This window comes from Saimiri boliviensis, chromosome X, assembly GCF_048565385.1.
Source record: "Saimiri boliviensis isolate mSaiBol1 chromosome X, mSaiBol1.pri, whole genome shotgun sequence".
Taxonomy (NCBI): domain Eukaryota; kingdom Metazoa; phylum Chordata; class Mammalia; order Primates; family Cebidae; genus Saimiri; species Saimiri boliviensis.
In genome coordinates, this window is record NC_133470.1 from 42,557,975 (window position 1) to 42,630,063 (window position 72,089).

At 39.9% G+C, this 72,089-nt stretch overlaps 1 pseudogene; it reads left to right on the forward strand.

Moving 5' to 3' along the window:
* Positions 1–23,427: 23,427 nt before the first annotated feature.
* LOC141582703 (keratin, type I cytoskeletal 18 pseudogene) lies at positions 23,428–54,873 on the forward strand (annotated as a pseudogene).
* The last annotated feature ends 17,216 nt before the right edge of the window (positions 54,874–72,089 follow it).

A 72,089-nucleotide genomic window follows, 5' to 3' on the forward strand; every position in this document is an offset into this window, starting at 1 on the left:
AGAGGCTGGTGTTACTCATTCACAGGAACACAGGAAGTCTGTAATTCAAACAAGTATACATTTGATGCCTAGAATCTTTGAATCCATTAATACTACACTGTGGAAGTTCTCTTTGTCTTTTTGACATAAGCATTCAAAGGAAACCCTAAAACATATTACAAATCTAATGTACCTTATTTTCTTGCTTTTTGAGATACCTATTTTCCCATTCTGAAGTTGATATACATTTTCTTTTTCTCTTTCTTTTTTAATTTTTAAATTATTTATTTACTTTTTCTTTCTTTGAGACAAGGTCTCACTGTGGTGCCAAGGCTCGGGTGCAGTGACACATTCTTGGCTCATTACAATCTCCGCTCAAGTGATCCTCCCACCTCATCCTCCTGAGCAGCTGGGACTAGAGGCATGTGCCATCACACCCGACTACTTTTTGTATTTTTAGTAGAGGTGGGGTTTTGCCATGTTGCCCAGGCTGGTCTCAAACTCCTGAGCTCAAGCAATCCACCCATCTCAGCCTCCCAAAGTGTTGGGATTACAGGCGTAAGCCACCTCGCCTAGGCTGGTATACATTTTTCAATCAACCTATTCATTTAATGAGGTAGTATTCTTTATTTCTTTGAAAATCTCTTATTAAATTGAGGGTGTTTCTTACAATCTATAGGGTCTTAGAACAGAAGAGATAGTGAAAGAATTAAGATCATGAACTCTGATTGGAACTGTTTGAATTCTTGCTTTGTAAACTACTGTGATTTGGGGCCAAACACTTTACTTTGCTAAGCCTCAGCTTTCTCATTTGCACAATGGGGACAATAAAACATACTTTTTAGGGTTTTGAGAATTAAATGAGATAATGTGCATCAGATATGAGTGAATGCTCAGTTGATATAAGCTATTATCATGATATATTAATTTTTTTTTCTTCTTTTAGCCCTGGATGACAAGTATTATTTGACTCATTCCCCAGAAATCAGTCTGAGGAAAATTTTTATCAAACTGTTAGTACATCTGGAAGGTCTTTTATGTACTCAGCACCATAATAAGTGCTTTGATAAAAGTTACAGAATCATGATATGATCTCTGCTCTTCAGGAGCTTATCACCCGGTTGAGGACAAAAATTCACTAAAAGAAATGGTCAAATAATATGTTTTGTTTTTTGAGACAGAGTCGCTCTCTATCCCTGAGGCTGCACCTCCGCTTTCTGGGTTCAAGCAATTCTCATGCCCCAGCCTCCCGAGTAGCTGGGATTACAGGTGCCTGCCACCACGCCTGGCTAATTTTTGTATTTTTCGTAGAGATGAGGTTGTCCATGTCGTCCAGGCTGGTCTCGAACTCCTGACCTCAGGTCATCCACCTGCCTCAGCCTCCCAAAGTGCTGGAATTACAGGCAGGAGCCACCGCATCCGGCCTAGAATATGCTTTTAAAATAAATGTTATTACATAAACTTGTATCTTATTATGCAAATCAGGATAAAAGTGACTTGGCACTCCTGGAAAGAAAAGATTTTGGTTCATAGAAATAACATAGATTCTAAAATCAGACCAGGGTTCAAATCCTGATTCTACCATTTACTGGCTATGTAACTTTGGGGAAGTTATAGAACTTCTCTGACCTTCTGTTCTCTCGTTGTGAAAATGGGGGTTACAATACCTATGTTATAACTTTGCTATAGTAAGTCCATGACCTCTAGCTGGTACTTAATATGTAGTAGCAATTATTTGATACACTTTTGCTTCTTCCATAGCACAGCACCTAACTCAGCAATCTGTACAAAAATAAGTAATCAGCAAATGTTTACTGAGATGAAAAATTAGCATTTGTTTTATATCTTCTTCTTCCATATATGCTGCCATAATATATGGCCTCACAGTGATCATCCAGGTTAAGTAAATTGGTGGACAATTTGTGAGCTGTCATATTTTCAAAACCTATCTATGATCTGGAAAAGATTAATGAATTCAAATTAACTGAAAGGTCATTGTCTTCACTATCTCACTGATGAATATTCTAGCAGTCAATTCTAGCAGGAAATGGTGTAAATTTCCTCCTTGATCTTTACTGTGCTATATGTGTGTTATCTTATGCCAAATATTCCACACAGGCAAGTGTATTGCTTTCCATATTAAACGTTCTTGAGAAAAAACAGCAAACTACACAGTTAATTAGTGAGTCTTCCCATAAAGCAGATCACTTTATGGTTACTCTGTCAGGGAAACAGTTGATGAATCTAAAAGAGCCTCCCTGTGAACTAAAAGCATCCTAGGCTCCACCTTGCACTAAGAAAAGCTAGGAGGGATTTCTTTCTCTTTTTTTTTTTTTTTTTGAGATGGAGTCTCACTGTGTCACCGTGCTAGAGTGCAATGGCATGATCTCGGCTCAATGCAACTTCCACCTCCCAGGTTCTAGCGATTCTCCTGCCTCAGCCTCCTGAGTAGCTAGGATTATAGGAGCCCGTCACCACACTTGGCTAATTTTTTGTATTTTTAGTAGAGACGGGGTTTCACTGCATTGACCAAGCTGGTCTCAAACTCCTGACCTTGTGATCTGCCTGCCTCCACCTCCCAAAGTGCTGGGATTACAGGTGTGAGCCACTGCATTTCACAAACACCTATGAACTCCCACTGTGTGCAAGGAATTGCACTGGGATATGGAGTTTAGGCTCAGGAGTTTCAGACCAACCTGACCAACATGGTGAAACTCTCTACTAAAAACACTAAAAAAAAAAATTAGCCGGGCGTGGTGGTACACACCTGTAATCCTAGCTACCCAGGAGGCTGAGGCAGAAGAATCACTTGATCCCAGGAGGCAGAGGTTGCAACGAGCCGAGATTGCGCCACTGTACTCCAGCCTGGGCGACAGAGTGAGACTCTGTCTCAAAAACAAGCATGCAAACAAGCAAACAAAAACAACCAAAAAAAAAAAAAAAAAAAAGGAAAAAATATATGAGCTATTCTCTACTTTCAAAGGATTTTGTGCCAAAGAAAGGCACAAAATAGAACTACTATAAGGCAAAATATTAGGTGGCTAAAGGCAGGCTGCTATGGTTTGGGTGTGCTTTGTGCTTATCAAAACTCATGTTGAAATGTGATCCTTAGTGTGGCAGTGTCGGAATATGGGGCCTCGTGGGTGGTGCTTGAATCATGGAGCAAACTCTTTATGAATCGCTTGGTGCCTTTCTCAAGGTAGTAAGTGAGTTCTTGCTCAGGTGAGACTGGATTGGTTCTTGTGGGTTCCCACCAGAGTGGGTTGTTATAAAGCCAGGATGCCACTTGGGTTCTCTCTCTTCACACATCGACACTTCCCCTTTGGCCTTCTCCGCCATGTTTCGACCGAGCATATGGCCCTTGCTAGAAGCTGAACAGATGTCTGCAAAACTGTGCGTTAAATAAATCTCTTTTCTTTATAAATTACTCAGTCTTGGGTATTCTGTTACAGCAACACAAAATGGACTAAGAGAGGTACAACCTGCTTTGGGAACACGAATGTTGGAGAGATTAATTTCTGTTGCGGAGACTATGAAAACTCCAGGAGGAAACGCAACCTAGCTTTAAGTCATGACACAGACTGAGATCTCCTTAAGCTCTACTGGCTACTGAAGGTAGTAAGTCTTATCTAAATCTTATATTTTATATCGGCCTTAGGTAGAATTATTGGTACTTTGGTGACTTTTGCAAACAAACCTGATCTTCATCTCTGACAAAACTTCAGCAAATACTGACTTTCTCTTAAACTTCCTCTTTACCTCCCTTCGACAGCTTGACACTCTTGAAGGAGAACAATCTTAAATGTACCAGCCTACTTGGTTCCTGATTAAAGTACAATTGTGATATGTGGATCTTGTAACTTTTAAGGATACGATGGAATGATTTGGCTCTCTATTCCTGACAATGTATTTTGCTTCATAAAATGTCACATTTATCAATAAAACAAATTTCAAAAAGAAAAAAATACATGTTGCTTTAAAATATGAATATTTATGAAATATGTAAAACCAAGCACTTACATACGCTGCATTTTAAAGCCTCCTTTGGAGGATTTTTCTGGAACATAGGTAAGTGAAGCCTTCTTAAAGTTAATGTTTAATGAAGTTTGGAATGAAGACCCCTTTTTTTTTGGTTCCCTACTAAATCTTCCTCCTGTAAGCATAGGCATTCATAATTAGGGTCATCTGTCTGGAATTTTTTTCTCTGCTGATTTGTTGTGGATAAATGCTTCTAAAAACCTCTGAAAGGCAAATGCTAGTGGGAGGCAGTTTCCATGGTGACTTCGGGGTTCGTATTGTTTTTAGACATCATAAATATGGGGGCTGTTTTTGCTTGCTACTGTGCGGATCTTACTCATGATAAGAAAGGTCATAGGGTAGAAGGTGAGAACATTGTGCCCAGCCTGGAACTGAGTGTCTTGGGGTGTATATTTAGAATCTTTGTTATCTCTGAAGTCTATGTGTCTAATTGTATCATTTGATGCTGAATCTAATCTTGAATGGATATGCAACTCAGATACCCAGTCAAGCATACCAGGGAGATATGCAGGCAGCATTTGCAAATGGAATTGGGGGAAGGTTTGTCATCACAAGTGAACAAAAGTTGATGATTACCTTAATAAAACAGAAAATATATCACTCGTTTTCTGGACAAACTCATTCTTTCTCTAAGCAAAACTATTTCAATGCTGTGTAAAAGTAGGAAGAAGAAGCCATTGCTTCCTTCAAAGTCAGATTTCGATTCATTTCCCTTTACTATCATAACATACATACATTAATATTAAGAGACTGAGAGACTGCCTGTTATACAATATCTGCAATAACTTCATTTACATTATGACAAAGACTTCCAGATAATATGCCCTTATATGGTTTAAATCTTGATTTCTTTTCTTCAAATGTCACCTGGCAACTTGTAAAGAATTTAACCCTGCCCAAAGAAGGTCTGGCCTTTGCCCCTGACTCCTGGGACTCTCTCAGCCCCTGGAATACTCTACCTGATAAAGTGTCTTTGTTTATCTGGGGATTGTGGGCCACATTAGATAGTTTAATAATGTAATTTATGGTGGGGGCTTTGGGTCATGCAGTATCATGGGAACTGGACCTCTACAGGAGCTAGAGACTGAAATCAGCAACAAGAGTGAACAGGCAGGTCCTGTGACTGAGCCCCAATAAAAACCCTGGACACTAATGCTCAGACAAGCTCCCCTGGTTGGCAATGCTCTGTGTGTATTGCCACACATTATTATCGGGAAAGTTAGCACTGTCTACAGCTCTACTGGGAAAGGACAACTGGAAGCTCTATGTGTGGAATTTTCCTGGTGTCTGCCTCATGCATCTCTTCCCTTGGCTGATTCTAATCTCTATCCTTTCACTGTAGTTAACCATAAGTACAACTACTTTCAGTGAGTTCTGTGAGTCCTATTAGCTAATTATCAACCTGAGGGTAGTATTGGGGGACCCATCAACTTGCAATTGGTATCAGAAGTGAGTGTGGTGTTGGAGACCGTTTCCTAATTTTGCCCAACTTCAGCTAAACAAGAACACCAAAACATAGGGAAATTGGTGAAGTCCTCTCCTGTTGTAGGTTGGGTTCCCCAGGAAACAGATTTTGAGACTCTGAGATTTGTATGCAGGTGGTTTACTGGGGAATGCTCCAGAAACAACCTCTGTGAGGAAGGAAGGGAAGCAAGATTGGACAGAAGGAGGGGTTGAATTAATACAGTCATAACAGGAGGTCTCAGCCAATCCCATGGGAAGCCCTGGAGCTGGGATGACCTTTTAGAGTTGTCATGAAGTGAGGTAGATGCCCTAAGCCTTTATATGAACCCTCACCATTCTTTCCACCACAAACCAATGATTAGATATGGGTTATACCCAGGGAGTGTGTGTGATCTTTGGGGAGGCAGCAACCATTAACACAGGTAAAGGCCTGGGGAGGGACTCAACTGTGAGTCATCAGCAACCAACATTCCTAGCAGCTGGGAAAGTTAGTGCCTCCAGCATAACGAGAGGATCTGATCTTGCACCAGATTATCCATTACATTGTCCTTTTGAATTTTCTCTGGGTCCTACAGAGTGACAGGGACAGGGCCAGCTTGACTGTCTCTCCCTTTGTGAGACAAAGGTCATAAAACATGGTCTACACGTGTCTCATTTGAAAAACCTCGCAAAATTATAGGACTCTACAAAATAATACTTGAGGAGAGACTGTTTCAATACACCTCTCCACCCTTCCCTGGCAGAGGAAAGAGATGATGAAAATCTGTGGGAGCAAAGACAGAGAAAACAAAGTTAAAGTGATAAACACAAATTTTAGTGGAGGCATAATCACAAATGAACACAAGACATCACTGAAACTGTCCTGTATGTGCGCGATGAAAATAGTTTAGAGTTTTAGAAAAGTTCAAGTGCAGCAGATGCTATCACTGCCCTACCCATATCCCCTCTGCCCATGCTGGAGGTTACCCCCAGAAAGTTCCTTACATAGTTCCCTGTGTCTGCTCAAGCGTGTCTTCTGGCCACTTTCGCCATCACTTGAGGCAGTCCAGAAATACTACAGTGTTAATGCCTCAGGAATTAACGTGGCACAGAAGTTAGGGGGTATGTACCTTAGCTTCCTTACTCCACAGAGGGGTATTTATGAAGTATGTCCTAAAAGATGTCCTACATCGCCTACACTGTCCACTAGTCTGATTAGAGAGATGCTGTGAGTGGAAAATACATGCCATATTTATTTTCCTTTCTTTTCTTTTCTTCTTTTTTTTTTTTTTTTTTTTTTTTTGAGATAAAGTTTCTCTCTTGTTGCCCAGGCTGGAGTGCGATGGCACGATCTCGGCTCACTGCAATCTCCATCTCCTGGGTTCAGGCAATTCTCCTGCCTCAGCTTCCTGAGTAGCTGGGACTACAAGCATGCACCACCAAGCCCGGCTAATTTTATATTTTTAGTAGAGATGGGATTTCTCCATATTGGTCAGGCTGGTCTCAAACTCATGACTTCAGGTGACCCACCTGCCTCAGACTCTCAAAGTGCTGCTATTACAGGTATAAGCCACTGCGTCCGGCATACATGCCATATTTCGAAGACTTAGTATCAAAAACAGAATGCAAATGATGTCATTGATATTTTAAATACTGATCAAAATATTATTGAAATAATATTTTAGATATATTGTGATAAGTAAAGTATATTATCATTAATTTCATCCATTCATTTTAATTTAATTTTATTTTTTTGAGACAGAGTCTCACTCTGTCACCCAGGCTGGAGTGCACTGTCACCATCTTATCTCACTGCAACATCCGCCTCCCGGGTTCAAGTGATTCTCCTGCCTCAACCTCCCTAACAGCAGGGATTACAGGAGTGTGCCACCATGCCTGGCTAATTTTTGTATTTTTAATAGAGACAGGGTTTCACCATGTTGGCCAAGCTGGTCTCAATCTCCTGACCTCATGATCCGCCCGCTTTGGCTTCCCAAAGTGCTGGGATTACAGGTGTGAGCCACCGTTCCCAGCCCCTTTTTATTTTTAAAAATGTGACCAGAAAATTTTTGACTAGAAAAATTTTAATTACGTTTTAAAATGTAGCTTGCATTTTATTTCTATTGAACAGCACTTTTCTGACTAGTCTCAGAAAATCCTCAGAAGAATTAAAGACAGTTGCCCAGAGGTGTAACCAACTCATTAGCAAATCCTTTGTTGGCTTCCCCTCTTCTCTGTCTCACTTCCTCACTCCCTCAAGCTTCCTGGGATCACTTCCCAAGTAAACTGCCTATATCCAAACCCTTGATTCAGGGTCTGCTTTGCATGGGAGGGTGCAAGTGAGGGGCAAAATAGAGACATCAAGTGAGCTACTTACTATTTTATGACCTGAACCCAGGAGATTCTTTAAATTTACTATTTTTTAGTGTACATTTCCTTTTTCTTTTTTTTTTCTTTTTGAGATGGAGTTTCTCTCTTGTCACCCAGGCTGGAGTGCAATGGCATGATCTCGGCTCACTGTAACCTGCACCTCCCAGGTTCAAGCCATTCTCCTGTCTCAGCCTCCCGTGTAGCTGGGATTACAGGCATGCGCTACCACACCCAGATAATTTTGTATTTTTAGTAGAGACGGGGTTTCTCCATGTTGATCAGGCTGGTCTCGAACTCCTGGACTCCAGTGATCTGCTTGCCTCAACCTCCCAAAGTGCTGGGATTACAGGCGTGGGCTACCACGCCCAGCAACCCAGAAGATTCTTGGTGTTACTAGAGTTAGGATCCCTTCCTCCTTCCTCCCATCAAAAACCTCTCTTGAGACCCTAATGTACATAAGATGAAGTCCATACAACTTAGCACAGCATATAATACTCTTTACCCTCTGCTCAAGATATCCCTCACCTTGAAACTCACAGTCTTGCTACACTGCACGTCTTTCATCTCTCTTTGCTCTTACACGTTCTTTCCTCCAAGTCTGAAATTTACTTTTCTTTTTTCCTCTCCTTCTGCAAAACTCTTGCTATATTTTAAAGCCCAGCTGAAATATTAACTATTATGTTAGATATTCCCCCAGAATACCTAACCTCTTGGTATCTTACTTTTTGGTAATCCCACAGTTCCCTCATCCAGGTTTTAAAGCATACTAAGCCAAATTACTACTACCGGTTTTTGTCTATCTCCTGTATTCTACTTACTATGTGTTCCTAAGAGTAGTCTCTTTGTCCTGTAGCAAGCAGTGTCTGTGGCACAGAAAAGATGTTAAACAAAATTTGGACTGAAGAGTCTGGTGGGCCTTAGGACAGAACTTCTCAAAGGTTTCTGTAACCAAAGCCCTAACTGAAAGGGATGGTTGGATGTGGGGTATGAAGTGCATAGAATGGGAGTACTCACTACAAGGTAAACTCAGGCTAATCTGAAAAATCTATATAAATTTTGGCCTTCCAAAGTGCTAGGATTTCAGGTGTCAGCCACCATGTCCAGCTGAATTTGGAATTTTTTTTTTTTAGATGGAGTCTTGCTCTGTCTCCCAGTCTGGAGTGCAGTGGCACGATCTGAGCTCATTGCAACCTCTGCCTCCTGGGGTCAAGCAATTCTCTGCCTCAGCCTCCAGAGTAGCTGGGATTACAGGCGTCTGCCACCACACCCAGCTAATTTTTGTATTTTTAATAGATGCGGGTTTCACTGTCTTGGGCCAGGTTGGTCTTGAACTCCTGACCTCAAGATCCACCTGCCTCGGCCTCCCAAAGTACTGGGATTACAGGCACGAGCCACTGCGCCCGGCCTGATTTTTGAATTTTGCCCTATAATCTATCTCTGTATTTTAGTATTAAAGATGTAAATTCACACTAAGGAAACAAAACGTGAATTATTTTCTACTTGTCTCATTAGCTAATGGGCAGGCTGCTGCTGAGTTGAGTTTATTAATTCCCAACAAAATTGTGCTGAGATGAATACAGCAAGATTTACCTGAAAGATTCAGTATGAGACAAACCCTTGCAATCTCTAGACAGACTCAGTATCTTGAAAGCCCAGATGCACATAAGTATGTGGATATGCATGGCAACAGCTTTGTTTCCCTGCTCTCTGTTCTCCTTCCCTCCCCTCCCCTCCCCTCTCCTCTCCTCCTCTCCCCTCCCTTCCCCTCCTTTCTTCTCTTTTCTTTTCTATTATGATCTTTTCTTTTCTTCTTTTTTTTTTTTTTTTTTGAGACGGAGTTTCGCTCGTTACCCAGGCCGGAGTGCAATGGCGCGATCTCGGCTCACCGCAACCTCCGCCTCCTGGGTTCAGGCAATTCTCCTGCCTCAGCCTCCTGAGTAGCTGGGATTACAGGCACGCGCCACCATGCCCAGCTAATTTTTTGTATTTTTAGTAGAGACGGGGTTTCACCATGTTGACCAGGATGGTCTCGATCTCTTGACCTCGTGATCCACTCGCCTCGGCCTCCCAAAGTGCTGGGATTACAGGCTTGAGCCACTGCGCCCGGCCTTTTCTTCTTCACATAAGGGAAATTCTCCAGGAGAAATACCCAAAAACCTGGCGGGGAGGGGAGCTCCTTGAAACTTCATTAGGTTGAATATTTTTTTGAGTGTATTTGCTTGCTGATGGATCAGCAGTATTTTATCTTTCAAAATTAATTTTGTTTCTTATAAAATAATCCATACTAAAGAACATATATAATTTACATATAAGGTATAAAGGATGATTAATCGTCCATATACCTGACTCCTTTGTAGCCTCCCCGGTTTCTTCTGTAATCTTATGCATGTTCTCTTCTCTCCTGTGAGAGGAGTGACTTTTAGGGAGAGGGAAGAACATGCATAACTTTAATTTATATTTTATTTATATCTGTATTTTTTTTTGTTTATTTTATTATTTTTTTTTTTTGGTTTGTTTTTTGTTTTTGAGATGGAGTTTCACTCTTATTGTTCAGGCTGGAATGCAAAGGCATGATCTTGGCTCACTGCAACCTCTGCCTCCTGATTCAAGTGATTCTCCTGCCTCAGCATCCCAAGTATCTGCGATTACAGGTGTGTGCCACCATGCCTGGTTAATTTTGTATTTTTAGCAGAGACGGGGTTTCACCATGTTTGTCAGGCTGGTCTCAAACTCTTGAACTCAAGTGATCCACCCGCCTCAGCCTCCCAAAGTGCTGAGTTTACAGGTGTGAGCCACTGCACCTGGCCTTATCTGTATATATTTGTAGGGATGGGGTCTCACTCTGTTGCCTAGGATGGAGTATAGGACACAATCATAGCTCACCATAGCCTTAATCTCCTGGGCTCAAGTGGTTCTCACACCTCAGCCTCCCGAGTAGCTGGGACTACAGGTGTATGCCACCATAAAAAGTTTTTATTTTTATATTTATCAGTCCCATGTTTTTTATTTCCCACTTTGGTTTTACTATATATCTATGTGTCATTTAAAAAATAGTTTAACTTTATGTTTATATACATTTAGGGACAGATCCAATTTTGTGGGTCTTGAAGCTTACATAATTTGGGAAGCCTTGTTTAAGCAAAAGAATGTAACATTAGTAGTACAAAAGTAGATATGGGAATTTATATTAATTTAGAGAAAATGCTCACAGCAACTATAATGCTACAGGACAAGAGGAAAAGTGTGATAGAGGAGATATTGGAGTCGAAAGAAATAATGGTCTTAATAGATTGTGGTTAATAATTTCTCCTCCATGGATCCTGATTTTGGTGTTATATTTAAAAATTCATCATTAATCCCAAGTTAATGCAGATTTCTTCTTCTTCTTCCTTTTTTTTTTTTTTTTTTTTTTGAGACAGAGTTTCGCTCTTGTTACCCAGGCTGGAGTGCAATGGCGCGATCTCGGCTCACCGAAACCTCCGCCTCCTGGGTTCAGGCAATTCTCCTGCCTCAGCCTCCTGAGTAGCTGTGATTACAGGCACGCGCCACCATGCCCAGCTAATTTTTTTGTATTTTTAGTAGAGACGGGGTTTCACCATGTTGACCAGGATGGTCTCGATCTCTCGACCTCGTGATCCACCCGCCTCGGCCTCCCAAAGTGCTGGGATTATAAGCATGAGCCACTGTGCCGTGCCAGTTCTTCAGTCTTTACTTGAGCCACTGCACTCGGCCCCAGATTTCTTCTTATGTTTTTTCTAAAAATTTTATAGCTTTACATTTCCCATTTTACATTTTATAGCTTTACATTTTAGGGCTGGGCATCGTGGCTCATATCGCTAATCCCAGAACTTTGGGAGGCGGAGGTGGGATGATCACTTGAGTCCAGGAGTTTGAGGCCAGTCTGGGCAACATAGTGAGACCTCATTTCTAGAAAAAATAAGCAAAATTAGCCGGACATGATGGCATGTACCTGTGGTCCCAACTATTCAGGAGGCTGAAGTGGGAGGATTGCTTGAGCCCTGGAGGTCGAGGCCATAGTGAACCAAGATTACACCAGTGCACTCCAATCTGGGCAACTGAGTGAGATCCCATCTGAAAAAAAACCCCACCATTTTACATTTAGGTCTATAATCCATTTGGAGTTAATTTTTAAATAAGTTATAAGGTATGTGTCAAGGTTAATTTAAAAAATATGGATGTCCAGTTGTTCCCACACCATTTAGTGAAAAGACTATCCCTGAATTGCCTTGGCACTTTTGTCAAATATCAGTCCATTCTTTGTGTGGGTCTATTTCTGGGCTTTCTATTCTGTTCAATCGAGCAATTTGTCTACCCCTTTGCCAATATCAAGCTGTCTTGATTTCTGCAAGTCTTGAAATAAGGTAGTGTGAATCCTCCAATTTTTCTCTTTTCCAGAATTCTTTAGATATTCTAGTTCATTTGTCTTTCCATATAAATTTTAGAATCAGTTGGCCTGGCATGGTGGCTCTCGCCTGTAATCCCAGCACTTGGGAGGCCAAGGTGGGCAGATCACAAGGTCAGGAGTTTGAGTCCAGCCTAACCAACATGGTGAAACCCCGTCTCTTAAAAAAAAAAAAAAAAGAATCAGTTTGCTGATGTCTACAAAGTAGTTGGCAGTGTGTTGGTTAGATGGACATTGATTTTAAGAATCAATTGAGTATAATTGATGCCTTAACAATATTGACTCTACCACCCAATTAACATGATATATCTCTTCACTAATTTCTATCTCCTTTGATTTCTTCCATTAGTTTTTTTTTTTTGTTTATTGTTTGTCTGTTTTTTGGTTTTCAGCATATAGATCCTACACATATTTCATTAGATTTTATTCCTAAGTACATCAGTTTTGTTGCAGTTGTAAATGGTATTATTTTTTAAACTCAAATTTCAATTGTTCATTGCTGATATTTAGAAATATGATTGACTTTTGTATATTGTCCTTATAATCCTGTCATTGTAAGTATGTTTATCAGTTCTAAAAGCTTTTTTTAACAGATTTCAAAATATTTTCTACATGGATAACCTTGTCATTTTCAAATAGAAAGAGTTTTATTTCTTTCTTTCTGTATGCCTTTTAAAAAAATTCTTATTTTATTGCAGAGGCGAGGCCTTCTGGTATGTAGTTTAATAGGAGTAGTGAGAGAAGATTGCTTTGCTTTGTTGTCTAGATGCTGGTTTCTTGTTGCCTTGTTCCAGTCTTACAGGGAAAGCATATAGTTCCCCAATATTAAGTATAAGTCGTTTGGTATTTAATAGCTGTCTTTTTATTAGGTTATGAAAGTTAACTTCCATTCCTAATTTGGTGAGAATTTTAAAAAAATCATGAATAAGTGTTGAATTTTGTCAAATACATTTTCCACATTCATTAGGATGATTATATGGTTTTAAAATCTAGTCTGGTTAAATATGGTGGATTACACTGATTGATTGTTGAATGTTAAATGAGCCTTGAATTCCAAGAATAAACTCCACTTAGTCATGATGTAATCTTTTTTTTTTTTTTTTTTTAGACAGAGTCTCACTCTGTTGCCCAAACTGGAGTGCAGTGACCTGATCACTGCAAGCTTCGCCTCCTGGGTTCAAGCGATTCTTTTGCCTCATCCTCCTGAGTATCTGGGACTACAGGTGTGTGCCACTACACCCAACGAAGTTTTTTTTTTTTTTTGTATTTTTAGTAGAGACGGGGTTTCACCCGGCTGGCCAGGCTGGTCTCAATCTCCTGACCTTGTGATCCACCTGCCTCAGCTTCCCAAAGTGCTGGGATTACAGGCATGAACCACTGCCTGTGGCCCCCACCTTTTTTTTTTTTTTTTTTTTTTTTTTGAGACGGAACTCTGTTGCCCAGGTTGAAATGCAGTGGTGGGATCTTGGCTCACTGAAACCTCCACCTCCCGGGTTCAAGCGATTCTCCTGTCTCAGCCTCTTGAGAAGCTGAGATTACAGGTGCCCACCGCCACACCCAGCTAATTTTTGTATTTTTAGTAGTGATGGGGTTTCACCATGTTGTCCAAGCTGGTCTCGAACTCCTGACTTCAGGATCCACCGGCCTCAACCTCTCAAAGTGCTGGGATTACTGGCGTGAGCCGCTGTGCCCAGCCTCTGCTTTTTATATATTGCAGAAGTTGATTACTAATTGTTAGGGATTATTGTATTCATACTTTTCTTGTAATATGTTTATCTTGTTTTGGCATTAGGGTAATACTGGCCCCATCAAGTGAATTGGAAAGTGTACCTTTCTCTTCTATTATCAAGAGGGGCTTGTGTAGAATTGTTATTATTTCTTCGTTAAATAGTTGTTAGCATTTGCCAATGAAATCATCTGACCCTGGTGATTCCTTTCTTGAAAGATTTTTTACTACAAAATTTCTATAATAGATATAGGACTCTTCAGGTTATATATTTTTCTTCAGTAATGTTTAATAGTTTATGGCTTTCAAGGAATTAATTTCATCTAAGTTGTCTAATTTATGGGCATAGAGACATTTATAGTATTCTCTTATCTTTTTAATGTCTGTGGAGTCTCTAGTGAAATTCCCCTCTGTCATTCCTGATATTGATAATTTGTGCCATGTATTTTCTTGGTCAGTCTCACTTGAGATTTATAAATTTTATTATTCTTTAAAGAAGTAGATTTCAGTTTCATGATTTTTCTTTATTGCTTTTCTCTTTTCAATTCAACATATTTTATTATTTTTATATTTTATTTAATTTTCTAAATTTTCTTCTAAACACTGACAAAGACTCTTTCCTTGATCAAACTTTAATTGGGGTCCTCTGAGCCTTGTTCTCAATGACACTGTGATTGCTGAGCCTCCAAACTGTGTCTTTGCAGAAAACAGTTTAGCAAGCATTCTGCTAAGTTAGTTTAGTGAGATCCCTTGATATCTGATTACTCTCAATAGCTGGTCAAATTCCTTATCCTCCATCATGCCCAGGTGATATATGATCACCCTGGCCTGCCTTCAGCAGGAATCCTGTTAGATCAATTTAGCAAGAATTGTCCCACTCTTAGTAACTTTTTGTCCACCAACACTCCATGCTGATCCTTGGCTATAAATTCCCACTTTTCCTTGTTGTATTCAGATCCAAGACCAGTTCTAAACTGAGATCTCTTTTTCCCTATGGCAATCCTTCCTGAATAAAATCTGCTTTTATTACATTGGTGCAAAAGTAATTGTGGTTTCTACCATTACTTTTAATACTACTTATCAGTGAGCTCTGGTTCCCTTTAAGAGCGCTGTTTTAGCTACATCCCACAGATTTCTATGTTGTATCTTCATTTTTATTTAGTTCAAAATATTTTTCAATCTCCCATGAGTGTGTGGTTTAATTTCCAAATATTTGGGAGTTTTCCAGATATATTCTTATTAATGATTTCCAGTTTAATTCCATTATGGTCTGAGAACATGCAATGCATGATGTCTATTATTTTCAATTTGTTGATGCTGGTTTTATAGCCCAGAATATGGTTTTTCTTGGTGAATCCTCCATATGCATTTGAACAGAAAGTATATTTTGCTGTTTCAGTTGGCATGTTCTATACATGGTGATTAGGTCTAATTGTTTGATAGTGTTGTTCAAGTTTTCTATAGCCTGGCTATCTCGTTCTTTCTCGGCTTGTCCCCTTCTGTAAAGCCAAAGAGTTTGAATTTCTATCCCTGGGCCTGAGAGAGATTTGAAGGTTGTTATCAAGGACATGGAAGTTACCTTCTTGACCTCAGAACAGACCCACCTTGAAAGAGGTTCTGAGAAAACTGCTGACTTTTGACTGCTTCTTGAATTATAATCAATGCCTCACATGCACTGGGTACACTGAAAATGTGCTGAATACAGTTGTTTGGTGAAAGTGTTCCTCTTAAGGTCAGTACTTGGGAAGTGTAATCTGGGAAAAAATGTTAGTTTGTGGCCGGGCACGGTGGCTCACGCCTGTAATCCCAGCACTTTGGGAGGCAGAGGCAGGCAGATCACAAGGTCAGGAGATTGAGACCATCCTGGCTAACACGGCGAAACTCCATCTCTATTAAAAACACAAAAATTAGCCTGGAGTGGTAGCACCTGCCTATAATCCCAGCTACTTGGGAGGCTGAGGCAGGAGAATCGCTGGAACCCAGGACAGAGAGGTTGCAATGAGCCAAGATCACGCCACTGCACTCCAGCCTGGGTGACAGAGTGAGACTCTGTCTCAAACAAACAAACAAAAAAGTGAATTTGTTGCTTTATTATGTCTGAGTTATGGTATTTAAAAAATATATATGGAAAAGAAAAAAAACGCAAAGTATCAATATCCTTTTATAAGGTGGGGTGCAGGGCATTTTGTTTCCTTTTTTTTTTCACAACTGCCAACAAAGTTTGTTTCCAGATTAAGCCAGCAATAGATTCTTCAACATTATTGCCTGACAGTAATCTTCTGAAACTTTGGCTTTCTAACATCACGTTATCAAATTTAGTGCTTTTCTGTTAAACACAAAAGACCACTGCTCTGGTTGTCTTGAAAGATGTCATAGCAATAGCTTCTCAGCTCAGTGCATTTAAATGTGTGTAACAGCACTAGGAAGAAATAGTCTCTTGTGCCTTAAAATCCAGGCAATTCTGAAAATGTCTGTGGGGAATTGGATGAACATAGCATAGACATAATGGAAGGGATTTACCCTAACAGTCAATCCAGGCTCTGGTAACTAATCAGCTTCTTCATCACCAATACCCAGATCCAAGCTACTATTGTCTCTCACTTGAATTCCTGTAGCTTTCTAACCTATCTCCTGGTTTCACCCTTACCCTCCAGCCCCCTACAGCCTATTCTCCACACAGAAGCCAGGAGATTTGATGTCATTCTTCTGCTCAAAACCTGACAGTGGTTTCCCATTTCAGAGCAAAATCCAAAGTTGTTATTATGATCCTCAAGGGCCTGCATGGTCTGATACTCTGACAACTCTTTGACCTAATCTCCTACCGCTGTCTCCCTCAAAGTCTTCATTCCAGGCTCATTGGCATTTTTGCCATTCCTTGAACTCATCACACACACTGTTAGCTCCTGACCTTTGCATTTGCAGTTCCCTCTGTTAACAAAGCTCTTTTCTTAGATATTTATTTGCTTTACTATTCATTTTTTTTCTTTTTTCTTTATTGAGACTGAATCTTGCTCTGTGGCCAGGCTGGAGTGCAATGGCACGATCTCAGCTCACTGCAACCTCTACCTCCCAAGTTCAAGTGATTCTCCTGCCTCAGCCTCCTGAGTAGCTCGGATGGCAGCCACCTGCCACCACACCTGGCTAATTTTTCTATTTTTTAGTAGAGATGGGGTTTCACCATGTTGGTCAGGCTGGTCTTGAACTCCTGACCTCGTGTTTCACCTGCCTCAGCCTCCAAAGTGCTGGGATTACAGGCGTGAGCCACCACACCAGGCCATTCTTCATTTTCTTTAGAGATCTATTCAAAGGTTACTTTATTAAAAATACCTTGTTTAAAATTTTACTTTAAGCTCTGGGATACATGTACAGAACGTGCAGGTTTGCTACACAGGTATACATGTACCATGGTGGTTTGCTGCACCTATCAACCCATCATCTAGATTTTAAGCCCCACATGCATTAGGTATTTGTTCTAATGCTCTCCCTCCCTTTGCCTCCCAGCCCCCGACAGGCCCCAGTGTATGATGTTCCCCTCCCTGTGTTCATGTGTTCTCATTGTTCAACTTGCACTTATGAGTGAGACCATGTGGTGTTTGGTTTTCTGTTCCTGTGTCAGTTTGCTGAGAATGATGGCTTCCAGCTTCATCCATGTCCCTGCAAAGGACATGAACTCATTCCTTTTTATGGCTGCATAGTATTCCATGGTATATATGTGCCGTATTTTCTTTATCCAGTCTGTCATTGATGGGCATTTGGGTTGGTTTCAAGTCTTTGCTATTGTGAATAGTGCTGCAATAAGCACATACCCAAAGGATTATAAATCATTCTATTATAAAGCCATGTGTTTTTTCCATCTGCTGGCAACAATCAGGGTCTTTTGAAAAAAACTTTTTTTTTTTTTTTTTTTTTTTTTGAGATGGAGTCTCACACTGTCTTCCAGGTTGGAGTGCAGTGGCTCGATCTCGGCTCACTGCAACCTCTGACTCCCTGGTAGCTAGGATTACAGGAATGTGCCACCATGCCAGGCTAATTTTTGTATTTTTAGTAGAGACAGGTTTTCACCATGTTGGCCAGGATGGTCTTCATCTCCTGACCTCGTGATCCACCTGCCTTGGCCTCCCAAAGTGCTGGGATTACAGGCATGAGCCACAGCGCCCGGCTGTCTTTTGGAATTTTAAACCAGTCTGACCAAACCAACAGAAGAGTTGGTACTGCTATTAATACTAAGGAGGATATTATAATGGTGTGGATATCCAGGAGGCCCACCTAATTTGAAGTCTTGCTTATCACTATTTTTTTTTTCTGAGACGGAGTTTCGCTCTTGTTACCCAGGCTGGAGTGCAATGGCGCGATTTCAGCTCACCGAAACCTCCGCCTCCTGGGCTCAGGCAATTCTCCTGCCTCAGCCTCCTGAGTAGCTTGGATTACAGGCACAAGCCACCATGCCCAGCTAATTTTTTGTATTTTTAGTAGAGACGGGGTTTCACCATGTTGACCAGGATGGTCTCGATATCTCGAACTCGTGATCTACCCGCCTCGGCCTCCCAAAGTGCTGGGATTACAGGCTTGAGCCACCGTGCCAGGCCTGCTTATCACTATTGATTCACACAGCTGCAATCCAAGGGCAATCGATAGGTGTAGTGCTTCAACATCTGTACTTAAAAACTGAAAATTACGGTGACTTGTATTAATACTACAAAAAATAACTTGGTTGGTTGACTCCCTGAATGCTCTGTTGGCATGAATGTTGCTAATGGGAGCAGAGATGCATTAAATATGGACTCGCAGGTGTTGTCTCATGGGGTTGGTAATTAATTCACACAATAAAGCACTAACATACCTTTTCATGGGTAATTACAATACCGAATCACCAATGAAGCCTAGTCATATTTTAAATCTTTTAAGTTACTACCAGATGTGCAAGCTTTGGAATAATTCCTCTCAGTTTCTTACCAACAAATGCATGTTGTTTGTTTTATTAATTTCAATGGAATATTTTTAGTTTAAAATGAAAAGAAATTGAGTGGCAATAAAACGGTATCCATAAAAATAAACCACTGCGCATTTTACATTTTTAAGTTAGTGTTCGGTCATCATAAAGCCCAAGCTACCAGTCTCTCAGACTCATAACTTCTCTATTACATTGAACATCTGAAATTTAGCAGTGAAGAGACCCTAAAAAGCAAATAAAGGGTTTCCCCCTTAGAAAATTGCAAAACAATGGCCTCTTAGGGGTGCTTCCCTACAATAATTTTCCTTTGAATTGGGGGAGCCATTTCCCAAGTCTGCCCTCTCTTTTAATGAACATTTACTTAGCCTTTGGCCACCCATGAAAGATCACTACCGTTCTTTTCCTCTCCCACCCATTGAATTTTATGAGCCGCTATCCTATTAGGATGGTGTCACTTGACATCTCAGAGATGGATGTGAATATTTTGGATCAATCTTATACAGCTGTTTTCAAAGTAGTCATTGTAACTCTTTACTAGGTCACAAAACATTTAATCACTAAACAACCATTAAAATGTGAAGTAGAATATCACAAAGTACGTAGTATGTAAAAAAGACAAATATGATTTCAAGAGGGTTTGTATATGTGTATCTATATGTAGATATATACATACATATATATATATACACACACACATGCATGTACAAGTGTGTATCTGCTGGGTCACCATACATTTAATGCATTTCTTCCTATTAGTTATGGTCAAAAAGTTTAAAATCATTGCTCTAGAGTAGTTTTCCACAAAATGTGGTCTGGGATGCTTGTTTAAAACAGATAGTTGGGCTCCATCTCAGACCTTTTAAGCAGTTCATTTGATCTGTGGTTCGTAGAATGCTCACTTCATCTGAAAAACTAACCTTTGTTAAAGTGCTGTTGAGGAAGGGCTATACTTTGAGACAATCAAGTCAGAGTCCCTGGAACCTTCTCTATATGATTTCAATGTGCATCCAGGATTGAAAACCACTGGACTCTACAACGGTCTTTGGAAACAGATATTAGAGTTACAAGTCAAGTAGGAAAGAGAGAGTAGAACTTCCAGGTGCTGCTTGTCTCACTCCATCTATGCCAGTGGTTCGTAGACCTTAGTGTTCATCAGAAGCACCTGGAGGGCTTGTTAAAACAGATTTCTGTACCTCACCTCCAGAGTTATTGATTCCATACGTTTAGTCGGGGGCCCCAGAATTTGCATATCGAACAAATTTCCATGTGATGCTGATTCTGCCAGTCTGAAGACTGCATTTTGAGAACCACTGATCTATACAAAGAACTAGCTATATCCAGTTGAAAAGGGTACTTTAAGAGACAGTGTTCACCACCACCAACTAGGATTAACTTTAGATAGCAAGGCTGGTTAAATGCTTGAAAAGTAATGTAATGTATCACATCAACTGGCTGAAGAAGAAAAGTTGTATGATCATATCAACAAATGCAGAGAAGGCTTTTGACAAAATCCAACATCTGTGTATGATAAAAATGCTCAGCCAACTTCTTCTTCTTCTTTTTTTTTTTTTTTGAGATGGAGTTTCGCTCTTATTGCCCAGGCTGGAGTGCAATGGCGTGATCTCGGCTCACCGAAACCTCCACCTTCTGGGTTCAAGCAATTCTCCTGCCTCAGCCTCCCAAGTAGCTGGGACTACAGGTGTGCGCCACCATGCCCAGCTAATTTTTGTATTTTTAGTAGAGACAGGGTTTCACCATGTTGACCAGGATGGTCTTTATCTCTTGACCTCATGATCCACCAGCCTCGGCCTCCCAAAGTGCTGGGATTATAGGCGTGAGCCACTGTGCTCGGCCCTCAGCCAACTTCTTAAGGCAGACATTTAGGTTGTTGATTTGAGATATTTCTTCTTTTTTAGTGTAGTTGTTTACAGCTATGAATTTTCCTCAACACATATTTGCTGCCCATGAGTTTTGTGTTTCCATGTTTTGCTTTTCATTCATATCACTATATTATCTAATTTTCCTTGTGTTTTCTTCTCTACCCATTGTCTAAGGAGTATTTTTGTTTCATTTCCTCATATTTGTTAATTTCCAAACTTTTCTTGTTATTGACTTCTAATTTCATTCCATATAGCCAGAAAACAAACTTTGTATGATTACAACCGTTTTAAACACATGAACACTTGTTTTATGGCCTAATATATGATCTATCCTGGAAAACGTTCCATGTGCACTTCAGAGGAATATGTATTCTGCCATTGTTGGGTAGAATGTTCTATGATGTCTGTGTCCATTTTTACTTCTGTAATTTGGGAGTTCTGTTGTTAGAACCCTCAAAATACAGCATATAAGTTTATAATTGTTATATCTTGAGTTGATATTTTTGCCATTATAATACGTCCTACTTTTTCTCTAGTAACAATTTTGCCTTAAAATCTATTTTGTCTGACGTTAGTATGGCCACTCCAGCTCTTTTTTGCTTACCATTTACACGGAATAGTTTGTTCTATCCTTTTATTTTCAATCTTTTTGTATCTTTAAAGCATATCTTTTGTATACAGCATATAGTTGGATGGTGTTTTAAAAATCAATTCTGCCAGTTTATGTCTTTTAATTGGAAATTTTCATATATTTATTTCTAAGGTAATGAATAATTAAATAGGGTTATGTCTATAATTTTGCAATTTGTTTTCAGTGCCCCATTTTTCGTATTTTTCAGTTTCTCCATTACTATCTTCTTTTGTGTTAAATAGAAATATCTATTGTACCACTTTAATTCACTTGTCATTTCTTTTCCTACGTATTTTTGAGTACTTTTTAGTGGTTACCCTGAGTACTGTCAATAATGTCTGAATTCATAATAATCTAGTTCAGGTTAATTTCAGCAGTATACAAAAACTTTGCTCCTAAATAGCATCATTCCTCCCCTTTATGTTGTTATTGTCACTAATTACATCTTTATGCATTGTGTGCCCATCAGCTTACATTTACATGTATTGAATTATGAGTTGTCTTTTGAATCATATATGGGAAAAAAGTTATGACAAAGAATATGATTATACTTTCTTTTTTTTCCTTTCTTTCTTTCTTTTTGAGACATAATTTCCCTCTTGTTGCCCAGGCTGGAGTGCAGTGGCACCATCTCGGCTCACCGCAACCTCCGCCTCCCAGGTTCAAGCAATTCTCCTGCCTTAACCTCCTGAGTAGCTGGGATTACAGGCGCAGGCCACCACACTCGGCTAAATTTTTGTATTTTTAGCAGAGACGGGGGTTTCACCACGTTGGCCAGGCTGGTCTTGAACTCCTAACCTCAGGTGATCCACCCTCCTTGGCCTCTCAAAGTGCTGGGATTACAGGCGTAAGCCACCGCGCCTGGCCTGGTTGTATTGTCTTTTATATTCACCTATGTAATTACCTTAACTAGTGTTCTTTCTTTCCTTTTTTAAAAATTGCTGTTTATTTGACAAAAAAACTTTTGAATTTATTAAAGAAATGGCAATAACTGGTGCATACATTAACTGAAAATGTTTTCACTAAGCACCAAATAGAATAGTCCCCAGTGTCTTTCCAAAGAACCCCTTTGAAAGAATGGCTAATACTTAATCAGTTTATGTAGGTTTTTAATCAAGAAATTCATTAGCAACAACCTTCCTTAATTGAAAATGTCTCATCTCCTGTAATGTAAAACAAAAATTATACAGGCAAACAAAACTCAAAACAGACAGAAATGATCAGAGCAAGCTTTTGCCCCTCATAGCTCACCTATGCCCCAACTGTCACACTGCTGAAAACAGGGCCTGCCTCATTACTTAAACTGATTCATTACTGCAGAGCATAACAACATTATGAGCTGATGGGAGCATATCACAGCTCCCACTACCTCCCTCCCTGTAAAAAAGAAAATAAACAGCACACAAAATATAAACTTATGCCAAATAAAAGTCAGCATCAATGTAAGGATTCTACTGTAATATTACCATACTAACCCACGATATTTTCGTCTTCTTCTGATCTAATTACAAAAAATTCTCATTTTGAGAGCTCTGGAAGCATTACAAATATCGTTGCATTAGATTCCTCTTCTTGAGATAGTTTGAAGTCTTGAAACAGAGCAAGTTTACATATTTTTCTATACCACGACTGAGGAGTAACTATCATAAAAGGCCTACATAAAAAATCTTCATCCCCTGATTCTCAGGCTATTATAATTTTTCCCTCAGATCAGACAAACAATGGTAAACACACATGAAAAGATGATAAGTCATACAAAAATGTAAAAACAAGCACAGCCACCACAAAAAGGAATCTGTATCATCACACTAACAGTCTAAACTTTGCTAGACAAAAAAAAAAAAAAAAAGAATTTACTTGGTTTACCCAAGCTGTAGACATTTTTATAAAGTACTCAAATTAACAGCTTGTAACAACAGTGGAAAAATTTTCGGTGGGAGCAGAAAACTAAAATAAACTCCTTCTCCGGCAAAGACTTCTTCCAAAATGCCAGGTCCACAAGAAGGAATGTGTGCCAAACCTTGCACACCAGCCCTCTCTCAGGCCGACGGCCTTTGCCCTTTGCTCGGGTTGACTTCAGAAGTGCAGAGATATTGGCAGATGCCTGCTCAAGGTAGGCCAAGGAGCCCTGAGGGATGTCTGCTGGCTTTTTGTGCAGCATGTTGACATCATTTGGCACCTTCTGCAAATGCCTCAGCTTTGTGAAATGCTTCCGGACCAGTGCATCTTAGCACTGTAATTCATTCCTTAGTTCTGAGACATCCTCTTTGATAACTTACTTTGGTTTCTGGACAGATAATTGCAATCTTTTTTGTAGGAAAAAAAAAAATAGTCTGTCTTGCAATATCGAGAAACTTCTGGATACACTGACCAACACCAGTTTGAATTTCTTCCTGATTGGTGCCATTGACATAGTCCTGACTCACCATACTGTTAGAAGGTCTTGGAGCATCTGAGAAGCGAAGCCTGGCCTAGGAGGTCCAGCAGGGGTGGTTGGGCTCCCAGTGGCTGCCCAGAGAACATAATCCATAGTGGAGCTGCATGTCTGGAATGACAGGCCCTTTATTTCTTCAAGTAAATTAGATATAAATTCTAGGTATTGTCTAGTGTCCTTTCAGAAGTTCCTTTAGCATTTCTTCCTCCTCCCCCTCCCCCTCTCCTCATTCTTCTTCTTCTCTTCTCTCTTCTCCTTCTTCTTCCGAGGTCTCACTATGTTGCCCAAGCTGGTCTTCAATTCCTGAGCTCAGGCAATCCTCCCACCTCAGCCACCCAAAGTGCTGGGATTACAGGAGTGAGCTACGTGCCCGGCCAGCATTTCTTTAGTGCAGGTTTGCTAGTGGCAAACTCTGGTTTTATTTATCTGGGACTATCTTAATTACTCCTACATTTTTAAATGATGGTTTTGCTACAAATAGGAAGTTTGGTTTATAAATTTTCTTTCAGTGCTATGAATAGGTCATCCCTGTGGCCTCTGGGTTTTGTGGCCTCTTTGGTTTCTGATGAGTTCCTCTTACTGAGGATCACTTGTATGTGATGAGCGGTTGCTCTCTCGTTCCTTTCAAGATTCCCTCTTTTCTCTGGCTTTCAATAGTTTAATTATAAGGTTTGTAGGTGTGGGTCTCTTTGAACTTATCCTACTTGAAGTTTGTTGGTTTCTTGGATGCACAGATGAATGTTTTAAAACCAATTTGGAAAGTTTGGGGCCATTATTTGCTCAAATATGTTTCCATTTCTTTCTCTTTCTTCTTTCCTCCTGGCCCTCCCATTATGCACATATCGGTATGCTTCATAGTATCCCACATCACAGAGCAGGTCTCTGAGACTCTGCTCATTTTTCCTCATTCCTTTTTTTTATTACTATACCTCAGAATAGATCGTCTTTATTGAGCTCTTTCTTTTCTTAATTTCCAACTTTTCTTTTCAGTTCTGGGGTCCACGTGCAGGATGTACAGGTTTGTTACATAGGTAAACGTGTGCCATGGTGATTTAATGCACAGATCAGCCCATCACCCAGGTATTAATCCCAGCATCCATTAGCTACTCTTCCTGATGCTCTCCCTCCCCCATCCCCAGCCCTCCAACAGGCCTCAGTGTGTGTTGTTTCTCCCCATGTGTCCATGTGTTCTCATCATTCAGTTTCCACTTATAAGTCAGAACACGCGTTATTTGGTTTTCTGTTTCTGCATTAGTTTGCTAAGGATAATGTAATCTCACTTTATGTTCTTTGTTTCTTCTGCCTGCTCAAATCTGCTATTAGTTTCCCTCATGATTATTTCCCGTTATTGTAATTTTAGTAAAATTACAATACTTTAATAATTCAGTAAATGAATTTTGTCAATTCAGTTAGAATTGCTATCTGGTTTCTTTTTATTATTCCTGTCTCCTTTTATTTTATATTTGGTGAGATATCTTCCTCATGTTTTCCTTTAGTTCTTCAGGCATATTTCCCTTTAGCTCTTTGAAAATATTAAAAGTAGCCATTTTAAAGTCTACCTAGTAAGTCCAATGTCTTGATTTCCTCAGTGACAGCTTCTACTGATTGCTTATTTTCCTGCGTATGGGTCATACTTCCTTGTTTCTTTGTACATCTTCTAATTTTTTTTGTTGAAAACTGGACATTTCAAATAATACAATGTGACAACTCTGAAAATCAGTCCCTTACCCTGCTCGGGTTTCTTGTTGCTGCTTCAAGTGGTCGTTTAATTGCTTTTACGAAGTAATGTTGTACATTCTTTATCTTTGTATGTATGGCCACTAAAGTCTCCACTTACTTAGCTTAGTGGTCAGATAATGATTAGACAGCATTTTTCTTAAATGCCTAGAACCAGTAAGTCTTCAAGTCTCCCACTCATAGGGGCTCTGTATGTGTGTGTGCTGGGGCGTGCCTTCTATGCTCTGCCAATCAGTTTACAATTCTGTCTTAGCCTTCACTTCCTGCTTGGACAGAGCCTTATGTTCAGACAGAGACGAATGATTACAGTTGTTGTAAGTCTTTCCTGAGCTACTGAAAAGCCCTACACACATTTGTGACCTTTTAGATTCCCGAAAATATATTGAAACATTTCAAACCCCCTACAAACATTTCATTCCTCAGCTTTTTCTTTTAAGCTTTCTGGCTAGTTTATTGTTTGCCTTAACTGCCATCCATCACTTCAGGCAACTGTGATGTTAAAACATTTGAGAAATGCCCCTCCACCATCCGGGTAGAAATGTTTAGCATTAGGAGAGTTTCAGTGAGCTCTAATAACGACAAGCCTTTCAAATGGTATCTTCCAAGGAGCCATTTGGTAGTGACTCCTGTTTTTGAGTGAGGCTTTGAAAGATCTCTAGCTCTGCTCTACTTTCTTTAGTACTGGGAAGGCAGGCTGTTATTTTTCATGCTGCTGTGGAGCTTAGAAACAGAGGATAGGACTAGTGTAAGTGTAAATGCCACAAAGCTTACTGTTCTTATTGCGAGGCAGCTGTTTTTCTTGACTAAACACTTCCCATGTTGCTAAAGCCGTTGCTTAGTTTCCAGAGTACTGAAAAAGTTGATTTTAACAATTTTGGTTAGTTTTCGCATTGCTTTTATGGAGGAGCAAAATTTCAGATTTCCTTACTCCCAAATTTTCACTGGTGTTATCCCTTCATTATTTTTTGACACTTCATCTTATAATGGAAAATCACTTATTTTTAAAGCAGTGAATAGGTCACCTATTTGGACTTCTTATTTGTTTGTTCTGGTAACCCAGCAGTGGGCTAGAATGTCTTTGTTAATGAAAATCTCTATTTTTGAAGCCAAATGTGATATGCCATATTATTACTCTTTTAAATAGTCTCAATGAATAAGAAACAAAATTAAGAAACATTTTAAAGTATGAATCATTTCTAGAACCATATATACAAAGAATCATAAATATACACAATGTTTTAAAGATGGTAAGTTATATAGCAAAAAAAAGAGAAATTCTGCCTTGAAGAATTTAGATTCTATATAATGCTGAAATTGCAACACATATGCTATTCCAAGTAAAAATTAAGACTGACACAGCAATGAACCAAATTCTATTTCACCTTTCTTTGAAGTGCTATAAGTTTAGAATAACGTATCAACTTTCCTTAACTTGGACTTCTTTTTATTACTTTTAAAAGTTATTTTTTTTATTACTTTTTATTACTTCTAAAACATACTAGTTTTGTTCTTGATTTGAGTTTTAGACTACTTCCACATTCTGTACATTCTTCCTAAAGGAAATTATGAAAACTTTTATGAAAATTTACCTGCTTTAGGTTTATAACGAAACTAATTAAGATGCAATTGAAATTTGAGTTATTTTTTACACAAGGGATCTATGAATTTCTCACAAAGTGTTTACATAACATGATCATGAACCGATCAAAAGAGAGATGTGGGTTTGATTTCAAAATATTGTATAGTTTGTCAGAATATGGAAATACGTGGCCGTGTGTGTGTGTGTGTGTGTGTGTGTGTGTGTGTGTGTGTGTTTTAAAAGACAGCTTGCCTTATTTGGTATTTCAGCATACTTCGTATTTCCAATTAACAGTAAAGGAAGAGTTGGCTTAAAATTGATCAGATTAGTGGCATATGGGTGGGATTCTGGCAGCATCCAAATATTCACGTGAAAAATAAATGCAAACCCTGGAGGGAAATATGCCTTCCTGCATGGAGAACTTGGCCACATGTCATAGCTAGAACCTGTGAGAGACAAAATGTGCAGGATGCATTACATTTGTATCCTCCGTACTTTTAGCATTGCCACAACATGATTCCTTCTGTGCAAAATGGTGACAGGAATTCCACTGGCAATGTCTAGATTTCAGATTTGAATAGAAGCTCTGAGGACAATCCCGGAGTCGTTCATCCTCAAACTTCAGAGCCAGACATTGTCTTGATATGTCAGTTTTGGGAGTCTAGAATTTTTATTCTGGCCTATTTGGTAAATAGGTGTTTTACTTCATGGAAGAAACAGAGGAAGTCTTCTGATTATGATGATTTAAAAAATCCAAAATGTACTGGGCCCTCCTGCATGCAAAGCAAGTCATTAAGTCATCATTCAGTGAGTTAAGATTCACAGCCATAGTCATCCAGACACTTCAAGTATGAAGTAGACAGCATTGCCATGGTTACGCATAAAGGAGATCTGCACAAAGCAAGCCCATTGCATGGCGTTATGTGCATACTGTGGGGTAGTGCAGAAGGCAATTAGGAGGCTGTATGTTGAGAGGATATGGGAGTATGAAAATATGCCTTGTCATAGAATGGTGCTGGCTTTCTAACTCAGTGTATAAGCTCCGATGCAGTCTCATTTCTTAGTGGTTCAAAGTATAATTAAGCTGAATTCTGGCTACACAGAGACTCAGAATCATTCCCTCACTCAAGTATCAAATATTAATTGAGTACCCACCATGTGCCAGGTATGGTTCATGGTGAAACCACTAGGCATTGGGAAAACAGAGCTGATAAAGCATTTCCCTCTCAGTGAATGCTATATTTAAAAGTTTTCTTCACATTACAAGAAGTAGGTTGTGATGGGCACGGTGGCTCACACCTGTAATTCCAGCACTTTGGGAGGCCGAGGTCTGTGGATAATAAGGTCAGGAGTTTGAGACCAGCCTGGCCAACATGGTGAAACTTTGTCTCTACTGAAAATACAAAAATTAACTGGGCATGGTGGAGCATGCCTGTAATCCCAGCTACTTGGGAGACTGAGGCAGGAGAATCACTTGAACACAGGAGGCAGAGGTTGCAGTGAGCTGAGATCGCGCCACTGCACTCCAGCCTGGGCAAGAGAGTGAAACTCCATCTAAAAAAAAAAAAAAAAAAAAAAAAAAAAAAAAAAAAAAAAGGCAGGTTATGGAGGTGAAATTTGTAATTGAAGAATAATATAGTTCATTTATTAATGCATGCTAGCATGTTGCTTCTCTTCCACCCTGTCAACACGGACCTTGAAGAATGCATAGCATTTAGATAGCTAGACAAGGAAAGCCTTTCTTATGAGAGGAACGACATGAGTAAACGCATAAAGGCAGGACTAAATAGAAAACAGTGAGGAACGCGGACTTCTTAAAACAAAATAAGTGGAAGGTCTTGGCTCTCTGGTAAGTAAATGGTTGTTTCTTGTAGGAATTTAATTTGTTTAAGTGAGAAATAAAATGCAATGGTAAAATTGTCACATTCTACCAGTAGACCTCGTCTCCAGCAATGTAGTCCAATATTTTGATCAAACCAGACATTGTATATAAAAGCACTTTGGACCGGGCGCAGTGGCTCCCGCCTGTAATCCCAGCACTTTGGGAGGCCGAGGCGGGCAGATTACTTAGGGTCAGGAGTTTGAGACCAGCCTGGCCAACATGGTGAAAACCCATCTCTACTAAAAATACAAAAAGTAGCCAGGCGTGGTGTTGTGCACCTGTAGTCCCAACTACTCGGAGGCTGAGGCAGGAGAATGGCTTGAATCTGGGAAGCAGAGGCTGCAGTGAGCCGAGATCGCACAACTGGTCTCCAGCCTGGGTGACAGAGTGAAACTCCATTTCAAAAAAGAGAAAAAAAAGTACTTTGGAATTTTTAAGTGCTCTTACAAATGTCTTATTTATCCTCATCTTCCTTACCTAGGCCATCAGAGGACGCAAAAATGAAAGCAGGAAGAAAACTGGTGTGTTGACCACTTTTTGGCTGTATCTTCTTGAATCTGGAATATCTTCTGAATTTTTTTCTTCTCTTTTCTTCTTTCCTTTTCTTTTCCTGTCTATTTATTCATTCAACAGCTATTTAATGAGTACCTTTTTGTTGGTCAGGTAGGGTCTCTATGCTAGAGACATGGCAATAAACAAAATAGGCAAAAATTCCTGCCTTCATGGAGCTTACATTGTAGTAAGGGGAGGAAACGCGTTTATTAGATGATGATACACGCCATGGAGATAAATTAAGCAGGGAAGAGAGTAGGAAGTACGTGTGTGGGGTGGAGGAGGGGAGCTTTAACTTTAATGAGTTGACCTCATTGAGGTGACATTTCAGCAAAAATTAGAAGAAGTGATCCATTTAGACATCTGGAAGAAGAGGGTTCTAGACAGAGGGAGCAGTTAGTGCAAAGGCTTTGAGGCAAAATTATGCCTGGTAAGTTCAGGGAGTGGCATGTTAGGCAATGTACCTACTAAGAGCAGAAGTAAGAGAGGGAGAGAGTTGAAGGGAAAGAGTTGTATTTTGTGTGTGTGTATGTGGCCATGTGTGTAAGCTGTGTGTTGGTGGAAAGCGGTGCAGATGGTATAGAGCCTTATATGCTTTTACGCTCAGATGGGAAGCCACTGTTCATTTTGGTTTTGACATGGGTCTGTTCCCTAATGCAACCCATAAAAAGATTAACAGGCTGGGCCGGGCGTGGTGGCTCACGTCTGTAATCCAAGCACTTTGGAGGCCAAGGCGGGCGGATCACCTGAGGGCGGGAGTTCAAGACCAGCCTGACCAACATGGTGAAACTCTGTCTTTAAAAAAAAGAAAAAAAAAAAAAGAAAACGATTAACAGGCTGTAAATGCCAATAAGATAAACAGAAATATTAAAACATCCATGAGATGGGGGGAATACGGAACTTTGATTTGAATTCAGTACCTTAATATCTATTTGAAACCTGTGAAAAAATCTGAGGAAGGCCCCCCGATCTACTACTTTGTGATAAATCTATCCATCTCTCAACTCTACCAAAGATAGAATGGTATCTGATGGATATTTATGACTATCTATGACTCTTCTAAATGTAAAGGAATGTAGGAGGAGCCCACCAGCATGGTTCCTCCTCAAGAGTTTCCATACATTTCTTTATCCCCCTTTACTCCCTGCTCCACTACTAGTCTGGGGTTCTAAAAAGTTTGCTTCTCCCCCATACAAGCATGCAGATTCCACAAGAGAATGGCCTTGTCTATTCATGATCAGCAAGGTATTTCAGAGGCACGAAGAATCCTTGACCAAAGGACTTTGTTGGGTGAATTTATAAAATAAAAAGGTAGCTTCTCAAATATAACGGTTGAGAATACCTAATCCATGGGGAGTCATACTTTAATGTACCTTCAGGACACCTTCTTTCATCAGTAAGTGACTCTACTGAACAGTAGTGTTGTATGGAGGGTTGGGTGGTGGAAAGCAATGTGCTCTGGATGCAAGCAGTAATGGAGTGTATTGTCTGTTGAGAATGCAAAAACAATAAAACCAACTACGACAATCCTATTTTTATTATTACCACAAGCCAGCAAGTCCAAACTATACCAGTAATAATATAATCCCCTTGCCCAATATTTTAAGTCCTAAACAATAACTGAAATTATTGATTTTTTGTTGTTGTTGTTTATTTGTTTTTTCTTTGTTTGTTTGTTTTGCGACGGAGTTTCGCTCTTGTTGTCCAGGCTGGAGTGCAATGATGTGATCTCGGCTCACCGCAACCTCCACCTCCCGGGTTCAAGCAATTCTCCTGCCTCAGCCTCCTGAGTAGCTGAGATTACAGGCGCCCACCACCATACCCGGCTAATTTTGTATTTTTAGTAGAGATGGGGTTTCTCCATGTTGGTCAGGCTGGTCTTGAACTTCCTACCCCAGTGATCCACCTGTCTTGACCTCCCAAAGTGTTGGGATTACAGGCGTGAGCCACCATGCCCGGCCTGATGATTTTTAAAAAATTGTGATAAAATAAAGGAAGGAGGAGCCAAGATGGCCAACTAGTCACGTCCAGGAGGAACATCTCCCAGAGAGAGACCAGGACATCAGGAATACTGACACACACGCTGAGAAGATATTCAGGGGGAAGGCGTTGAGAGTGGACAAAAGAAGTTCGCAGGTGTTGGCCTGAAGCAGGAGGAAGCTGGGAAGGCTGCACGTTGCTGCTAAGTACCAGAACTCTTTCCTGGGTCCCAGTGAACCCTGGGGAAGGAGTCAGTTGAACAGGTGGGAAATGGCTCTCTTTTGCCATGGATGACTTCCAGATTCTAGCAGCAGAAAACCCCACAAACCACACAGACACATAAGCTCACAGGAAGAGCTGCTTAGAGAGGTGGTAGGGGCAGGACTCCAGCCTGTGTGGAGCCCAGAGGGTTTGGTGCAGGAACATCTACACCAAAGGAACATCTACACCCTCCATGCAGAGGGTGGATCATGGCCAGGAACACCCTCTCCCCAAGTTTCTCCATGTTCCTTTCGGAGACTTTAGCTTTAGGGTGACTTTCAGACCTGGATGGGGCTGGGTGGTCTTGCCCGTGGGACAAGGCCAGTCCCATCTGAGTGCCCCATTGTCTGCTGGCCTTTTCTGGGACCCCAGCCTGGCCACACCCACTTGCAACCACAAGCTCAACCAGAGTGCTTCTCAGGTGCCCTCATCCTAGCTTCTTTGCTGGAATACCATGCCTGGCCCCTGGAGAGCTCCAACAGACCAGCCCCCACTGACATGCACCAGCCCACATACGGGCTCCCTGCACCTCAGCCTCCCCCCAGCGCTTTGCCAGCGTGCACTCCCCCATGGCCTCCCACCACCACTTTGCCAGCATGCACTTCTCTGCACCACTGCTGCCAGTGCAAGCACACCACAACATCCCCCTGCCTGCTGACACAGGCACCCCATCAAACCATCACTACCGGCACAAACGCACACACAAACATTGGCAACCCCACCTCCGTCATGCCACTGCAGCCACCCATGTGAATGTACACACAGATGCCAGCAATCCCACTCCCACCAGCACTCCCACCCCTGCTGCTGCTGCTGCTGCAACAAGTGTGTGCAAGAACAACAATGCCCTGCTCTCCCCAGTGCCCTGCACTGGCCGAAGTGCATGCACACTACCGTGCTACCATGGCTACTCGCACACACAAGCAAGCATAGATCCTGCTGCCACCACCCACACAAAGTGCTTTGGCTGGCACCACCCACAGTGCTGTGGCCAGTGGACCAGGAACACCTTGGCCCCTCCAGCACAACAGGTTCCTAACCTCAGGGGGCCAGAGAACAAAGCCAAGGGCCTTGAACCAGACCCCTAGAGTTAGAGCATGCAGATCAGGGGTGCTGACCTGAGACTTGGCCCCCTAAATCTTCTAGAAATGAAGCCAGTCAGTTGAACCCATCTTATCCCACAATAAAATCCCCAAGGACATCAAAGAAGACAGAAGCAAGAAAAACCCCTTCCAAAGGACAGCAGTTTCAAAGACTGAAGGAACATCAGTCCACACAGATGAGAAAGGACCAGCAAAAGAACCTGGCAGCTCAAAAATCCAGAGCGTCTTTGTACCTTCAAATGATCACACTAGTCCCCCAGCAATGGTTCTTAACCAGGCTGATATGACTGAAATGATGGACGGAATTCAGAATATTGAATAGGAAGGAAGATCATCAACAGTCAGCAGGAAGTTGAAACTCAGCCGAAGGAATCTAAGGAATACAAACAATACAGGAGCTGAAAGATGAAATGACCATTTTAAGAAAGAACCAAATTGATGTGATAGAGCAGAAAAACTTCAAGAATTTCATAATACGGCCAGGCGTGGTGGCTCATGCCTGTAATCCCAGCACTTTAGGAGGCTGAGGTGGGTGGATCACTTGAGGTCAGGAGTTCAAAACCAGCCTGGCCAACATGGTGAAACCCCGTCACTAAAAATAAAAAAAATAAAATAAAATAAAAAAAGCCAGGCACGGTGGCTTATACCTGTAATCCCAGCACTTTGGTAAGCTGAGGCAGGTGGATCACCTGAGGTCAGGAGTTTGAGACCAGTCTGACTAATATGGTGAAACCCCATCTTAAAAAAAAAAAAAAAATCGTAAAACAATTGCAAGTGTTAACAGCAGAATAGACCAGCCAAGGAAAGAATCTCAGAGCCCAAAGACCAGTTCTCTGAATTAACTCAGTCAGACAAAAATAAAGAAATATAATAATAAAGAAGATTGAACAAAACCTCTTAGAAATATGGGATTATGTAAAGAGACCAAATCTGTGGCTCATTGACATCCCTGAAAGAGAGGGAGAGAAAGCAAAAACTTCGAAAACATATTTGAAGATATCATCTACGATAATTTTCTCAACTTCTCTAGACAGGCCAGCATTCAAATTCAGAAAATGCAGAGAACCCCTGTGAGATATAAGACAATCATCCCCAAGACACATAGTCATCATATTGTCCAAAGATGACACGAAAGAAAAAATATTAAAGGCAGCTAGAGAGAAGGAACAGGTTATCTACAAAGGGAACTGTATTGGGCTAACAGTGGACCTCTTAGCAGAAACCCTACAAGCCAGAAGAGATTGGGGGCCGATATTCAGCATTCTTTTTTTTTTTTTTTTTTTTTTTGAGACATAGTCTCATACAGCTGCCTGGGCTGGAGTGCAGTGGTGTAATCTTGGCTCACTGCAACCTCTGCCTCCTGGGTTCAAGTGATTCTCCTTCCTTAACCTCCCGAGTAGCTGAGATTGCAGGTGCCTGCCACCACGCCCAGCTAATTTTTTGTATTTTTAGTAGAGATGGGGTTTCACCATGTTGGCCAGGCTGGTCTTGAACTCCTGACCTCATGATTCACCTGCCTCGGGATCCCAAAGTGCTGGGAATACTGGCATCAGCCACTGTGCCCAGCCACCAGCATTCTTATAGAAAAGAAATTCCAACCAAAAAGTTCATATCCAGCCAAAATAAGCTTCATAAAGGAGAAATAAGATCATTTTCAGACAAGCTTTACCACCAGACCTGCCTTTCAAGAAAGGTCCTAAAGGGAATGCTAACTATGGAGAGGAGAGGCCATTACCAGCCACTACAAAAACACACTTAAGTACATAGACCATTGACACTATAAAGCAACTACACAAACAAGTCTGTACAACAACCAGTTAACAACATTATGACAGGAACACATCCACATGTATCAGTATTAATTTTGAATATAAATGGGCTAAATGCCCCAGTTAAAAAGCAGAGTGGCAAGTTGGATAAAGAAGCGAGACCCGACTGTAGGCTGTCTTCAAGAGACCCATCTCACATGCAATGCCACCCATAGGCTCAAAGTACAGGAATGGAGAAACATCTACCCAGCAAATGGAAAATAGAAAAAAGGAGGGATTGCTATTCTAATTGCAGACAAAACAGACTTTAAAACAGACCTTAAACCAACAATTATCAAAAAAGACAAAGAAGGGCATTATGTAATAGTAAAGGGTTCAATTTAACATGAAGACCTAACTATCCTAAATATATATGCACCCATCACAGGAGCACCCACATTCATAAAGCAAGTTCTTGGAGACCTCTGAAGAGACTTAGATAACCACGTCATAATAGTGGGAGATTTCAATGCCCCACTGACCATATTAGACAGTTTATTGAGGCAGAAAACTGATGAAGATATTTGGGACCTGAACTCAGCACTTAACCAAATGGAGCTAACAGACATCTTCAGAGCTCTCCATCCTAAAACAACAGAATATACATTCATCTCATCTGCTCGAGGTACATACTCTAAAATCAACCACACGATCAGCCATGAAACAGTGCTCTGCAAGTGCAAAAAACCAAAATCATACAAACCACACTCTCAGACCGCAGTGCAATAAAAACAGAAATCAGTTCTGAGAAGACTGCTCAAAACCATACAATTATTTAGAAATTAAGGAACCTGCTCCTGAATGACTTTTGAGCAAACAATGCAATTAAGAGACATCAAAAAATGATTTGAAATAGCAGAATTCATCTTCCTCTCAAATGCACAGCCGTGAAAAAGAACATCATGTACTTTGCAGCACATAGATGGAGCTGGAGGCCATTATCCTACGTGAACTAATTCAGAAAGAGAAAACCAAATACAGAATGTTCTTGCTTATAAGTGGGAGCTAAACACTGAATACACATGGGCACAAAGAAGAGAACAGCAGACAGTGGGGCCTACTTGAGAGTGAATAGGGGGAGGAGGGTGGGGATTGAAAAACTACTTGCTGGATACTGTGCTTATTACCTGTTTGACAGAATAATTTGTACACCAAACCCCCGTGACACTCAATTTACCTGTATAACAAACCTGCACGTGTTTCCCTGGACCTAAAATAAAAGTTAAAAGATAAAATAACATTTTTCAAAAATATATATGAAACATGAAACTCCACTACTTGCTTTTAATTCTTTTGGATGTATATCCAAGAGATGAGTTGCTGGATAATACATGATAATTCTATTTTTTAATTTCTTGAGGAACCACCATACTGTTTTCTCTAGTGGCTGCACTGTTTTTCATTTCCACCAGTGATGGACAAGAGTTCCGATTTCTCTACATCCTCAGCGACACCTGTTATTTGATTTTTTATAGCAGTCTTTCTAATGGGTGTGAGGAGGTATTTTGTTGTGGTTTTGATTTGCATTTCTCTTATAATTAGTGATGTTGGGAATATTTTCGTGTGCTTTTTGTATTTCTGTGTCTTCTTTGGAGAAATATCGATTCAATTCATTTCCCTAGTTTTCAATTGGGTTGTTTGATTTTTTTTTAGATGTGGGAGTTTTTTTAATATCTTCTCGACATTAGCCTTTTATCATATACATTATTTGCAAATATTCTCTCATTTCGTGGGTTGCCTTTTCATTCTGTTGATAGTGTCCTTTGGTGCACATTTGTTTTTAATTTTAATGTAATTCAATTTATTTTTTTGTTGTTGTTGCCTCTGCTTTTGGTGTCATATTCAAGAAACAATTGCCATCCATTGTCATTGAAGGTATTCCCCTATGTTTTATTTTAAGACTAGTAGATTTCAGTTTTAGCTCTTATGTTTGGGTCTTTGATACATTTTGAGTTAATTTTTGTAACTGGTATAAGGCAAAATTCTAACTTCATTCTTTTCTATATGCATATACAGTTTTCCCAATTGTCTTTTCAATAAACTGTTGGTAAAACTGTATATGCATATGGAAAAGAATGAAGACTATTCTTTCCCCCTTTGAATGGTCTTGGCAGCATTGGCAAAAAGCATTTGATTATATACAAGCTTATTTGGGGGCTCTCTACTCTATTTTATTGATCTGTATGTCTGTCTTTATGGCAATACCCCACTGTTCTGATTACCATAATTTTGTTTTAAGTTTTGAAATCAGGAAGTCATAGACCTGTTCAAATTTTCCATTTCTTCATGATTCAGTCTTGGTAGGTTGCTCATTTCTAGAAATTTGTCCATTTCATCTAGTTTGCCAACTTATTGGTATGTAACTGTTTATATACATGTACTTTCTCATAATAATTTTTACTTCTTTAAAATGAGGCCGGGTGTGGTGGTTCAAGCCTGTAATCCCAGCACTTTGGGAGGCCGAGGAGGGTGGATCACGAGGTCAAGAGATCGAGACCATCCTGGTCAACATGGTGAAACCCCGTCTCTACTAAAAATACAAAAAATTAGCTGGGCATGGTGGCACGTGCCTGTAATCCCAGCTACTCAGGAGGCTGAGGCAGGAGAATTGCCTGAACCCAGGAGGCGGAGGTTGAGGTGAGCCGAGATCGCGCCATTGCACTCCAGCCTGGGTAACAAGAGCAAAACTCTGTTTCAAACAAAACAAAACAAAAAAATGAGTAGCATGTCATGTCATGGTAGTAAACACCTTCAGCTTTTGTTTATCTGAGAATTTCTTAATTTTTTCTGTAATTTTTGAATGACAGTTTTACCATATGTAGAATTCTTGGCTGACAGGTATTTTACCCTTTATCCCCTTAAATGTGCCATCCTACTGTTTTCTGTCCTACATGGTTTCTTCTGAGAAATTATTTTATTAAGGATTCTTTGTATATGATGAGTTGCTTCTCTCACTGCTTTCAAGGTTCTCTGTCTTTTGACAGTTTGATTATAACGTGCCTTGCTGTGGCTATCTGAGTTCATGGAGCTTCTTGTATTTGTATATTTATGCCTTGCCTCAAATTTGGGAATTATGCTAGGGAGAAGGTGGGGCAAGGACAAGTAAAAAATGTTACAAAATTTTCTACTGTTTGTAATTTGAGTTTTTAAAAAATTGGATATTTGCTTGGTTGCTGTAGATCTTTGAGTGATTTCCAGAGCTCCTACAAAGTCATTTTAGTCAGTTCCTGGTTTGTTATTTAATGATTCCATTGAAGGACAAGGACCTGGAGCTTCTTACTGTGCCGTGTTGCTGATGTCACTCTCATGATGAGATTTAATAATACACATGTAAGAATCAAATCAGTGTATAATTAACTTTTTAATTTAAAATTATATAGATTTACAAGAATCTTCTTAAAAAAAGTACAGAGTCCTGTATTCCTTTTGTTCAGCTTCCCTCAGTGGTAACATCTTACATAATCATACTGCAATATCAACACCAGAAAGTTAACATTTGGCAGTTAAAGAGTGACATTCTCTCAGTACTCATACTTATTCCTGGGGAAGTCCTTGTCTTCTCAAATTTTAAAATGGTCTCCATCCTGCCTTAAGGTTGTAACAGAGATCCCAACTGTGTCAAATTCTAAAGTAAGGTTCCAGAAAATTTATGGAAGACTTGCACACAAGGTGACAAAAGTTGCTTTGCTCCCCTCAGATCATTATATGCACAGGACATACAAGATTAACAGAGAAATTGTTGAGTTGATGAGGACTATTTCTTTAGAGAACAAGTTGTTGCAATACTTGTTCTCTAAAGATCCTGTGATGTTTCCCATCTTGCTCCTTTTCTTTTAAGTCAAGTTAGAGTAATTTAAGAAAACCACCTGGATAACTGTATCCCTGGAATTTGGGGGCTTCAGAGATTCAACTAGAATTGGATTTATAAGACTTCCCTGAGAGCAAAGTGAGAAAAGAGGCTACTGCAGAAGTGAACTGCATTCTCATGGAGTTGATGGGATGCACTGGAGTAAGATTTCTTGAGAAACTCGTCCTTAATCCTGTCAGATTCAATGCCCTCTTTTTATAATAAATATTTTAACATTTCTCTTTAATATCCTGAAATGACATATATAGCTAATGCAAGCTACCTACACACCAAATTTCAAAAACAAATAAAAAGATGTAATGCTCTAACTGTAATATGAAGGTGAAATAAATAAAAGCAATTTATCATAAAATAATAAACATCTCAATATACAAATTCTTTGACATGACTATACTATGTCACATAATGAATGAAATGCTTGCAACTACTTACAGTGAACAAGTTTGGATTGAAGTAAAGTAACAATATTTAACTGAATGTAATCAGTATCTTTTCTTTATATTTCACCATTTGAAATGAGGATTAAATGTCTTCCTATATATACATACAAAACCACCATAATTATAACAGCTACTAATGACATCTTATACAAGTGTGTCACATTGGTTATTTATATACCACACATGGTATGTCTGTTAGTGAAATTATTTTTTGAAATGATGAACAACTCTTGGGAAAGTTCTGAACAAAACAATGTATAATCGTCCTTTGATTTATCTAGTATTTTCAATTTTGGAAAATTTAGTGTATAGTAAATCAAGACAAAAACATTTTATATTTATGTTTTTTTCATGTGTACGTGAATGTTCAGTAGATCATTTGAAAACCATGCAACATCTGCAACAAGTGTTCCTTTGCTGGCAGAAGCCTTGTTTCTCTGGCCCGTATGTAGCCAATGCCACTGAGTCTCATTCCCCACCATTGCAACCGCCAGAAGTGTCCCATGAATTTCCAAATGCCCCCAGTGAATAGGCCTCTTCTGTTGAAAACCACAACTTTAGATTTTAGTGGACCTTTTCATAACTGAAAACCATCAAACAAGTTATGGGATCTGTCCAGGATTTCATCAGGACTGAGGAAGAAATTGACAGAGGAGTAGAAGTAAGAAAGAATAAAATTGTTTTCTGCTTGCACCCTATAGAGTTAAGTAGGTTTTAACAAACTATGAACAATGTATTAGCAGTGATGCTAGCAACACTAGAACAATGGTCAGTAAACAGCAAGTAAAAGGACTTTCAGGTAGAAATAAACTGACTATGTTTTAGGAATAGGAGGATGGCTGGAATGACTGGAGTATAACTGCAGTATAGAAGTAAGCGAAAGAGTGAAAAACATGTCAGGTCAAAGAGCAACTAGATTATGTAAGGCCTTGAACAAGAGTTTAAATTTTATTTGAAATACAATGGGAGACAGAGCTAGGACATGAACTGATTTGTGTTTATTAAAAAAAAAAAGCATCAAAGTTATACTGATCTGAAGATTATGGATTGCAAGGAAATAAGAATGGCTGCAGGGGAACATTTAAGAGGCTGTTTCATTCTTCCAGGCAAGAACTGGGGCAAGGGTGGTAGCAATAAAAAACTAAGACACATCTAGGAGGTCAAGGTGATTGTACTTGCTGATGAATGGGTGTGGGTGGGAATGGGAGAGAAGCCATAATGGCTCTGACTGGCTAGAGGATGATGAAGCCCTCTACTGGGATAGGGAAACATTTGGGGATAGAATTTAATAAGCCATTAAAAAGACAACTGTTTTCCCCTTTTATTAAAATATGTCTTCTTAGGAGGAAGACAAATGTGTGATGTACATAGTTGAGAACTTCCGATTAGAAAATAGCCATCTCAGGACCAAGCACAGTGGCTCACTCCTGTAATCCCAGCACTTTGGGAGGCCAAGACGGGCCAATCACTTGATGCCAGGAGTTCGAGATCAGCCTAACCAATGTAGTGAAACCCCGTCTCTACTAAAAATACAAAAATCAGCCAGGCATGGTGGCATGTGCCTGTAATCCCTGCTACTTGGGCAGCTGAGGCATGAAAATGGCTTAAAGCTGGGAGGGGGAGGTTGCAGCGAGCCAAGATTGTGCCACTGCATGCCAACCTGGGTGACAGAGTGAGACTCCATCTCAACAAACAAACAAACAAACAAACAAACAAACCAGATAAAAGGAAAACAACCGTTTCAGAATCTTCACCATCACTGTCATTAATTAATATCTTTAAGCATAAACTGGCTTAAATCTAGCTTTAAGACGTTTCCATCTGAGATTCAAATGTACATTTTGCCTCTCCTTTGTTCGTAAACCAGGATTGCAACATACTTTCTTCATCTGTAAAACTTTCATAGGAATAATTTCACAAGATAAAATGAGAATTAATTATTGAATGATTACATAATTCTCAGCAAATATTAAAACTGATATTTCAAGGGCTGCTATTAAAATGGAAAAGGGCTTTTTTTTTTTTTTTTTGCTATCTCTGGATTCAGCAGGAGAAAAATTAACAATCATATGCTCTTTCTCATTAAATCTGGGGAACAATTATGGAACACTATGTGCCAGACACAGGTGTTGGGGGGAACTGTGCGTGGGTGGGCATAACGATGAGCCAGATGGGCATGGCTGCTCTCCCAAATAAGCCCCTAAGTTGTTGTCCATACATGGAAACAAAAACTGAAAGCAACCTGAATTAGTACTGAATTTAGACGAATCGAGGTGAACAAAAGTGGCGAAGCATTAGATCTGTTCAAATTGTTGCAGCTCTTTCAAGGTGCCATTTTATTTTCTGGCAGAGGCCAGATATCATCTTTTTAAAAAGTTTCCTGAGGCTCCCAGTTTCCTGAATGTGCCAATGGGTATGCCCCCCTTTTGGGCACTGCTAGAGTGAACACACACATTCGCTCAGGCTCTGTGGGACAAAGCTGAATAAGGGAAAGAAAGGTCCAAATCCCAAGATGAGGTTACATTTGGTCTGATGGCAAAGGAAGAGGCACCGCACGAGGGCAGTTGGGATTCAGTGTCGGGAAAGTAAGGTAATGATGGGTGAGAGAAGCAAGCAGATGAGGGGACCAGAAATCACTCAGCTTATGACACTATTTTTCCTAGGGCTGGCTGATGGGAGAGCTGGCAGTGGAGTGGTTAACTTGTGGGAAACAAGATTTTATTGGGTCTCTCTAAGGTGCTTTTCTCCTCTCTTCCTCTTTGCCATTGCTTCGCTAGTTACCCTTCCTGGCCTTTGCTTACTTTTCTCCGTGGCGAAGCTGGAGGAATCAAACATAACCAAGAGAAACCGCCTACCGGTGGTACTCACTGATTAAAATCTTCCCTAGTGAGCCATTTGGGCTTCACACCTCACCTCCTCACCCAGGGATTTGGAGCCTCAGGAAATCCTTTGATAAACAGGCTTCCTTTTGTCTAAATGAAAGCAACAAGGAGAGAAAACCGAGACCTTAGCGGGAGTTGCAATCTATTCTTAACGTCTTTTGCAAGACAGCTTGCTTGGGCTGAGGAAGTTAGAGTCTGTTCTGAGCTGTTGCTCGTACGTATTAGGTTGGGTGGAAGAAATGGCCATGTGGAAAGGGGGAGTAAATTAACTACACAAGCAAGTTTTCCCTTCAGATTTCTCAATAGCTTCTTCGATTCTATGAAAAATTAACAGCCTGCTGGACCCGTGCAAATTGTTGGGGTTCATGGCATGGCTGACAGAGATTGTTACAACTAAAGTACTTGCCTCTGGTCAAAGTTCACGCCAGGCTTGTACATTCTTGCAGAATATTGGCTATAGCAGGCCCCTTCGGTCTCAAGACTAAATGCGTCTTTTCTACATCCATGGGAGCATGGGTGAATTTGCTTAATGAGGCCTAGGGCTGTCAGTGTTATCTGGACGTAGGGCTTAATCAGCTGCACGCAGTTCGACACAGAGCATGCGCCCCAGAAGAGATGGGGTAGGGACTCCAGTGATATTTCTTTGCCTTATTCCACTGTCCCTATACTCCCCTGCCCACCCACACATACACACTCCCTGGTACATCTTCCCCCTCCTCATTCTTACAGCTGTTTGTTGGCTCATGCCTGCACTCCCTCAGGTTCCCTGCTTAGACTATGTCAGTACTGTCCCAATTGATCTTGCTGCCTCTGGGTTCTCCTCAGAGGAGCCCTCTCACTGCTCACTGTATGCTCACCGTATGCCAGGCATTAGGCCAAGTACTTCAAACATATCATCTCATTAACTTCAAAACAACCCTGTGAAGATGCCCAATTTACAGATGTGAAAGCCAAGGCCCAGGGAGATTATCTAAAATGCCTTAGGAAACAGAGAGGGTTGAGGTGGAATCGGGGTTGCGTTCAAGACGTCCTGATCCCTAATCGTGAGATCATAACCATCACAAGTTCTCTACTTCACCTCTCACACTGACTATAGAAAGATCTTTGTAAAGCACACTTAGTACCATGTTATTCACCTCTTTAAAGCCTTCAGTCATTCACCCCAGTACCATGCCCTTAAATTTCAAATTAAATCATTTGCCTCAGATACTCAGACTGTTTCCATGAAATTGACATAATTTCCCAACTTTGCTTGGCTCTAGTTTCTTATTCCATTTCAATTCTGACAACTAAGCTCAGCTTTTCCAGATATGACTTCTGTAGTCCTCTAACTATTCATGTGTCTCCCTTTCCTGATCTTGGTTTCTTTAAGCAAATGACCCCTCATTCCTCCTTGGGATTCTGGGATCTCAACCTGATATTTATCCCATCAATGTTCCCAAATGCCCACATACCAAAATTCACCTCCATAGATTGATGGAGTCCTTGACACTCTGACTCCAAATAAATTTTCCATCCTCACTTTCTGCTTCTTCCTTAGGGTATATAAGCCTTTTAACTCCAGATGGATTAATGATTTAAACATAAGAACTACTACCATAAAAACCCTAGAAGAAAATCTAGGCAATACCATTTAGGACATAGGCACAGGCAAGGACTTCATGACTAAAACACCAAAAGCATTGGCAACAAAAGCCAAAATAGACAAATGGGATCTAATTAAACTTAAGAGCTTCTGTACAGCAAAAGAAACTACCATTAGAGTCAACTGGCAACCAGCAGAATGGGGAAAAATTTTTTTCAATATATTCTTCTGACAAAGGGCTGATATCCAGAATCTACAAAGAACTAAAGCAGATTTACAAGAAACAAACAAACAAACCCATTCAAAAGTGGGCAAAGGATATGAACAGACACTTTTCAAAAGAAGACATTGACGAGGCCAACAAACATATGAAAAAATGCTCATCACCACTGGTCATTAGAGAAATGCAAATCAAAACCGCATTGACATACCATCTCACACCAGTTAGAATGGCACTCATTAAAAAATCTGGAGACAACAGATGCTGGAGAGGATGTGAAGAAAAAGGAACACTTTTACACTGTTGATGGGAGTGTAAATTAGTTCAACCATTGTGAAAGACAGTGTGGCGATTCCTCAAGGATCTAGAAATAGAAATTCCATTTGACCCAGCAATCCCATTAACTGGCTATATACCCAAAGGATTATAAATCACTCTATTATAAAGACACATGCACAGGTATGTTCACTGTGGCTCTGTTTATGATAGCAAAGACCTGGAACCAACCCAAATGCCCATCAATGATAGACTGGACAAAGAAAATGTGGCACATCTACACCATGGAATACTACACAGACATAAAAATCGGTGAGTTTGTGTCCTTTGTAGAGACATGGATGAATCTAGAAACCATCATTCTCAGCAAACTGACACAAGAACAGAAAACCAAACACTGCATGTTTTCACTGACAGGCGGGTGATGAACAATGAGAACACTTGGGCACAGGGAAGGGAACAACACTCACAGGGCGAGGTTGGGGAGTGGAGGAGAGGGGAGGGGAGGGACCACGGAGGTGGGGTGGGGAGGATGAGGAGGGATAACACCAGGAGAAATGCCTGATGTAGGCTACGGGGTGGAGCATGGGTGGAGACAGCAAACCACCATGGCATGTGTGTACCTATGCAACAATCCTGCAGGATGCAGGAAGTGCACATGTACCCCAGAGCCCAAATACAATAACAAAAAAATTTCAGAAAATGATCAACTATTATATCTTTAAATATTGTGTCTATACTGTTATTTCTCTTTTCTTCTTCTGAGACTTCAATTAAATGTAAACAAATCTTATCATGGGGTCCTCCTCTCTGTCACTTTCCGTGTTTCCTATAATTTTTTTCTCTCCATGTTTCAATCTGGATATTTTCTGACTTAACTTCTAGTTCACTAAATCTGCCTTCATCTGGAATGCTTATACGCTGCTGGTGAAAATGTAAATTAGTACAACCTCTATGGAAAATAGTTTGGAGATTTCTTATGTAACTAAAAGTAGATCTACCATTCGATTCAGCAATCCCATTACTGGGTATCTACCCCCCTAAAAAGAAGTTGTTATATCATAAAAGACACCAAGCATGCATGTTTATTGCAGCACAATTCACAGTTGTGGACATCGTATTTGCAAAACTGTTCTAAGAAGTAATTTGAAGTCTAAATTAATGTTATTGCCCTCCAGAGAGGATTTAGGTCTGATTCCATCAAGTGCTTGTTGGCACTAACAATAGGGAATCACTTCAATGCAAGTCCAGTAATTGGGGTGATGATTCAAAGCTGACCTAGAGTCTGAATAATGGATATCTTCTTTAAGTCCCATCTTTTAGGGCACAGAGGTTCCAGACACCTAAGACAAGGCTTAGTGGAAATCATGGTACTTTTAGGGGAACTTAAGAGTACATGCTTTCAGAGTACCACCCCTAAGTGAGACTCTCTAGTCCCTGCCCACCCCCTGTCCCACCTTTGGTAGTCCCAAGACTCCAATCCCTGTCTACACAGCTCTGTGAAGCTCCTAATAATGCTACTCAATATCTCGACTACTTAGTCTCCTCCTGATATGAGAAAACACCCCGAGAGAAAACAAGGTCCAAGTGATGGGCTTACTTTCTGCAACCTCTGCTTTCACCCCATCCTGGCACTGTAGTTTTTCACTCTTTTTTTTTTTTTGGTTTTCTGATGCCTTTATGAAGATGGTTTTTCTATTTTGTCCAGCTTCGTTAGTTGTCATGAATGGGAGGGTTGGCTTGACTTTTCTAGGCCCTAATTATCTGAACTGCAATGAAATCATATCATTTTACAAGCTTCTGGCTTTCATTATAGAGAATTTCACAGATGTCTCACCCTCCAAAAATCTACAGTGCAAACTGGAAATTGCTGACAGCTCTGTCATTTTAAGAATACAATTAAGCCCATATTGAAACAATATAAACAAACAAATTTACATGCAAGCGAACTAGTTACAGTGCACCATGATTTTCACTAACCCTCATTTTGCTCATAGCACGGGCTTCCTTATTCCCTAGTTATATTAACCTCATCTTATAGCTTTGTTTAATGAAGCATTATAGTATTTTGCAATGTTGGTTATTAGTAACCAACTGCCCACAATATTTAAATCTCAGGATCCAGTTTACAAAATGTAAACACATGAAGGGGGGTGGATATACAGACAACTGAGATTTTGTTAGTAGTCACTGGTCCTAAAAGGAGTGTAGGTCATTTTGCTTCAAAAGCCTCTTAGGCTATGAGGATATTGGTAGAATGTGGAAGATGTACAACAATTAATCTTCATTAATAGTACATTTAAATCTAAATTAGCAAAATGGATTACGGACTTAAACCTAAGACCTGAAACTATAAAAATTCTAGACAATAACATTGGAAAATCCCTTTTAGACATTGGCTTAGGCAAGGATGTCATGACAAAAAACCCAAAAGCAAATGCAATAAAAACAAAGATAAATAGCTGGGACCTAATTAAACTAAAGCGCTTTTGCGTGTCAAAAGGAACAGTCAGCAGAGTAAACAGACAACCCACAGAGTGGGAGAAAATGTTCACAATCTATACATCTGACAAAGGGCTAATATTCAGAATCTACCACAAACTCAAATAAACCAGTAAGAAAAAAAAAAAAAAACAACAACAATCTCATGAAAAAGTGGGCTAAGGGCATGAACAGACAATTCTCAAACGACGATATACAAATGGCCAACAAACATGAAAAAACGCTTAACATCACTAAGGATCAGGGCAATGCAAATCAAAACCACAATGTGATACCACCTTACTCCTGCAAGAATGGCCATAATCAAAGAATCAAAAACAGTATATGTTGGTGTAGATGCAGTGATCACAGAACACTTCCACACTGCTGGTGGCAATGTAAACTAGTACAGCCACTATGGAAAACAGTGTGGAGATTCCTTACAGAACTAAAAGTAGAACTACTATTTGATCCAGCAATCCCACTACTTGGTATATACCCAGAGGAAAAGAGGTTATTATTTGAAAAAGATACTTGCACGTGCATGTTTATAGCAGTGCAATTCACAATTGCAGAATCGTGGAACCAGTCCAAATGCCCATCAATCAATAAGTGGATAAAGAAACTGTGGTGTATATATATGTGATGGAATACTACTCAGCCATAAAAGAATGAATTAACAGCATTTGCAATGAACTGGATGAGACTGGAGACTATTATTCTAAGTGAAGTAACTCAGGAAAGGAAAACCAAACATTGTATATTGTAACCGATATGTGACAGCTAAGCTATGAGGATGCACAGGCATAAGAATGATACAATGGGCTTTGGGGACTTCGGGGGAATTGTGGGAGGGGCATGAGGGATAAAAGACTACAAATACAGTGCAGTGTATACTGCTTCGGTGATGGGTGCACCAGGATCTCACAAGTCACCACTAAAAAACTTACTCATGTAAGGGCCGGGCGCAGTGGCTCAAGCCTGTAATCCCAGCACTTTGGGAGGCCGAGGCGGGTGGATCACGAGGTCAAGAGATCGAAACCATCCTGGTCAACATGGTGAAACCCCGTCTCTACTAAAAATACAAAAAATTAGCTGGGCATGGTGGCACGTGCCTGTAATCCCAGCTACTCAGGAGGCTGAGGCAGGAGAATTGCCTGAACCCAGGAGGCGGAGGTTGTGGTGAGCCGAGATCGCGCCATTGCACTCCAGCCTGGGCAACAAGAGCGAAACTCCGTCTCAAGCAAAACAAAACAAAACAAAACAAAAAAAACTTACTCATGTAAACAAATACCACCTGTACCCCAATAACTTATGGAAAATAAAATCAATCATCAATCTGAGTTAGAATAATAGTTTGAAATCTAGAATGGAAAATGAAGCCATCAGTGGAAATACCAGAAAGACTGCCAGATTTGTAGGTCAATATCTGAAATGGTTTTTCCTTTAGATAGATACTAGTTTTTTAGTATAAATAATTTATAAGTACTTAAAATCATATTTGGTCTAAAATCTAAAAATGTTTCTGAAAGTGCATTATTTCTGAAAGTGATTATTTTGTTTTACTCTCATTCAATTTCCTTGTAAATAATTATGATCAGTATCATATGATAATACATGAGACAATATTTTTTAAAGGAAAACTATCTTACCTCCCAAGTTAGTTTTCTTCTCTTTCTCGTCAGAATCTAACTCAAAACTTCTAGACTGCTATACTAAACTCCTGCTTGAAAAACAAAGAAACAAACAAACAAAAACCACAATAGCGTTTTCATGAAGGGGGAAGCAGCATGCTCCATCACATTAAATCTTTCTTATTGATGCTTCCCTTAATCTACAGTTCAAGTAGCCCACCAAAAATAAATTATGGACCTCCCTAACAGTTCTCACACTTGTACTCTTAAGAGCTCCTAGAGAAAATCTTACAACACACAAATATTTGCAACTGGAAATGCAAGACCTCTAACCTCAGCTGGATCATCAAGTCTTTCTCCCACAGCAGTGATTTCAAATTTTCACCACTCTTATTAAACCTTCAACTCACAACCTTAATTCTCAGCAGATAACTTTTCCTCTTACTTCACAGCAGAAACATAAGAGATCCCCCAGGTAACAGCAGTTTTTTACCCCAGGGTTTTTTGTCAATATTTTTTCAACTTTTTTATTGTGGAAACTTTTAAACATACACAAAATTAGAGGAGATGGTATAATGAACCCTTATGTATGTGTTATCCAGCTTTGACAATTATCAACTCATGGCCAGCATTGTTTCATTGATCACACTGATTGCAGGTTTTTTTTAAAACTGCCTTTCTAATCATTCTTTCTTTCTTTCTTTCTTTTTTTTGAGACGTTGTCTTACTCTGTCACCCAGGCTGGAATGCAGTGGCGCAATCTTGGCTCACTGCAAAGTCAGCCTCTCGGGTTCAAGGGATTCTCTGGCCTCAGCCTCCCAAGTAGCTGGGACTACAGGTGTGTGTCACCATGCCTGGCTAAGTTTTTTTTTTGAGATGGAGTTTCGCTCTTGTTACCCAGGCTGGAGTGCAATGGCACAATCTCGGCTCACTGCAACCTCCGCCTCCTGGGTTCAGGCAATTCTCCTGCCTCAGCCTCCTGAGTAGCTGGGATTACAGGCACGTGCCACCATGCCCAGCTAATTTTTTTTGTATTTTAGTAGAGACGGGGTTTCACCATGTTGACCAGGATGGTCTCGATCTCTTGACCTCGTGATCCACCCGCCTCGGCCTCCCAAAGTGCTGGGATTACAGGCTTGAGCCACCGCACCCAGCCAGCCTGGCTAAGTTTTTGTATTTTTAGTAGAGACGGGGTTTCATTGTGTTAGCTAGTATGGTCTCCATCTCCTGACCTCGTGATCTGCCCTCCTTGGCTTCCCAAAGTGCTGGGATTACAGGCATGAGCCACTGCGCCCAGCTCTAATCATTCTTTCTTACTTTTTTCCTCATCATTTGTCTCAGCTTATTTTGTGTTGATATAAAAGAATACCTGAGATTGGGTAAATTATTATTAAAAAAAGAGATTTATTTAGCTCATAGTTCTACAGACCGAGAAGTTCCAGGACATGGCCCTGGCTTCTGGTGAGGGCTTTTGTGCTGCATTGTAACATGGTGGAGGAGGTAAAGAGGTCCAACCAGGAGGAAAAACATTGCTTTATAACAACTTGCTCTCACAGGAACTAATCTATTCCCTCAAGAACTAATCTAGTTTTGCATTAGTGAGAACTCACTACCAGGAGAACAGCATCAAGCCATGAGGGATCTAGCCATGTGACTCAGATACCTCTCACTAGGCCCCATCTCCCATCACCACCACAGTGGGGTTCTAATTTCAACATGAGTTTAGGTGGGGGCAACAGATCACATCCAAACCACAGCACCACTGTAAAATAAATTTCCTTTCTGATGTTATTCTCTGTATCAAGATCTGGATCCTATCCCTGCTCTTCAAATCATTGCTCTATTTGAAACACTCCTTGTATATTAAATGATTTTAGTCAGTATTTAAACACTATTAATTTATTTTTGTTCTCTCTCTCTCTTCACTGTATATCTTTTTAGCTAATATCCCATTTTTCACCTTCCATTATTAGCCAAGAATCTAGAAAAGAGATTCCACACTCACTGTTTCTATTGTATTATTCCCTCTCACATCTCAATTCAAGCAAAAGGGTTTCCAGCCACACCACGCTGCTGAAACTGCTCTTCTTGAGTTCAGTGAAGCTAACTCATTTTGGTAAGCCTTCTCAGCTCATTTCCTGTGACTTGTGAAACATTTGATGTTGATCCCTCTCTGTGACTAGCAAAGCTTCCTTAAACTCTTTCCTCTCCTTGATCCCATGAGAACACTTTCTCCTGTATTTCCTCCTACATCGCTGGCCTCTCCTTTCTGTTTCCTTTGCTGATTCTTTGTTTCTTTCACGTGGGTGTTCCCTGGGATCTTTCCTTGGTTCTCTTTGCTTCTCATTTACACTATTTTGGAGCAATCTCTAACCCACTGCCTATGTCATCACCATCTGTATAGTTTTTCTCAAACATTTGGGATCGAATGCAATAATGACATCCCAGGACCAACAATTTTTTAATTGAAAGATTCATTTCTATTAGTAAAATGAAAAATACATAATTATTACTAATGAAATACTGGCAATAGTTTCTTAACAGAGAAACTGATGACATTTGTAACCTTTCCTTGCCATATCTCTATCTTGCTGCATGTTTAATAGCTTGAGTTTTAAGCAAAATCCCATATTTATCTGTTTCTTCTTCTTCCTCCTTTTATACTCACTTTGAAGGTCCTAAATCACAATTTTGAGTTGCAGAAATGACGTCATGTGTTTGTTGCATTTACCGGTTTTGGATACTGGATTAAAGATAGACCAAAAATTATGAGAGAATTCTAACTAAAAATTAATGTTTTGTCAGATGCTAAGCTGAATCACATATCAGAAAAATTTAGAGGGATGAATGTTTTAGCTTGGGAAACAGCATTAAATATGTTGCTGATCTATTCTTTGGTCATATTCCTCTCTGAAAATATTTCATCATATTCAGATGTAGTACTTGGAGGTGATTTTAAAATATGCTCCGTGATATATCAATGACTAGTTTTTTAACGAGTGAAGAAAATCATCCAGTGTTGGGAAAGAGTCAACTCTTGGAACTGAAAATTTTACATCGCAATTTAATCATCATAAGACATCCTATCTTATTATCAGTGGAAAACCATGATTCTGGGTCCTGAAGTGACATGATGTAATTGTTGAATATACTTCTAAGTAATTTAACTTGAACAAGCCACTTAGAATCAGAGAGTTAGTCTTTATTGGCATTATTTGTGATGAAGAGATACTATTAACTCAACCATCACTTCAAATTCTCACGTGACCAACTTCCCCCAACAACCAGTTTAATTGAAAGTGAAAAAGCGGGCTTGAAATGATACATGCTCAGTGATCACATCTGGGTTGTCTTTACGTCCTTCATTGAGAGGGGAGTATTGTTACTCCTAATAATAGATGCTAAACCCAGGGTTTAAAGAGGTTAACTGACTATGCCATTGATTACACAGTAGCAAACTGGAACTTGACCCTCATCATTCTGACTCTTAAGTGCTAATCTTTATTCATGTCCTATGCTTATGTCCCATGAGAGTCCCACTGCATGTAACCAGAGCTATTTTCTCATTTTCTTTTTCTGAGACAAGTTCTTGCTCTGTCAACCAGGCTATAGTGCAGTGGTGCGATCATGGCTCACTGCACCCCAACCTCCTGGGCTGAAGCAATCTTCCCACCTCAGCCTCTCAAGTAGCTGGGACTACCGGCATGCACCACCACACCTGGCTAACTAAGAAAAATTTTTTTTTGTACAAACAAGGTCTCACTAAGTTGCCTAAGCTGGTCTTGCCCTTCTGGGCTCAAGTGATCCTCCTGCCTTGGCCTCCCAAAGTGTTGGGATTACAGAGATGAGCCACTGTTTCCAGACAGAGTTATTTTCTAAAACTCAAATTGAGCTGTCCCTTTCTTCTGGCTAAAATCTCTCCATATCTCTACATACCCCTAGGGAAGAGTACAAACTTCCCCTCATTCATGTAAAGTGCCTCTAAGTCTGAATCTTGCTTCTTTCTCTGTTCTAATTGCTATGGTTGCATAACAACTTGCTCCAAAACCTAGTCACATAAAACAACCATTTATTATGTTTACGGATTCTTTTGGTTAATAATTCAGATAGGACACAGACACAGAGAAGGCTTATCTCTGCTTCACGCAGCATCAACTAAGGCAGCTTGAAGGCTGGGGGCTGGAATCATCTAAGGCTTTTTCACTCATACATCTGGTGGTTGATTCTGGGAAGACTCCAACAGCTGAAGATAATATAGCTGGGGCTTCTCAAGCTCTTCTCTGTCTCTCTGTCTCTCTCTCTCTCTCCCTCCCTCCCCCTGACTCTCTCCTCTCTCAGTGTGGTTTCTCCAGCATGGCAGCACCAGAGCTCCAAGGTGTGTATAGGTAGGAAGAGAGCCAGGCAGCAACTTTGGTAACCTAACTTCTGAAGTCACATAGGGTCAGTTCTGTGTATCTTTCATTAGAAGTGAATCACTAAAGTTGGCCCAATATTCAAGAGGATTCTATGATCCTGAATGGAAAAGAGATGCTGATCAAATAGTCCCACAAATATATAATAAAGTACTGTGATACAAGGAGTTGTCACAGCATAGATCAGGATACCTGAACTGATATGAGGGATCGATGGCCTATGGAAAGTGGGATTTGAGCTGACCCACCAACTAATCTGTCGCTCCTCTGGGCGTCCAAAATAGCTTTATGTGTGTGTAGCATGACTTTAATAATTATTTACACTAACTATTCATATTTGAGGACAAAGACTTTGTCTTATTCATCTTGATACCCCCTACATCTAGTACAGTGCTTGGCATGTAAGCACATTCAAGATTTGTGAAGAAGAAGAAAGCATTTTGGGAAATAAGACTGACATTTGAAAGCACTTTCTTTCCATTTAAGTACTTAGGGACAATCCCCCATGTTTCCCATTTTTGTGACAAGATCTTAGAAAGGGTGCTAACTCCACTTGGAATGGTTTTTCTTGACTAGCCAAGGGAGGAGTGTTTGCTTTCTTCCTGGTTGAACAGGCCTTAGCAAAATAAGCAAAGTTTCTTTTTCACATTCTCAGTCTTTCCTTTCTCTGTCCCTGTGCAATTTTAAAGCATGGCTCCAATGTTTTCTGACACTCCTACAACTAAAAGATGAAATCTTTATCCTTTTCCCTTGAATTTGGGATCTGTTACTGCTTAGCCAGTTGAATATGACCAAAGTGATGTGCAAATTTCTGAGGCTAGGCCTTAAGAAATTGAAAGCTTCTACTTCTTGTCCCTTGGGATTATTACCCTCATAACCCAGCCACCATGCTGTGAGGAAGCCCAAGCTACCTCATGAAGAGGCTGACGTGAAGAGGAACCGGTAGCCAGTATCAGCTTGTCAGCTATATGAGTGAGCCATCTTGGAAGTAGATTCCCTGGCCCAGGTTAAGCCACTCCAGATGGCAACACATGGAGCAAAGACAAACCATCAGCACTGAGACCTGCCCAAATTTCAGATTCACAAACATATGAAATGATTGTTGCCTTTTAAGCCATTAAGTCTCTTAGTGGTTTTGTGTGCAGCAAGAGATTGTCAGAACATTCCCCTTCATTGACCCCTCCTTTCCCCATCTTTTCCCTCCCTGTTAGTTTCATTTGCTTTTAGCCAAATCTGTCACACAATCAAGGAGACCATGCAAAGCCTGAACGATCTCCTGACCTCCTACCTGGACAGAGTGAGGAGCCTGGAGACTGAGAGCTGGAAGCTGGAGAGTAAAATCTCAGAGCACCTGGAGAAGAAGGGACCCCAGGTCAAAGACTGGAGCCATTACTTCAAGACCATCAAGGACCTGAGGGCTCAGATCTTCACAAATACTGTGGACAATGCCCGCATCGTTCGGCAGATTGACGATGCCCATCTTGCTGCTGATGACTTTAGAGTCAAGTATGAGACAGAGATGGTAATGCGCCAATCCCATGGAGTGACATCCATGGGCTCTGCAAGGTCATTGATGACACCACTGTCATCCACTGCAGCTGGAGACAGAGATCGAGGCTCTCAAGGAGGAGCTGCTCTTCATGAAAGAAGAACCATGAAGAGGAAATAAAAGGCCTACAAAACCCGATTCCCAGCTCTGGGTTGACCTTGGAGGTAGATGCCCCCAAATCTCAGGACCTCGCTGAGATCATGGAAGACATCCAGGCTCAATATGATGAGCTGACTTGGAAGAACCGAGAGGAACTGGACAAATACTGGTCTCAGCAGACTGAGGAGAGCACCACAGTGGTCACCATGCAGTCTGCCGAGGTTGGAGCTGCTGAGATGACGCTCAGGGAGCTGAGACGAACAGTCCAGTCCTTGGAGACTGACCTGGACTCCATGAGAAATCTGAAGGCCAGCTTGGAAAGCAGTCTGAGCGAGGTGGAGGCCCACTATGCCCTGCAGATTGAGCAGCTCAACAGGATCCTGCTGCACCTGGAGTTGGAGCTGGCACAGACCTGGGCAGAGGGACAGCGCCAGGCCCAGGAGTATGAGGCTCTGCTGAACATGAGTGTCAGGCTGGAGGCTGAGATCGCCAGCAATTGCCGTCTGCTGGAAGATAGCGAAGACTTCAATCTTGGTGATGCCCCAGACAGCAGCAACTCCATGCAAACCATCCGAAAGACCACCACCCGCCACATAGTGGATGGCAAAGTGGTGTCTGAGACCAGTGACACCAAAGTTCTGAGACATTAAGCCAGCAGAAGCAGGGGACCCTTTGAGGAGCAGGAAGCCAATAAAAAGTTCAGAGGAAAAAATGAAGATGGGAACAATGGACACTGTAGACTATTAGAGTGAGGCGAGAGGGAGAGGAACATAGGTTGAAAAATTACCTGTTAGATACTATGCTCACTACCTGGGTGATGGGAGCATTCATACTCCAAACCTCGGCATCATGCAATATACCCATGTAACAAACCTGCACATGTACCTTCTGTATCTAAAATAAAAGTTGAAATTCTAAAAAATAAAGGTCCTTTGGAAAAAGGATTATTGTGAAATTTAAATTTTGAAAGACTGTAAATGCTATAAAGCATTAAGTGTGAAACCTGACATATTATAAGAGGTCAATAAGTGTCAGCTTTTACTATCATCACCAGCATCATCTTTTTTTTCTTTTTTTAATTTTTTTTAGAGGCAGGGTCTCACTTTATCACCTAGGCTGGAGTGCAGGGGCATGATCTTAGCTCACTGCAGCCTCAAACTCCTGGCCTCAAGCCATCTTCTTACCTCAGGCTCCTGAATTGCTGGGATTATAGGCAAGAGCCATCGCAGCTAGCCATCATTGTTATTTTCAAAGATTATCTTTGGGAGAGTTTGGGAGATATTTTACTTAACATGTCTTTGAGGCAAGCAAGTGTTGTTGGTATGCTGATTTGCTTATTAAATCAGGTAGGTGGTTGTTGCCTAAAGAATGCTCTTGGCCCCAGTTATCAGATGGAGGAGTGCAGGAGACCAGAGTAAGTTTAGGCAAAACATTCAGTATTTACCCACCTGGCTCAGGTACATACACACACATGCAAGAGACAGGACATAATGGTTCATCTGGTACATGTTCTGGCAAATGGAGTAAATCATTGAATCTGAGCCTCTGTAGAACACCCTTGGCTGGGCGCGGTGGCTCACGCCTGTAATCCTAGCACTTTGGGAGGCCAAGGTGGGTGGATCACCTGAGGTCAAGAGTTCAAGACCAGCCTGGCCATCATGGTGAAACCCCATCTTTAAAAAAAAAAAAAAAACACCCAAAGTGGGGAATCTTCATATATTTGGAAGAAGATGCCTACAAGGAAATCCTAGTAAACATTTGGCTGAACTCTCCTGGTTTTCCTCTGGGAATATTAGGGACCTAACATCCCACTTTAATATTGAAGCAGGTGTACTGGCTGACAGGCTGAAAGCTTGAAAAGAGATTTCGAGAGGCTGACTGAAAATCAGCAACGGTTTTTAAGAAAAGTCAACACACTCTGCGATTTATTTTCCTTTGGATGTGGCTTTTATGAGCATCTGTTTAAGTGGAAAAGATTCAGTGTGGATTATTAAATCTCAGTTAGACTGAATGCTTAGAGCACAGGTTATTTTGACATTGAAATTTATTAATTTACTTATGGTTAAAAACATAGCATTCTCTTCCAATCCTTGTTATTAAAAAATAAAAACACTCTAGAGTGTTCTGTCTTAGTAAGAATAGTGTAGCAAATAGTCTGAATCTGTGTGAATTACTTAATCTCTCTGTGCCTCAGTTTCCTTATCTTTTATTTATTTATTTATTTATATATTTATTTATTATTTTTTTTTTTTGAGACTAAGTTTCACTCTCGTTGCCCAGGCTGGAGTGCAATGGCATAGTCTCAGCTCACTGCAACCTCTGCCTCCCAGGTTCAAGCGATTCTCCTGCCTCAGCCTCTGGTGTAGCTGGGATTACGCGTGTGCACCACCATGCCCAGCTGATTTTGTATTTTTGTAGAGACAGAGTTTCACCATGTTGGTCAGGCTGGTCTCAAACTCCTGACCTCAGGTTATCTGCCCGCCTCAGCCTCTCAAAGTGCTGGGATTACAGGTGTGAGCCACTGCACCCGGCCTCATTATCTGTTTTTTCAAAAAGGAAGAATAGTAAGTCAAAAGATTGTTGAAGATTAAATTAGTTACTACATGAAAGTGAACATATATGAACACTTTTTGGCAGTTAGTAAAAACAAGATAAGTGTTAGCTTTTTAATTATTTTTTGTTATTAATTATTGTTATTTGTAAAGAAATTATATCACTAGGCACCTTTTCTTTTGGTACAGACCTCTAGCTAAAGATGTAACTGGAAGAACCGTGGAAAACAGGTTGATACAAGGAATAACCGACTATTCCCTAAGAGTGAGACAAGGATCTTTTTTGTTCACCTCTAAATCTTCATAATCTTGCATTGTGCCCAGTCTGGCACTTGATCGTGTGCTCAATAAACCGTTGAATAAATGATGGTTCCTATAAGATGGATACTTGCCGATTTTTTTCCTTGTCTTCTGAACCTCTGCTTAGAGTTTGAGTGTGGCAAGAGGGCTCTTAAACGATTATTGTTAATTAGATTCTGTGTCATTGAGTGTGACTATTATCTTCCTTTTTTTGATACAGTGACAACATTTATTATTTTTTGTCTTCCCTCGGCTTTATTAAGGTGTACTTGACAAATAAAAATAGTATGTATTTACAGTGTACAACATGATGTTTTGATATATGTATACATTGTGAACTGACTAAATCAAGCTAATTAACATATCTGTCACCTCACATACTCATAATTTTTCATTTCTTATTCTTCTTAGAGGAACTTGATGGAAGTAAACAGAAGATAAGTGGAACCAGAAACCAAGAAAGAGGTGAAACAACTCACTGTAAACTTTGTAGTGTAAACAAACACTTTTGATTAATCTTTGAAGTGTATTTCAATGATAAAAAGAAAACCTCTCTACTAACTAGAGTGTGATTACAAGGACTAAATCTATAAAAGACAATAATCCCCTGCCCTCCGTCTTCTTTCTGGGAAAGAATGCAGACATGTAATTGCAACACTCAAATATCATCCAGGCTCAGTACTTGGTACAATCTCATTGAACTAAACACCAAACTTGATTGCAAGATTGAATCACTGGATGTTGAAAGTACATGAACGTTATTACTTAGTCCACCAAATATGGACATTTTCTATAAGCTTGTTTTTGTCAAGAGTTAGTTTGTATCAAATTGAAGATACCATGGAAATGAAGAGCTATGAGTAATAAATCCCTAAAGCCTTTGACAGGAGTAGGAGTTTCCAGTCTGTTCATCTGCCATGCTCCAGATCAGGAATATATGCATTCTGTTTTGTTTTCCTCAGTGCACCACTTGGGGAGATACTTCTGCAGTGTTTATTTAGAAAGCCTCGGGCTAGATTCAAACTAAGAAAAAAAAATCACTGCTGTGTCCTAACTCAGAGTGAAGCTGCCTTCCTCCTCCTTCTCCCTTTTAGTCCTACCTTGATCCATATGTACAGATCTTTGTTGAATGTCCTGAGATGTGGGTAGGAGAAGGGGAGATTGTTGGTAAAAATAAAGGACTCTACCAACCGTTCTTTTCAAAGCAGATGGCTTGCAAAGAGCTGAACATAGACTTGCGTGTCCAAAAACATTATTCTATAAATTGCCTTTTGAAACTTAGATATCTAAATGAAAATAATAAAACAAAAATTGAGGCATGAAAAAATATATTTCCTTCACCTCCTGATTCAAGAAACTATGAGACATGAAGTATGATTTACTCTAATGGAGTGGGTTATCAGCGCAATGAAGAAACTTGTGCATCGGTTGGCTTTTGCAACGTAAAAAGAAAAAAAAAAACCACCTCAAAACATAGTGCTTTAAAACAACCAATTATTTCACTCTTGATTCTATGGGTTGGTGGAACAGTTCTTCTGGTCTGGGCAGGCTCCACTAATCTCTGCTGGCAGGTTGGCTGGAGGCTGGATGATCTAGGACAGACTCACTCACATAGTTGGTGTTTGGCAGGGCAACGCTGATGACTCATGAGTCAGCGGGCTAGCCCTGGGTGGATCCCAGGATTCTAAGAGTGTGAGGGAAGAAGCTGTAAGCCTTCTTAAGGCTTAGGCTAACAATTATACGTCACTTCCATCATATTATCATCAAAGCAAGTCATAAGATTCAAAGGATGGGTAAGTAGATTTTATTTCTTGAAGGGAAAAGCTATAGACTATTGTGGCTATTTTTGCTATCTCCAAGAAGAGGTGTACATGCAATACACGGCACTTTAATCACAATTGCACTAAACAAACCTACTGCTGGAGATGGAGGTGTGATGGTGGCAACAATGCTGGCAACTGGACTCTGAAGACCAAGGTCCTAGAAAAGATCCTACCGTCAATGACTTCCTGACCTTGAATCAGTCCACTCTACCTTTCTGGGTCTCAATGAAATAATTTCTAAAACAAAGGATTGGATAAGATCATCTCTAAAGTTTCTTCAAGATTTCTATGGGCTAAGAATTTAACACGCTCTCTGTTTTCAAAGGCAAGTTTTCCTAGTTCTAAGGATTTCAAGGAGATGGTTCAAAATTCTAAACCGTTTTTCTTGACAGTATGACTCTAATTTGGGCGAAAAATTGCATGCTATGATTACAACCATGTACAAAGTATACTTAGGCAAGAAAATATTTTAAAAATAATGGTATTATGGTAGGATTTGGAGCTTTGAAAATTCTTTTAAAAAACTAAAAAAATTGTTATTATCTTCACTTTTCACTAGGATGGAGTAAGTACTTTCCATGCACTCTTCCTAAGAAGAAAATTGTTAGTAGAACAACAGGACCACAATTCTCACAGCTCCCAGGAGCAACAGGGAATTAATTGCTTGTTTGACCTTTTCCATTCCCCAGTAGGCAGTGAAGAAATTGGTGAGAGGGATCCTTGTCCCCATCCCCTCCTCGCCCTGTTACATGCCCTCCCCAGACTCCCCACCAAGAGCATCACAGTTCTCGCTCAGGGTTGTACACTTAAACCTTGAATTGGAAGTTATTTTCCCTCAAATTGATCAAACTTTCAGGACAGATGCTCTGAGAAGTAAAGAAAAGAGGCAAAGTCAAGGATTTGGTGAAGGTTATTCATTTCAATTTTAGCCAGGCAATGGTCATCAGTGGCCTGTCATTGCTCAATCCTCCTGAATTTTTTCGGGATTATTTTACTTGACTTCTCAGGTGAGTTTGATCTTTTTGATGACTCCCTTTTTCTTTTCTTTTTTTTTTTTTTTTTTGAGACGGAGTTTCGCTCTTGTAACCCAGGCTGGAGTGCAATGGCGCGATCTCGGCTCACCGCAACCTCCGCCTCCTGGGTTCAAGCAATTCTCCTGCCTCAGCCTCCTGAGTAGCTGGGATTATAGGCACGCGCCACCATGCCCAGCTAATTTTTTGTATTTTTAGTAGAGACGGGGTTTCACCATGTTGACCAGGTTGGTCTCGATCTCTCGACCTTGTGATCCACCCGCCTCGGCCTCCCAAAGTACTGGGATTACAGGCGACTCCCTTTTTCTTGATGGTCCTGTCTCCCTTAGTTTCTGAAACATCACTCTAACTTCTTCCTCACAGCCTTCTTTTACATGACTATTCACTCGAATGTTGGTGATAGCTAACCTTTTTTTCTGGTCTCCCATCATCCTACATGGACCCTAAATGGACTCCCTCCCTCCCATAATTTCAATGACTGTTTATTTTCTGTTGACGTCTAGTTATATATCTTTATCACTGGCTTCTCTCCTGAACTGCAGACTGCATCCTGGGTAGCTCTACCACAACATCCCACAGGTACTTTAAACTCAACACATTCCCGAACTTCTATGTGCTTAGCTTGGTGAATTACTATCCACCTAGTTACCCAACAGAGAAAATGGGGAAGCCACTTTCTCTCCCTTACTCTGCATTCAGAAAACCAGGCCTATTTTCTTTCAGAACTGCCCCCTGGCATTCCTCTGCTCTACTCAAAAGTATTAATCTCCCGCAGGCAGCATCCTTGTTTCTTGGATTAGATTGTGGCTAGGTTTATCCAATGAGACACCCTGCTGCTAAAGACTAGCAAGACTCAAGCATGTGGACTTTTTTTTTTTTTAAACCAAGAATGTTCTGCCACTCTGCTATTGAGTGCCCAGCCCACCAAATCAGAGGTCAACATTAGGCTCTTAACTTGGCACCGGGGAATCAACCAGCTACTTGGTAACAAGTTGATTACATTTGACCCTTTCCCGTCGTGGAGAAGACACTGTTTGTTCTTACTATTATCAGTATGGAATGGATATGCCTTTTCAAAAACCACCATTTATGGGTTTCTAGAATGCCTAATTCACCATCATGTTATCACACATAACAGTGCATCTGTCCAAGAGACGTATTTTATTACAAGGAAAGTACAGTAGTAAACCATGCCACGAAAATTTGCTGATCTTAGCATGTACCCTGATACTCAGGAGCCACTGGCCTGATTAAATGGTGCAATGGCTTATGGTATCAACTGGGAGGTCACATTCTGTGGGGTTGGTATATTGTCCCCCAGGATGTAACATCTGTTTTGAACCAGTGATGAATATATGGCATGTTTCTCCCTTATGTAGAATATATAGGTCCAGGAATTAAGGAGTAGAAATGGGAATGGCTTTTCTCACTGTTATATCAAATAATCTACTTGCAGAATTTTCACGTCCTGTCCACAACCTTCAGCTCTACTAGTCTAGAAGTCTTTGTTCCCAAGGAAGAAATTATTTCCACCCAGTCTCATTATAAACTAGAAGTTGAGGCTCTCACCTGACATTTGGAGCTCCTTATACCACTGAACCAACAAGCAAAGGAAGGGTGAATTATATTGGCTAAAGTGATTGGTCATGATTAATAATGGGAAATTAGTTTCCTGCTGCACAATAAGAGCATAAAGACTATGGCTGAAACCCAGGAGATACTTGGGTGCATCTTTTAGTACTTCCACGTCTGATAGTCAAAGTCAGTTAAATCTACAGCAACCCAATTAAGTACAGGACTACCGAAGATTCAGACCCTGTAGGAATAAAGGATTAGATTATCCCACCGAGTAAAGAATGGCAACCAACATGCTGGCTACAAGGGCAAGAAGAAACAAAAGTGATGGAAGAAGAAAGTCATATGCATATATACTATGGCAACATGACCAGTTATAGAACAAGAATTGTAACAACCAGGCATATTTTGTTATGTGTGTATTAACCAACAACCTTTTCCTTACTATGTTGTGTAAGGAATGTTAGTAGCAAGCACTTGGTAATTTAATTTATAAGTCACAAGCCTACAGGGAGCCACACCTGCCTTTTGTAGGAGGAATTCCATAATGCCTGGAGATCTTGGACTCGAGATAGAAAACTGACAAATCAGACTTCGTTCCTCCCCTGTTGGAGAGAGCCGATGAGTGTGCCATGGACAGTTGTCTCATGTCTGGCAGAGACATGAATTCGTTAGATGTGGTTATGAGGTAGGAATGAATGCTGAGTAGTGAAATAGATGGACTGCGTCAGCGTTGGGTATGTTTGCCATCAGATTTGTTTCACGCCCTTCTCCAGCTCTACTCTGTGTCTTAGGGGCTCCCTTTCCGTTTCCCAGGTTCTCAAGTCATCTAACCTCAACTGGACTTGGCATTGGTAGGAGACTGGAGCACTGGAAGGAGAAATAACCTAGGGTGCTTTCTCCCTTTCTCTCTGATGTTGGCAGATTTTCCAGTTGTGGCTACATTTGTGGCTTCAGCTCTTGCCAGACAAGCCACTGTACTTCCAGCTTGCCCTGGGCACTCCTGGCTTCAGCAGTATCGCTGAAGCCCTTGTTTCATCAGCTGAAGGCTGGTAGAAGCTTCTTCTTATTGCCAATTTCTGGAGTCCTTCACTGAGCTCTGTTTCACTCCCAGCTCCTCTCTCACTTGTGTCGCCAACTCTCTGCATTAAATCTCCCTACAAATATGATCAAATCCGTGTTCTTAACACATTTTATGGCTTTCCTGCTGTCCACCTCTTATAGCGACTGCCTTACACATATCAGCCTCTCACTACCTTTTACCTGGGCTACTGGTCATAGTTTTCAAACTCCCTTCTAACATTCCTCCTCCTTCTAAATACACATGTAGGCTCTATCTCCTTAGTGTTCCTTTTCCTGTACTTCAAACAAGAATACATTTTAGAAATGTAGATTCCTAAATACAATTGGCCCTTGAACAACATGGGAGTTGGGACACTGACCCCCTGCACAGTTGAAAATCCAGATACAACTTTTGACTTCCCCAGAACATAACTACTAATAGCCTACTGCTGACTGGAAGCATTACTGATAACACAGTTGATTAACACACATTTTGTGTTATACGATTGTACAGTGTATTCTGGCAATAAAGTAAGCTAGGGAAGGAAAATGGTAATGAGAAAATCATAAGAAAGAGAAAACATATTTACTGTTCATTAAGTGGAAGTGGATCATCATAAAAGTCTTCATCTTCATTGTCTTCATGTTGAGGAGGCTGAGGAGAAGGAGGAAGAGGAGGAGTTTGTCTTGCTATTTCAGGGATGGCAGAGGGGGAAAAATCCACATGTAAGTAGACCTGTGCAACTCCAATCCATGTGGTTAAGGCTCAATTGTAGTCTTGTTTTAAAAACTACATCATTTAACAGTATGACCTAGTGAATTGTGCCTTCTACTCAGTAGAGAAGGTGTCTTTAAAAACTGTAAAACCGGGAAAGAACATAGACCCACATAATGGCAGAAATGGCACTGGAAGTTCAAAATTCTTTCTTTTCCATCTTTGCTGAAATGGAGGCATTACTAGAATCAATCTGTCTCCCTAGCCTCCATCTTGCTTTTTCTACACTCCTCCAAAACATTGTTACAATGATGGTCAGATCAAATAGTTTATTTTAGCTTTTATTTTTTAAAAATGTTTTTCTATTTTTAGTTTTTATGGCTACATAGAACGTGTATATACTTATGGGGTACATTAGATGTTTTGATACAGGCACACAATGCCTAATAATCATATCATGGAAAATGGAATACCCATCTCCTCAAGAATGTATCCTTTGTGTTACAAACAATCCAATTATACCCTTTCAGTTATATTAAAATGTACAATTAAGTTATTATTGACTATAGTCACCCTGTTGTGCTGTGAAATGCTAGGCTTTATTCACTTATTCACTCTATTTTTTTTTGCACTCATTAACCCACCTCTCCCCAGACACCGTCACTACTCTTCCCAGCCTTTGGTAACCATCCTTCTACTCTCTACCTCCGTGGGTTCGATTGTTTTGAGTTTTACATCCTGTAAATAAATGAGAATATGCAATGTTTGTCTTTCTGTACCTGGCTTATTTCACTTAACATATTATTGCAAATGACTGGATCTCATTATTTTTTATGGCCGAATAGTTCTCCATTGGGTATGAGTACCACATTTTCTTCATCAATTCATCTGTTGATGGACTCTTAGGTTGCTTCCAGATCTTGGCTATTGTGAACAGAGCTGCAACCAACATGAAGTGCAGGTATCTCTTTAATATACTGATTTCTTTTCTTTTGGATAGATACCCAGCAGTGAGACTGCTCCATTATATAGTAGCTCAATGTTTAGTTTTTTTTTTTTTTTTTTTTTGTGGAACCTCCAAACTGTGCTCCATGGTGGTGTTACTAGTTGACATTCCCACCAATAGTGTATGATGGTTCCCTTTTTCCACATTCTTGCTGGCATTTATTATTGCCTGTCTTTTGGATATGAGTCATTTTAAATAGGGTGTGATAACATCTCATTGTAGTTTTGATTTACGTTACTCTGATGATAAGTGATGTTGAGCACCTTTTCATATGCCTGTTTGCCTTTTGTGTGTCTTCTTTTGAGAAATATCTATTCATATTTTTTCCCCACTTTTTATCAGATTATTATTATATTTTTTTCCTATAGAGCTTTTTGAGCTTTTGATATATTCTGGTTATTAATCCTTTGTCGGATGGGTAGTTTGAAAATGTTTTCTTTCATTCTATAGGTTGTCTCATCACTTTGTTGATTGTTTCCTTTTATGTGCAGAAACTTTTTAACTTGTGATCTCATTTGTCCAATTTTGTTTTGGTTGCCTGTGTTCATGGGGTATTGCTCAAGAAATTTTTGCCCAGATCAATATCCTAGAGAGTTTCCCCAATGTTTTCTTATATAGTTTCATAGTTTGAGGTCTTAGATTTAAGTCTTTAATCTATTGCTTTTATTTTTGTATATGGCAAGAGATGAGGACTGATTTCATTCTTCTGTATATGGATGTCCACTTTTCCCAGCATCATGGTATTGATTATTGATTATTAATGTCAAAAATGAGTTCACTGTAGGTGTGTGGATTTTTTTCTGCTTTCTCTATCCTGTTACATTGGTCTATGTATCTGTTTCTATGCCAGTACTCTGCTGTTTTGGTTACTATAGCTCTATAGTATAATTTGAAGTCAGGTAATGTGATTCCTCCAGTTTTGTTCTTTCTACTTAGGACAGCTTTGGCTATTCTGAGGCTTTTGTAGTTCCGTATACATTTCAGGATTGTTTTTTCTGGCACTGTGAAGAATGTCTTTGGTATTTTGACAGAGATTGCATTGAATATTTAGATTGTTTTGGGTAGTATGGATTTTTTTTAACAATATTGATTCTTCTAATCCAATATTGATTCTTCCTTATGAACATGGAATGTCTTTCCACTTTTTTTTTGGTACTCTTTTAGATTTCGTTCATCAGTGTTTTATAGTTTTCATTATAGAGATCTTTCACCTCTTTGGTTAATTCCTAAGTGTTTAATTTTATGTGTGGCTTTCATAAATTGGACTACTTTTTACATTTCTTTTTAAGATTGTTGCTGTTAACATACAGAAATGCTACTGATTCTTGTATGTTGATTTTGTATCGTGCAACTTTACTGAATTTATCAGTTAGAATAGATTTTTGGTAGAGTCTTCAGGTTTTTCCAAATATAAGATCATATAATCTGCAAACAAGAATAATTTGACTTTTTCCTTTCCAGTTCGGGTGCCCTTTATTTTTCTCTCATGTCTGATTGCTCTAGCTAGGACTTCCAGCACTATGTTGAATAACAGTGGTGAAAGTGGGCATCTTTGTCATGTTCCAGATCTTAGAGGAAAGGCTTTCAGTTTTTTCCCATTCTGTATGATGCTAGCTGTGGGTCTGTTTTATATGGCCTTATTATGTTGAGGTATGTTTGTTTTAAACCTCAGATTTTTGAGGGTTTTTATGAGGAAGAGATGTTGAATTTTATCAAATTCTTTTTCAGCATCAATTGAAATAATCATATATTTTTGCTCTTCATTCTGTTGGTATGATGCATCTCATTGATTGATTTGCCTATGTTGAACCATCTTTGCATCCCAAGGATAAATCCCACTTGGTCATGATGAATAATCTTTGTAATGTATGGCTGAATTCAGTTTGCTAATATTTTGTTGAGGAGTTTTGCATCAATGTTCATCAGAGACATTGGCCTGTATTTTTCTTCTTTGATATATCTTTGTCTGGGTTTTGGTATCAGTGTAATATTGGCCTCATAGAATAAGTTTGGGTATTTCCTCCTCTATTTTTTGGAATAGTTTGAATAGGAATAATATTAGTTCCTCTTTAAATGTTAGGTAGAATTCAACAGTGAGGTGATTGAATCCCAGCCTTTTCTTTACAGGGAAACTTTATAATACAGCTTCAATCTCATTACTTTTTACTGGTCTATTAAGGTTTTGGATTTCTTTAGCCAATCTTTATAAGTTGCATATGCCTAGGAATTTGTCCATTTCTTCTAGATCTACTTTTTAATCAGCATTTTACCACTTTATCATTATGAAGTGTGGAAATCTCACTTCAATTCAGATCCTTTTACCTTCATCACTTATAAATATTATTACCTTGAGTATCATGTTGTGCTGAAAATTCTGTTTCAATCATTAAACACGATTTATAAAACTCATTAGAGAAAGCATAGTCTATTACCTATATTCCTGTTCTTCTGTTGTTTCTGAGACTCCACAGTTCCTTCTTTCATTATTTCCTTTCCATTTAAAGAACTTCCTTTAGTCAATTTTTTTATGGATAAGACTTTTAACAAGTTTTCTTAGTTTTTTTTTATTTAAGATCATTTTTATTTTACCTTCTTTTCTGAAGAATCATTTTGCCGGATGTAGAATTCACAGCTGATATTTATTTTCTTTCAGGAGTTCTTTCTGGCCTTCAGGATTTCAGATAAGAAACTTGTTGCCATTCACGTTGGTGTTCTTATACATATAGTGCGTTATTTTTCTTGGACTACTTTCAAGATTATTATTTTTTTGCCTTTAGTTTTCAAAAGTTTAATTATAATGTGTCAGGACATATATTTACTTGAGATTATCCTATTTTGGATTTACTTGACTTCTTAGTGTCTTTTGCCATATTTGGGGAGTTTTCAGCCATTATTTTATAATATGCCATATCTAAGAGTGTTTCGCCTACCAGTTTATTTGAATCATGCCTGGTACATAGTTGATGGTCTCTACATAGTCATCAAATGCATTAACAGATGGACAAATGAGTGAATTAATGAATTTTTGCATAAGTGTGATAAATGATTACCTATAATGGAGTTTCAAGTCTCTTGATTAAAACAGTTCTTTTATATAACAGCTGATATCGTTTCATTCATCTAGTTATAGGTTATAATCCTAAGTGTAATGCTCGAGGAGCTAACAATCTCTTTTGTCCTTGGTTATTTGCATCTTCACATTCATGAAGCATTTAGCTTCGTGTGGTGATTGAGAAGAATGAAAGTAACAAAGGATGTCATGAGAACTCTTGAAACTTCAGGGATCAAGGGAGGGACTCAAGGGGGATAGGGAGCAGTCCCGGGAGACTAAAATTACCAAGACCCCTACTTTGACATTTACCCTGTTTTGTCCTTGTTATTAGTATCCTTTAAAATACATGCATTAAAAATCATCATTGGAGTAAATATGGATAAATTCTCTGACATGATTTTGGATAGAAAACTAAATATATTCCCAGATGCCCAGAAGGACAGCATTCCTGGCACTGTGTCCCAGCAGTCACTCCTAGCTATAGCTTATATGACTGAGAAGTAGTACTCTGAGCATCCATTTCAGCTTGGGCTAGAAACAGCAGCACACTTGCATTTGATTTCCAAACCGAGAGTGAACCAAAGGTTTGACCGATAGATTTTGCCAGAGGCAAAAGCAAGTTTACTATGATATTTTATTGGAAAAAAAAAAAAAACTCCCCTTGGCTCATGCCTATAATCCTGGCACTTTGGGAGGCCGAGGTAGGTGGATCATGAGGTCAGGAGTTCGAGACCAGCCTAACCAACATGGTGAAACCTCGTCTCTACTAAAAATACAAAAAAATTAGCTGGGCATGGTGGCACATGCCTGTGATCCCGGCTGCTCAGGAGGCTGAAGCAGGAGAATTGCCTGAACCTGGGAGGTGGAGGCTGCAGTGAGCCAGGATCGTGCCACTGCACTCCAGCTTGGGTGACAGAGCGAGACTTCGTCTCAAAAGGAAAAAAGAAAAAACAACTCCCCTTTGTGCTAAATGTATCACTTGATTATATGTGGTTCTTCTGTTTTCAGTCTTCCTTCCTTCCTTCCTTCCTCCCTTCCTCCCTCCCTCTCTCCCTCTCTCTCTCTTTCTCTCTTTCTTTCTTTTCTTCTTCTCAAATAACGACTACTTTCATACACAGAACACAACAAAAATAAACTTTTAATTTTTGTCCAGTTAGTATCAGTTTAACTCTAAATTTAATCAAAATGTATTTAGACAAGAGCTATACATTTTCTAAGTGAATTTAAATGTACCGAAAAACAAAACGAATGATAATGAGTTCAAATAATATGCATGTATTTCGGTGAACACAATTTAATGGAATTTTCCTCTATTGGCAGCTGGATTGATTTATAATCCTAGCTGTGGTAAGGTTTTTCAAGGTCCAGACAGAAACCTGTGGTCCTTTACCACTTGGGACCAGTTAAACATTCCTGATTTGTGACCACTTTCCAAATGACTTGGAGAAATGTAACCAGGCTGCAGCAGTGTGAAGACCAGAGAAGTCCCCTGGGAAGACTGTGGCTGTTGGTGCCCACAGGTCAGCCTAAACCTAGTTCCAGGCCCACACAAGTCATTCCCACATTTCCAATACTACTCGAGGGTACAAAAAGGGACCTAAGGGCAGTGGAGTGAGGATGTATGGTCAGTTCCAGGCTCTGTCTGCAAGAATATATTACACCCTAGAATTTTAGCCCAATTCTGAGCATGGCCAGAGGGCCTTTCATGTTCACCATAATTCTAGGTGAGAGAGCCAGGATAAAGGAAAGCCACAACCACAGTGGGAACGGGGTTGTTTAAGATAGAAATATTTAATGTTTTTAGAAAGACTGAGGTTATTTTGTGTCCCTGTTAAGTGGTCTTCAAAGTTGTTGGTTTGGTTAATATGCTTTCTTTATTTGGATGAAATACTGGATTTGTTTGCCAAATGATTGCCTAATCATATGGTATTTTGCCTTCTAAAATGACCAGAAAGTTTTGTTTTGCTGCTTCTATATTTGCTTTGTATACCTGGTCCTTAGTGAAACACAGCTGTTTTAGGAATTTACAGAAATTATAATGAGGAGTCACCTTTGTTGGCGATATAAATTGCACTTTTTTTCTTAGTTTTTCATATGTTTTTCGAGTCAATGATTACTTTTTCAAGCATAAATGTTTCCTTTTTAGGTAGTCAAGTATATCAGTTTTTAATGTTATTGTTTCTGGACTTGGAAATTTAAAAGAGCCTTCCAGCTCCGAGATGATCAAATAATTTCTCCGTTTTCTTCTAGCACTTACAGAGTTTCATTTACATCCTTGATCTATTTAGAATTTATGCTGGTAGATTGTGTGAGGTAATAAATCAAATGTTATTGTTTTCCAGATGGTTACCGAGTTTTTCCGAAACATTTGGTTGAATATCTATTTTTCAGCACTGATTTGAGAGGCTGCTTGTATCATATATTAAACTGGTTTTTTTTTCCCTCAAATAAAGGTTACTTTCATACACAGAACACATCAAAAATAAACTACATAAAGTTTTTTATGTAGTTGAGTCTATTTTTGTATTTTCTCTTCAGTTCCCTTTGTCTGTCTTAATATGATAACTATGCACCAATATTACATTGTTTTAATATTGACTTTTTTTCTGCCTACTTTTAAAAAAAATTTGTTAATTGTATTTGGGCTCTGGGGTACACGTGCACTTCCTGCATCCTGCAGGATTGTTGCATAGGTACATGCATGCCGTGGTGCTTTGCTGTCTCCACCCATGCTCCACCCCGTAGCCTACATCAGGCATTTCTCCCAGTGTTATCCCTCCTGATCCTCCCCACCTCTACCCTCCACTGTCCTTCCCCTTCCCTCCCCTCCATACCTGCAACTAGCCCTGTGAGTGTTGTTCCCTTCCCTGTGCCCAAGTGTTCTCACGGGTCATCACCTGCCTATGAGTGAAAACATGCAGTGTTTGGTTTTCTGTTCTTGTGTCAGTTTGCTGAGAATGATGGTTTCTAGATTCACCCAGGTCTCTACAAAGGACATGAACTTGTCGTTTTTTTATGGCTACATAGTACTCCATGGTGTATATGTGCCACATTTTCTTTGCCCAGTCTGTCATCAATGGGCATTTGGGTTGGTTCCAGGTCTTTGCTATTGTAAACAGCACCACAATGAACATACATGTGCATGTGTCTTTATAATAGAATGATTTACAATCCTTTGGGTATATACCAAGTAATGGGATTGCTGGGTCAAATGGAATTTCTATTTCTAGATCCTTGAGGAATCGCCACACTGTCTTCCATATGGTTGAACTAATTCACACTCCCACCAACAGTATGAAAGTGTTCCTTTTCCTCCACATCCTCTCCAGCATCTGTTGTCTCCAGATTTTTTAATGATTGCCATTCTAACTGGTGTGAGATGGTATCTCAATGTGATTTTGATTTGCATTTCTCTAATGACCAGTGACGAGCATTTTTTCATATGTTTATTGGCCTCATCGATGTCTTCTTTTGAAGTGTCTGTTCATATCCTTTGCCCACTTTTGAATGGGTTTGTTTGTTTTTTTTTTTCTTGTAAATCTGCTTTAGTTCTTTGTAGATTCTGGATATTAGCCCTTTGTCAGATGAGCAGATTGCAAAAATTTTTTCCCATTCCATTGGTTGCCTGTTCACTCTAATGATTGTTTCTCTTGCTGTGCAGAAGCTCTTAAGTTTAATTAGATCCCATTTGTCTATTTTGGCTTTTGTTGCCATTGCTTTTGGTGTTTTAGTAGTGAAGTCCTTGCCCATGCCTATGTCTTGAATAGTATTGCCTAGGTTTTCTTCTAGGGTTTTTATGGTGTTAGTTCTTACATTTAAATCTTTAATCCATCTAGAGCTAATTTTTGTATAAGGTATAAGGAAGGGGTCCAGTTTCAGCTTCCTGAATATGGCTAGCCAGTTTTCCCAATACCATTTATTAAATAGGGAATCCTTTCCCCATTGCGATTTTTGTATGGTTTGTCAAAGATCAGATGGTTGTAGATGTGTGGCATTGCTTCCGAGGTCTCTGCTCTGTTCCATTGGTCTATATCTCTGTTTTGGTACCAGTACCATGCTGTTTTGATTACTGTAGACTTGCAGTATAGTTTGAAGTTAGGTAGTGTGATGCCTCCAGCTTTGTTCTTTTTGCTTATGATTGTCTTGACTATGCAGGCTCTCTTTTGGTTCCATAAGAAGTTTAAAGGGATTTTTTTTCCAGTTCTGTGAAGAAGGTCAATGGTTGCTTGATGGGGATAGCATTGAATCTATAAATTACTTTGGGCAGTATAGCCATTTTCAAAATATTGATTCTTCCTAACCATGAGCATGGAATGTTTTTCCATCTGTTTGTGTCCTCTCTTATTTCCTTGATCAATGGTTTGTAGTTCTCCTTGAAGACATCTTTACATCCTTTGTTAGTTGTATTCCTAGGTATTTTATTCTCTTTGTAGCAATTGTAAATGGGAGTTTGTTCATGATTTGGCCCTCTGTTTGTCTGTTGTTGATGTATAGGAATGCTTGTGATTTCTGCACATTGATTTTGTATCCTGAGACTTTGCCGAAGTTACTTACCAGCTTTAGAAGGTTTTGGGCTGAGACAATGGGGTCGTCTAAATATATGATCATGTCATCTGCAAATAGGAACAATTTTACTTCTTCTTTTCCTAATTGAATGTCCTTTATTTCTTTTTCTTGCCAAATTGATCTGGCTAGAACTTCCAATACTGTGTTGAATAGGAGTGGTGAGATAGGGCATCCTTTTCTAGTG